This window comes from Felis catus, chromosome C2 (assembly GCF_018350175.1).
Source record: "Felis catus isolate Fca126 chromosome C2, F.catus_Fca126_mat1.0, whole genome shotgun sequence".
Taxonomy (NCBI): domain Eukaryota; kingdom Metazoa; phylum Chordata; class Mammalia; order Carnivora; family Felidae; genus Felis; species Felis catus.
Window position 1 is genome coordinate 108,576,335 of NC_058376.1, and position 70,744 is coordinate 108,647,078.

Here is a 70,744-nt window from a genome sequence, read left to right on the forward strand (position 1 = left end):
TTTTTAATTGATCGAGTCATTTTTAAATGTTTTATTTATTTTCAAGAGAGTGCAAGCGGGAGTGCCTGGGTGGATCAGTCAGTTGGGCATCCGACTTCGGTTCTGGTCATGATCTCATGGCTCATGAGTTCGGGCCCCACGTGGGGCTCTGTGCTGACAGCTCAGAGCCTGGAGCCTGTTTCAGATTCTGTCTCCCTCTCTCTCTGCTCCTCCCCTGCTTGTGCTCTGTCTCTGCCTCTCAAAAATAAATAAACATTAAAAAGAGAGAGAGAGAGGAGGCAAACCTGACGTGGGGGCCTGAACCTACGAACCATGAGATCATGACCTGAGCCGAAGTTGGACGCTCAACGGACTGAGCCACCCAGGTGCCTCAGATTGAGTCATTTTTAAAAACCTTTTGATGGATCCCCCAAATAATAACTGAGTTACAAAGCCACAAAGAGGAGGGAATTTATTTAAAATATTTGAGTGCCTCCTTTTAGAAATAATTCAAGGACAAATAAACAAAAAGCCTTACTTCATTCACCTAACTGAATAAACTTCTCAATAGATCCTTCCATGATGCCAGTAACAGAAAACAGAATCTTCCATTCAATTTTTCAATGTGAAAAATAGACAGTTTCTAAGAAATGCAGACCTTAAGAAATCATTTTAGCCTCAATCTAGCTTTTTAAAAAATGTTACATTACTTAATGTTTTTGCAAATTCCTTTTAGAGCAGAGTCAGAAATTTTAAGAATAGATTTTCTGAGTGGCAACACAAATATTTTAAAGGAAAAACAGTGGGTCTAAGTTTTTATTTATTTATAACCTGACTTGCAGTTGGAGTGTTCCCATTGCCTACACGGGATAAGCTCCTTCATTTGTATATCACGGAGAGAATTACCAAGTTAGAAGGGTAAGCAGTATATGCATCAGAAGTCCTAGGGACCGGCTCCCTCACCTTGTAGATGAGAGAAGTGAGACACAAGGAGGTCCTCAGACACACCCAAGGTCAAAGAGCTAATTAGCCTCAGAGCCAGAAATAGAACCCACATCTTCTGACTCCCCAGAATGTATGCTGTGACTCATTCTCACACTTTATAAAGCCTCTTTTATTACCAATTTCCATGAGTTTTCATTAGATACATGAAAATTATAATAGTGTTATTCCTGACAAGTGTTTTCTCCCCATTGTTACATATTCAATGTATATATGTGTAACAGCAGAATATATATAATTTGTCAATGATTCTCCCCACGGGTCCTTAAAATATCACAATTATTATAGCGGATGGGGGAAAGAGCCCAGGTTTAGGACTCAGATGGGATGCAGTGTTTGAGCCCCAATTCTGTTGTGTATAAGATAGTAGAGCTGGTTATTTGATCTACTTAAGCCTTTGAACCTCAATTTCCTCATCTAAAAATGGAGCAATGAATGCCTACTCCAGTAAGATTAATGCAAAGCCCCTATGACAGTGTCTGGATTTAGAGGAGCTGAGGAGAGAATTTTTTTGACATTTGAAATCTACCATATTTCCGGTCTGTCTAAATTTATTCATTCATTCATAAAATATTTATTAGGCACTTTCTGTAACTGAACATTGTTCTAGAGGCTGGAGATACAATAGCGAACCGGACGGACAATACCCTGGGGGCATCAGCCAGGATCTCTGAGGGGACACACGATGAAGATGGTTTTACACGTGTTAGAGTAAGTACAAAATGGACTCAGCTGCCACTAAGGGAATAACTGCCGCTGCCAGTGTAAAGAAACTTCTGCGATGGTGCTCTCAGAATCAGAAGGCAAGCCTGAAGTCCTTCTCCCGCCTCCACCGTCCAGGCTCCCTCTAGTGCCCCCTACCGACAGAATCTAGCAGAGAGCGACTCGCAAAGCGGAAACGCGGTTTGCGGTCCCAGCCCCAACATCACAAAGCAAAGTATCAAGGGTAGGTTTGGATCGTAAGGACAATATTTTAATAACTGACACAGATACATCCTGAAGAATCTAATCCTGAAGAATCTAAAGGTCTTTGCAAATTTGAAAAGAACACTTGCCAACTACTGCAAAGAATTCTAAACCTCATGCTGTGAAATCAGTTACTCAAAACAGTGCACACCTGTGTGATTTCTTTTCTTTCTTTCAAGGAAACATCTCACTGTGAGTTTGTTTATCCTGAAGTATGTTACTATTGCAGTAAACTGAATCAAATGACACGTGGGAATGAAGGATTCAGAAGGTAAGAGAGACTTATAGGGGCAGAAGTGGAAAAAAATTTGTAAAATAACAACTAAGATGAACTTTGGGGGGGGCGCCTGGGTGGCGCAGTCGGTTGAGCGTCCGACTTCAGCCAGGTCACGATCTCGCGGTCCGGGAGTTCGAGCCCCGCGTCGGGCTCTGGGCTGATGGCTCAGAGCCTGGAGCCTGTTTCCGATTCTGTGTCTCCCTCTCTCTGACCCTCCACCGTTCATGCTCTGTCTCTCTCTCTGTCCCAAAAATAAATAAACGTTGAAAAAAACAAAAATTTAAGATGAACTTTGGTAGGAAAACTGAGGTCTCTATGCAGAATTTTTCCTAAGTTTTACCAAGAGGCATGCAAACACTAGTCTGATCCACCTCCCTACAAAATCTACAATACAATTTGCATCCCTCACAAGGTTTGTGAACTTGGATTTTAGCAGTGGTAGGAATGCATACATTGGTACAAAAGGCAAAAAGGACAAAGAGCATTATTATAATTAGGTCTCCCCTACACCCTACCTCCCAACTGATAAAAGAATAAATACGATGGCAGTTGTACTGTGTCAGGACTCATTTCAGAAAACAAAACCCATCCAATTAGCACAAGGAGAATCATTCTAGATCTTAAGTGCCGTACCAGATCCACTGGGAAGGTGAACAAAACAGAACCTGGGCTGAATTTCCAGGGACACCTCCCAAGGGTTCAATACAGAATTAGGCCACCAATGGAGCAGCTGCCTCACAGAGTCATAAAGTTACTAACTGCGTAATGCGCCCCATTCGACACAATCTACACCAGACTGGGAGCTAGAGAATGGCACCACTGCTATACTCACTGTAGAAAAACCAAATGTGTCTCCCTCTGTGCTCACCAGCACAGATGGCAAAGAACAGCCTCCAAAATACTGTATTCTGCTTTTGCCTTCTAAATAGTAAACTTCAGGGGTGCTTGGTGGCTCGACCAGTTAAGCATCCGACTCTTGATTTCGGCTCAGGTCATGATCTCACAGTTCATGGGTTCTAGCCCCATGATGGGCTCTGTACTGACAGTGTGGAGCCTGCTTGGGATTCTGTGTCTCCCTCTGTCTCTCTGCCCCTCCCCTACTCACTCTCTCTGTCTCTCAAAAGTAAACAAACACTTTTCAAAAATGAAGTAAAAACTAAATTTCAAACAGAACTGCAACTGCAAGAAAACCTAGGCAATGTGACCTTTAGCCAATACTTTTGGAAAAGATCGGAATGGAAGTTAAGTCAAGCCTCTCCACAGGACTGCCACAGAATTCCTCTATGAGATGGCAAAACATAGGAAATTCTCTAGAAGTAAAAATCATATGGTACTAGGGGCACCTGGGTGGAGCAGCTGGTTAAGCATCCAACTTCCGCGCACGTCATGATCTCACGGTTGATGAGTTCGAGCCCCACTTCAGGCTCCAGAGACTCTCTTTCCCTCTCTCCATCCCTCTCTCTCTGCCCCTTGCTCACTTATGCTCTCTCTCTCTCAAAAATCAACCAATCAATCAATAAATCATACGGTACTAGCAAAAATGTAGAAAAATAGGGCAAAGGGACAAAACCCCGAATCCAGAAAGATACTCATTAATATATGAACTTCTTTGATATGAACATACTTAGTAAAAGACAAATATGGAGGAGTGCCTCGGTGGCTCAGTCAGTAAAGCGTCCAACTTTGGCACAGGTCATGATCTAATGGTTCATAGGTTCAGGCCCCACGTCAGGCTCTGTGCTGACAGCTCAGAGCCTGGAGCCTGCTTCAGATCCTGTGTCTCCCTCTTTCTCTGCCCCTCTCCCGCTCCTGCTCTCTCTTTCTCAAAAATAGTTAAACATTGGGGCCCCTGGGTGGCTCAGTCAGTTAAGCATCTGACTCCAGCTCAGGTCATGCTTTCATGGTTGGTGACTTTGAGCCCCTCATCAGGCCCTGTGCTGACAGTTAAGAGAATGGAGTCTGCTTTGGACTCTGTGTCTCCCTCTCTCTGCTTCTCTCTCTCTCTCTCTCTCTCTCTCAAAAATAAATAAACATTAAAGATTTTTTTTTATAAATAAATAAATAAATAAATAAATAAATAAATATTTTAAAAAAATTTTAAAGATAAATATGGCATTTCAAGGTGGTGGAGAAAATATAAGATATTCAATTAAATGAGAGTTGAGACAACTGGTTAATCATTTACACAACTATAAAGCTACATCCTTCTGACACCACACAGAAAGAAAAAAATCCAGATGGACTATAAAGAGCTAAATGTTAAAAAGTAAAACTATATTGCACTACTAGGCCTTTATCCAAGCGATATAGGTGTGCTGTTTCGAAGGGAGACATGCACCCCCATGTTTATAGCAGCACTATCAACAATAGCCGAAGTATGGAAAGAGCCCAAATGTCCATCGACGGATGAATGGATAAAGAAGATGTGGTAAATATAGATGATGGAATACTACTCAGCAATGAAAAAGAAGGAAATCTTGCCATTTGCAACTACGTGGATGGAACTGGAGGGTATTATGATAAGTGAAATTAGTCAGTCAGAGAAAGACAAAAATCATATGACTTCACTCATATGAGGACTTGAAGCGACAAAACAGATGAACATAATGGAAGGGAAACAAAATAATATAAAAACAGGGAGGGGGACAAAACAGAAGAGACTCATAAATATGGAGAACAAACTGAAGGTTATTGGAGGGGTTGTGGGAAGGGGGATGGGCTAAATGGGTAAGGGGCACTAAGGAATCCACTCCTGAAATCATTGTTGCACTATATGCTAACTAATTTGGATGTAAATTTTTAAAAAATTAAAAATTAAATTAAAAAAAAAGAAGAAGAAAAAAGTAAAACTATAAAAGTGTCAGAATAAATTATAAAATAATATTTGTATTGTCTTGGAATGGAAAAGCCTTTGTGAGCAAGCTACAAACTCAGAAATCATAAAAGGATAAGAAGCCTGACACATCTGACTCCATACCATTTAAAACTTCTACATCCCAAAGCTGACCATATTAAATTAAGATGAGCAACATCTTAATAGTTACAACGTGCACAAGATTAATAACCAGAATGCATCAGATGTATGTACAAATCAGATAAGAGAAGCTAAACAACTGAAGGGAAATTTTACAAAGGATATACGGAGGTAATTCTAAAAAAAAAACATTGAAGTCAATAAATATATTAAAAGACATTCAACTTCACTAGTAGTAAGGGAATGCAAATTTTAAAAATGACACACCATATCCATCTGTAAACTGACAATAATTCAAAAGATTGAAAATATTCAATTTTCAAGGATGTCTACTTTTACTACTCTATTAAATATTTTACTGGAGGGTTTGGCCTGTGTGAAACAGCAAAAACAATGTAACATAAGAAAACTGGAAATAAAGAAATAAAACTCTCTACAAGGCAAGTCTCAAAAATTTACAAAAATGCTAATAGAATATAAGCAGGTTTAGCAAAGCTGCAAAATACAAGGTCAATATACAAAAGTCAATTTCATCTCTATAAATTAGCAGTGAAAAAATTGAAAACTGAAATCTTAAATAAAAAGTTTCCATTTAAAATAGCGTCAAAAATCATAAAATATTTATGGATAGATCTAGCAACACATGTGCCCAATCTGTATGCTAAAACTATAAAATGATGAGATAGATCAAAAAAGACCTAAATGAATAAACATATGTACGGTTTTCATAGATGGGAAGACTCCATATTGCTAAACTATTAATTCTTTCCAATATGACCTATCAATTAAATGCAATCCCAATAAAAATTCCAGCCTACTTCTTTTTGTAGAAATTGACTAGCCAGATATTTATATTTACACAGAAAAACAAAGGACTTAGAATAGCCAAAATAATTTTGGAGAAACAAAGCTGGAGAATTTACACTACTTTATTTCAAGACATCCTATAAAACTACAAATCAAGAGAGTATGGTGTTGGCATAATGAAAGACATATAGATTAACAGAACAGAATAAAGTCCAGAAGTAAGCTTCTACGTATATGGTCAAATGATTTCTGACAAAGGTATCAAGGTAATACAATGAAGAAAGGATAGTCTTTTCAATTAATGGTGCTGGAACGTTTGGTTCTCCATATGTAAAAGTATAAACCTTAACATACACCATGTACAAAAAATTTACTCAAAATGTATCATACACCTAAACGTAAAACCTAAAACCATAAAACTTCTATAAGAAAACATAGAAAAAATTATTTGCAATCTTGGGTTACGCAAAGATTTCTTAGGTATTACACAAAAAACACGAGCTGTATGAGGGAAAAATCAATAAACTGGGCCTCATCAAAATTAAGAACTAGTGTTCGTTGAAAGACATTATTAAGTAAATGAAAACACAAACCACAAACTGGAAGAGAATATTCACAAAACACATATGTGATAAAAGTCTTGTACTCAAAATATATAAAGAACGCTTTCAATTCAATAATGAAAAAAAAAACAATTTTTTTAAAGTGGGCAAATTGTTTAAATAGGTGCTTCACCAAAGAAGAGATACCAGTGTTAGATAAATACCCAAAATAATGCTAAACATCATTAAAAATTAGACAACCACAAACTGAGGCCACAGTGAGATTCTACTACATACCTACTAGAAAAGCTAAGATTTAAAAAAAAAGAAAAAGAAAGAAAAACACCTGACAATACCAAGTATTATTACAGATGTGGAGTAATTGGAACTCTCAAACTTTGCTGGTGATAATGCAAAATGGCATAGTCACTTTGGAAAACATTCTCACATTTCTTTTAAAGTTAACCATATATGCATACTACCCAGCAACCCCACTTCTAGAGATTTAATGAAGGGAAATGAAAATATATGTCCACAGAAAGAACTATACGTGAATGTTTATATAGTAGCTTTGTCCATAAGTGTCAAAAAACTAGAAACAACTTAAATGATCAGTTGATAAATGGATAAACAAATTATTCTATATCCATACAATGTAATGCTACCTTGCAATAAAAGATTGAACTACTCATGTACAACACTGATGAATCTCAAAAGCATTATGCTAAGTGAAAGAAGCCATTACCTACTGTAATTTATATCACATTATAGAAAAGGCAAAACTATAAATCACATCAATGGCTGCCAGAGGCTGAGGTTGGGGGAAGAAGTTGACTACAAAGGGACACAAAGAAACTGTTGGGAGTGATGAAAACGTTCCATATCTTGGTTGTGGTCTTGGTTACACTATTTTGTATGACTTTGACAAAGACCATTGATTGCACACCTAAAAAGGGTGAATTTACTACCTGTAAATCTGACCTAAAAAAATCTATCTGTACAATACAACTTTTTTAATTCTATGCTTTGAAAGAAAAAATTTTTTAATATGTTTCTGTGCTCTTTTTCCCCCCCTTCCTTGTATGTGAATTTCTTCCAATTCAACAAGAGACTGAGGATTGTTTCAGCAAAAATACAAAATGAAAAAATGATTCAGTGTTAGGCCGGGGATTTATAAATGAGAAAGTTTTTGTCCATAGCAGAATGAGAGGAAAGAAGGGAGTGAGGGAAGAGAAGGAAAGGACAAAGTCTTGAAAGCCAAAATATATTGAGAATGAATATCATTATTCCAAAGATTCCCTTATAAACCAAGGCTTGGCCAGCTGAGCCTAAAAATTTCAAAATCCAAACATACAGAAAATTCAACAGTTAATACCCACCTAAGGAGGAAGTGGCAACATTTTTGATTGAGAGAAGAGGAGGAGGAGGAAAGAAGAAAAGGACACAATATCAGATGCCCTTGGGGTCAGAAGAGTGGAAGGGAGGGTCATATGGAATTCCCAGGGAGATCCTATTTCCTTGGCTAAACCAGGGGACTGCGACAGCCTCAGAGGAGCCTCACATTCATCCAAACACTGCATCCAGAAGAGCCCAGAAAAAAATGGCTGAAAGCAGCCACTCCGGCTTGCAATCTGTAGAAGGGTGTAGAGAATGCAGTGTGGTGTTCCTGAACCCCCCAGAAAGGGTTATGAAGAGATTCCCCAAAAATGTAACTAGTGAGCATCAAACGGTATTTGTGGCACTTGGAGGTAACACAATGAAAAACAGACTTCCCACTTTTTACTCTATACTTCCACATTGTTTGAATGCTTTATTACAGAGAATATATGTGTTATCACTTGTATAATTAAAACTAAATTTTAATTTTTCTTAATTTTACATTTTAAAAGAAAATCAGTAAATACGGGAAAACATAAATGATGAGATTAAAATCATACATGATCTGGGGCGCCTGGGTGGCTCAGTCGGTTGAGAGGCCGACTTCGGCTCAGGTCATGATTTCGCGGTCCTGTGAGTTCAAGCCCCGCGTCGGGCTCTGTGCTGACAGCTCGGAGCCTGGAGCCTGTTTCAGATTCTGTGTCTCCCTCTCTGTGACCCTCCCCTGTTCATGCTCTGTCTCTCTCTGTCTCAAAAATAAATAAACGTTTAAAAAAAAATCATACATGATCTCAGCTTCCAGAAATAATCATTGCTCACATCTGATTTTTAGTGTTCCAATGTCATCTAGAAATATGCATTTAAATAAATTTTTTTATGTTTATTTTTATTTTTGAGAGAGAGAGACACACAGAGTGTGAGTGGGGGACGGGCAGAGAGAGAGAGGGAGACAGAATCTGAAGCAGGCTCCAGGCTCTGAGCTGTCAGCACAGAGCCCAACATGGGGCTCAAACTCAGGGACTGTAAGATCATGACCTGAGCCAAAGTTGGAGGTTTAACTGACTAAGCCACCCAGACGCCCCTAGAAATATATTTTTATATAAAATTAGAATTGTACCATAATATTGTTTTGTAACCTATTTTCCTTAACTACATAATATATCATGAACCACGTAACTATAATTATGAATGTCATTTTTTAGTACAAACTTTCAATAAAATCTTGAACACCCTGTACTTTTTTCATACAATGCTACAATATGAAAGCGTTTCCCCATTAAATAGCCCTTGAAATAGCTGTATTTCATATTTCACTGTATTTCTATATCATAATTTATTTAACTAACTTCCTGTTGTTATAGTTTAAGGATGTTTTTTGGGAGAATACAGCAAATAAGAGCAATGCTGAAGATAAATCCTCTCATATACCCATAACTATTTCCTATGGATAAATTTCTGTAAGTGGAATTATTCAGTTAGAATAGAACCAGGAAAAATCTTGAGACGATTTGATACATGTCCCCGAGTTCCTTTCCAGAAAGTTGGAACCAATTTCCACCTACATTAGTATGAAAAAGCTCACTTTGCATTTTACACTGAGAATATGAACTCAATAAACTTCTCCTGCAGGAACCAGAGAAAACACGATCCAGGCACAATGCTTTACGATATTTTAATGGATATTAGACAGGTGGCCACCTAGCCACCAGTCTAGCATGCAGTGTTTTAAAGCTGACATCGCAAGCACCTGATAAGCATCATCTCATATAATCTTCTCAATTCTATGAGATAGGTACTATTAGGACACCCTTACGACAGATGAAGCAATTTAGACATAGAAAGGATAAAAGTCTCAGGGATAGCAAGTGATGTGACCAAAGTATTTTACAGGCCCTTAAATTGTCTCTTTCAAATGACCAAACTCCTGGCACTCTTCAAATGACTGTGTACATCTGCTTGTTTCCCTGGCTGGAATGTAAGCCCCCAAGGCGATGCCCGCATGTTCATTCTTCCACAGGTCACCTCTCCACTTTCCTTTCCCTTCACTGGCCAATGGACTTCCCTGCTGGGACCACCACAAGCAAAACCTTGGTGAGTTTTCAAGCGGACCAACGGAATCCTAACTCTTGTCATTAACTACTATAAAAAAAAAATTAGAAGTCACCTACTCCAACCCAGATCCTATAGCCCACTCTACCAGCAAAATGGCGGCTGACCATCAATGGGCAAATAGAGGCATATCACTTCTTTTACACCACCCCTTTCTGTGGGCATCCTGGGTGGAGAAACCTGCCAGTTGGCACAGTTTTATATCATAGGTCCTAAGACTTTCTAAAGGGTCAGCTAGCCTCACCAGTTCCCTCTGTATCTTGGTTACACTCACCCCAAACACCAGCCTCCAGGTCAGCAGGCACTTGATACTGCCCAGTGATAGGGACAGTGATATTATTAAGTGATCGGACTTCTAAATCTGAGAAACATCACCTGGTCCTATATTACCCTGCTTTTAAAATGCAACATTAATGTGTTAAGGTCAATGCTAGGTATCCATTTACTGGCCTTTAAATTGGAAGTCTGAAAGGAAGTTACAGTTTGAAAATAAATTGAGTTGTTTTTTATGGATATTTTACTCCCTTTGAGTAGAAAACAATGCAAAAAGATCATTAAAAAAAGGCCATTATTTTTTTTTCTCAAGCTTTAAGGTTTAGAAACATTTTCAGTCTGAGTCATAATTAGTAGCATTAAAATACAGGCACGATATATGGCATACATTTTATGTGAGCACCATTAGAGTTCATGGTAAGCCACCTATAAATGCTTTATCCCTCATCTCTGCAAAATTACTACGTATTGATCCATACATCATCCAGTACAGCAGGCAAACACAAGAACTAAAAGGAAAAAATGCTGAGGTGGAATAATAGCACCTAATATATGTTTTTACTGATTAAACCACAAAAGTTATTTGAGCCCCTATCTCCGCTGGTGTTGAATGAGAACACTTCTTCCCTACTCCTGACTCCTGCTGCATTGAGGAAGTTCAACTAGTTTATCACCCTTGGCATCTCTCCACAGCTCACTCACCCCTGAGGGGAAGTGGAGTGACACAGCTGAGCTCAAACACCTTATCTATCATTTTCTTTGGGAATGAAATGCCCACAGGGTGTGGGAATATATCCTTGTTTTCTACGACCCAAGTCTTCCCTAGAAAGTTTCTCATGGCGGAGGGGGGGGGGGGGCCTCAGTCCTGCATTGCCAGTGACTAGAGGGGTCAGTCACCTTAATTCTTTTTTTTCTATTTTTTTTTTTTAGTGTTTATTGATTTTTTGAGAGAAAGACAGAGCGTGAGTGGGGGAAGAGCAGAGAAAGAGGGAGACACAGAATCCAAAGCAGGCTCCAGGCTCTGAGCTGTCAGCACAGAGCCCAATACGGGGCTTGAACTCATGGACCATGAGATCATGACCTGAGCTGAAGTCAGACACTTAACTGACTGAGCCACCCAGACACCCCCAGTCACCTTATTTCTTGGGATCAAATTTAGGAAATCCATTTGACTCTTAAGAAAGTCATCCTCAACCCAATGTTTATCCTAAAAAAGATGGCATTTGACCTCTCATTTGCTACTATTTAACTTTTATCTTAATTTGTTATAAACCCAGAAAGGAGGCTATACTTTGGTGCATTGTCAATGACCGCAACATTTCATGGGCTGGGAAATGAAAATTCCCACACTAAAAATTAAGCAAAAGTATGGAGTTGGGGAAGACAAATACTCATGCAGAGAGGCTTTTGGTAGGGCCAGGAAATATAGTTGTGAGCCTTGAACTTCAGTGGGTAGGCAAGGCATTTTTATCTTCGTGGTTTAATGCAGTTTATATTAAACCAGCTTTAGCTGCTATGGCCCAGGCCAGTGGATGGAAGGCTCTAAGCTGGAAGCATGCTATGTTGACCTTGATGTGTGACTATTGCTTGTAGTGGCTTTGTCCACAGGCTAAAGACTGTTTTTCCAGAGGCAAATCATCTCAGATTCTGTAACGGTGTTTTGTTTTGTTTTGTTTTAATTTTTTTTTTCAACGTTTATTTATTTTTGGGACAGAGAGAGACAGAGCATGAACGGGGAGGGGCAGAGAGAGAGGGAGACACAGAATCAGAAACAGGCTCCAGGCTCTGAGCCATCAGCCCAGAGCCTGACGCGGGGCTCGAACTCCCGGACCGCGAGATCGTGACCTGGCTAAAGTCAGACGCTTAACCGACTGCGCCACCCAGGCGCCCCTTTTTTTTTTAATTTTTTTTTCAACGTTTATTTATTTTTGGGACAGAGAGAGACAGAGCATGAACGGGTGTAACGGTGTTTTAAGTATCCTTTAGCATGGCATTTCTTACAGAGCAGGGCCATGTTTGAGAAAGGTTTCATGCAGCCACAACCATGAACTAACATAAAATACAACTTGATGCCAGTAATGCCTAGGGACTTTAAAAATGAACAAAAACATATGTATAGTTCCATTTGTATCTTGATTACACTGATGCAAAATGCCAGTCTCCCAGTATAGCAGCCGCCAAGGATATTCAGAATGCATTCATTAAGCACCTATCATGAATCAGGCCCTCTACGAGGACCAAGGAATAAAGAGATGAGCGGTACAGAGCTCCCTGAGCTCATGGTGCAAGGTCTCTTCCAAAAGTCATTACAACACAAGATGCTAAGTGCCATGATCAAAGCAGGTGTGGAGTGTTACAAAGCATGAGAAGCTCCCCCATGCCAACTTAGCGGAGAGAGCCTGCTCAGAAAGCTTCCACAGAGAAGTGACGTGATACCTGAGTCTTCATGGATTGGAGAAAGATGTTTGGCAAAAGAACGACAGAGAAGGAAGGAATATTCAGAAAGAAGGAGTTACCTTTTCTCAGAGAAGATGAATTCAGGGTATTATAAATAATCTAGCTAGAGGGAAGGGAAGCCCCAAAAGGTCAAGGAAGAAGGAGTTTCAAGTAGGAGAAATAAACAGAGAACAAGAACATAATGGTGAAGGATTTTAGCCAAAAAGTGACAAAATTAAACACACATTTTAGAGGACTCTTGCTGCAGAGAGAGGCAAAGTAAGAGTACCAAAAAGTACCTGGGCCAAGAGTGTCTAATGGATTGGGTAAACAAAGAGGAAAGGACTGATCTGAGAACCATATTGATTTTGGAGTTGACAGAAATTGGTAGACAACTGTGGCGTACATGGGGCTTAGAAGGGGGATGGAGGAGGCAGCTGAAGGAAAAGAAAATGTTGATAATGATCCCCAAGTTTCTGATTTCAGAAACTCTGTGGCCTGAAAGTGCCACTATCACAGGAGCTAGAGCAGGGCCCACTGCGCCCCCTGGAGTTTAAAATACTCAGTGCATGGGGCTGGGACTAAAGAGACATTGGAGCCAACAAGCTAATAATAGTATTACTAGTAGTTCATGAAATAACTTGTATAACTAGCTGCTACAGTCTGAATGTTTGTTCCCCCCTCAAAATTCATAAGTTGAAATACCAACCCCCAAGGTGATGATATTAAGATGTGGGGCCTTTGGGACGTTAGCTCGTTAGGAATTAGCGACCACATAGAAGAGGCCCCAGAGAGATCCCTTCCACCATGTGGAAGCAAACCTTCACCAGACATTGACTCTGCCAGTGCCATAATCTCCAGACTTTCCAGGCTCCAGCACTATGAGAAAGAAATGGTTTTTGCTTATAAGCCACCCATTCGGTGGCATCTTGTTACAGCAGCCTGAACAGACAAAGACACTAACAGTTACTGAGTGTTTACTATATGCCAGGCTTTGTGCTTAGAGAAGTAAAAGAATGTGCCTAGGATTAAACAGCAATAAATTGTAACATTGGTCCAAACCATGTTATTCTAAACTCTTTGCTTTTAGTCATTTTGCTCTATCACGCCCAACCAGTTCTGAGACTAGGGCACCAAAGTAAATCATTGTGCTTTGTCTTCCCTGATCAAGGCCCTCACTGAGGGTGCTGGCCACTCCATCAGTCTGATTAACACTGTGGGAAGATTGACTATGAAACTGCAGCTGATAGAGAAAAAAACAAAAACATAAAAACAACCTGAGAAGGAAGTAGTAATTTGCACTTCTCCTGAGAAACCCTTATGCTTGACCTATAAATCAACATACTCCAGCTCCAAAAAATGGGACACCGTGGAGAAAAGCTTCAAAGAGAAAGGCAGAAATGAAGTTTAGTGTCTTTAGGAGGAAGGAGAAAGGTATTTGCTGGTTAGGCTGCCACTCTGAATCCTTACAGAGAGGAGAACAAGTGTTTACTCAGTGAGATTTTAACGTTAAAATGGGAAAAAGGAAACAGGAAACTTTTCATTCATGTTTTTCAATTACTGGTGAGCTCTGGCAGCCACTCTGAGAAAATCATGTTCCACCCAGGTGGCTTTATCAGCTTAAATGATCCCCTTATTAATCAGAATTTCAAAAGGCAGTAAAAGCCAGTTCCAAATAATGGGATTATCTTTGGAGTTGGTGCTAAGTGCTTAAATTGTAGCCTTTTGACGCGTCCCCCTTTTCTTTTGAATATTTACTTTGAGATGCAACTGCCAAATGTCTAAATTACGTCAGGAAATCTGATGTGACAATGTCCAGCTAGCCACAAATTGTTGAGAGCTCTGCTCTTGGTCCAAGATGGTCTCTTGATCTCTTGCCCCGATGACAGTAATCACTTCTAAATTGGTCTCCCAGCTCTCAACCATAAAGCCCTACAGTCTTTTCCCCCACAAAGCAGCCTGTTCGTTCTCACTGCCGCACGGTATCCCACTGTGTGGGTTTATCTTGATTTATTTATTTCTTCTCCTGCTGATGGGCATTTGGGTGGTTGGGTCATCACAACTACCCAATTCATCTTTTTTTTTTTTTAAATAGTACTTTTTTTTTCAACGTTTATTTATTTTTGGGACAGAAAGAGACAGAGCATGAACGGGGGAGGGGCAGAGAGAGAGGGAGACACAGAATCGGAAACAGGCTCCAGGCTCTGAGCCATCAGCCCAGAGCCTGACGCGGGGCTCGAACTCACGGACCGCGAGATAGTGACCTGGCTGAAGTCGGACGCTTAACCGACTGCGCCACCCAGGCGCCCCAACCCCAATTCATCTTTTTGATAAGCATACAGACATAGTTTAGTTAGTGGATTCCTGGGAATGGATTTGCTGGGTCATGGGTATATATATATGTTCATTTTCGGTAGATGCTGAAAATAGTTTTCTAACGTGCTAATCGACATTGTGGTTTTGTTTTGCTTTACCTTTCTCCGTATTCTATTCAGCCTTTTACAGATCTTGTTTTCCCCTTACATTTTCTTTCAATGTTTAGCAATAAATAAAAATTTTTTAAATTCTATTCTGAAAAAGTAAAGATTCTTCATAATTGAGGATATTCAAAAGAGTATGTCCCAAACTCCTAAGGCATTTCCATGAGGCAAATTGTTCTGAGTGATGGTGCATTGCTGGCAAAATGGGCAGCCACATACCACATCATTTTGTAGCAAACACATGAAACAGTCCTGGAATGTTTATTGATACAATCAGTCATATGACAGTAATAGCTTATGAGTAATTTGAGATTATCTTTGCCATTGCTTCACCCCGTTAGCAAAAATAACTGACCATGATCATTATCCTAAAGCATCTAAAACCTCTGTTCTCATTCATGTCCGGGTCTATTTATGTTTCAAAATGACACGGGTTTAAGTAAGATTTACTTTGATTATATGGATTTGAACCCTTTCTCTCTTTGCCCCTGCTGTCTTTGTCCTGATCAGTTTGGATCTTCCTCCTACTCTTTCCTCTTCATTGGAGGCTTTGTCTTTGAGAGGTATTCTTATTCAATGGTTTCAAGAGTTCCTAAGTCCCAGACCCCAGACTAGCCACCATCAGACCTTCCCACAGTCTATTTACACTCATCCATGAATTAGAGCCTATGAAGTATACTTCCAGCTTGCCCTGGCAAACACTGGCATCATGAAGCAAAAGGAACTTGGGTCACTGGATGAGTCAGGGTACCAACAGGAAACGCTGGTACGCTCAGAAGAGAAGAGAGTTAAAGTACAAAACAAATGAACATAGGGTGGGAAAAAAAAGAGAGAGAAGAAAACCAAGAAACAGACCCTTAACTATAGAGAACAAACTGATGGTTACCAGAGGGGAAGTGGGGGGGTGGGTGTTAAACAGGTGATGGGTACTAAGGAGGGCACTTGTTGTGATGAGCACCGAGTATTGTATAGAAGTGCTGAATCACTAAATTGTACACCTGAAGCAAATATTACACTGTATGTTAACTAAGTGGAATTTAAATAAAAATTAGAAAAAAAAATAAAGGACTATAGACATGAGCAGACAAAGTTAAGGGATCTAACAAAGGATAGTGAACCCCCTGGGACTAGCAACAATGAAAAGTTGTTTTTACACTCAGTTCTGAAAGGATAGGTCAGCAAATGTGGCACCTGGTGAGAGCTGTAGTCACAGGAGAGGAGGGGGAGGGGCCACAGGAAAGGAATGAGCCATGGCTGAAAGAGCAAAGACCCTGACCTCTCTCCTTGCTGTCCAGTGTCCCATTGGTGCCTCTCATTGACAGAACCCACTGGAAGCCACAGGACAAGGGAATTTGTGTGATGGAGACTATAGGAGCACAGAGCAGAGTGGGGAAGGCAGCAAATGGGTGTGTGGTGGGGCAAACATAGATTATCTAGCAGCATCTTTGAATCACCCCCTGAAAGAGGGCTGTCCAAGACAGCAGTCTGACCAATAAGACATACATTCATCTCAAATGTGTGTTAAGTATTAATCCGTTAAACCCCTGAGATTTAGGGATTGTTCGGTCCACAGTTAACCTACCCTAACAATGTATCTGGTTTATCTGCATTTCACATTATGTCTTTTATATTTAACTTGTTTTCCCAAAACTATCAGGGGAAATGTGTAATAATCTTCTAAAAATGTAAATGAGTAAATTTCACAAAGATTTTTTTATATAAATTGTTAATAATTCTACCTTGAGATTATGAATAACTACTCTGCCTTTAGATGTTCCGAACAGCTGCTTCCCAATGACAGCTCAAAAGGGAAGAAATTGCAGGAGGGTTGAAACACAGCATTTCTTCAAAAAATAAGACTATATGAAGGAGAAAATACCATGGGAAAATAGTAAAATGAATACCATTGAAAAATTCTTTTTAAGACTGCTCACTCCCATTTCAACTCACCTCCTTCCTCTTAGCCCTGCTTTCCCTTCTCTTCCCAAAGAAGTGCTTGTTGCTCTCAAACTGGCCCCTACCCACCAGGTTTCCCTAACAGCCTCTTTCCACCTCCTCCATCCCTGCTATGCTCCAGGCCTCCTCAGTTTATATGGAAACATCACCCCTGGGCCTTTCTAGGTTACTGGTTAACTATCTTAATAACTTTATTCATCCATCCATTCATTTAAAAAAAATCATTGGGCACCACTTAAATGCAAGTTATATTCTGTGATGTTAAGACTATAAAGATTACTTATATACATATAAGGGGTCCCTTAATAAGTTATAATGCAGCAACAGAGAAAAGATATGGAAGCAGATCACCCTAGTATGAGGCAGAGAATGGTCAATGACACAAAAGAGGCATAGATAAAGTCCTACAGGACTTTAGAAAAAAGGAAAGGGAAGGTGGCACCTACCATGCCCCACCACTAGGCTAGGGAGAATGCACACATTAGTTTATCTTTCTTGCTTATGGCTAATTCCTTCTTGTCCTTAAGGAAGGTATTCAAATGTCACCTCCTTGACCTCCATGCTCCCATAATCACGGCTTGATCACATCATAGGATCATTGTCAGTTTATTATCTTTCATTTCAACTGACGGCAATTACCTGTACGTGGGGGACAAGCCTTGTCTTTGTGCATCTTCTATGCCTCCCTCTGAATCTGATGCACACCATCCCTTCAGGGATGGATGGATGGATGGATGGATGGATGGATGGATGGATAGATGGATGGAGCACTATTAGCACATTAGAGGAAAAAGGAAATAAGGTAATTCTAGGAATTTCAGGCATCCAGTTGGATTGTGTTACAAGGATGTGGGTAGGAAGGTGGCAGGTGACAAACGTTGAAAATAGAAAATGGAAAACAGTTCGTAAGGTCTCAAATATTTGGCTAAGGCAGCTGGACTCATGCTGCAGAGAACTGAGGAAAGACTGGGAGCTGATGAGCAGGGAAGAGATGAGATCAGATTTGGGTTTTAAGGAAATTAATCTGGCTGTTGGAGTATCTTTCCCTTTTTGATAATATATTCACTTTCTATCAAGAATTTTCTTTGCCTTAACCCAAACAAATCAATCTTACATTGTGGGTTTGAGCAGCTCTGATAAACATTTCTTTTTCCAAAAGAGCTCAAACTTGCATATGTCTAGGTCAGCCTCTAATAAAGTGTTGTTTTCTACTTTTTTTTTCTTTCAATTAGTCTTTATGCTACTCCCCAAGCCAGCAACTGCATTATTTTGATGCAACACCCCGAAATTAATTCTGAACTATTCCCCAAGACCCAGCATGTGGTTACCAGAAAATGCTCACCCCCAGCAGGGAGCGTCACGAATGACTTCTATGTGAGATTCTCTTATGAGACAACATTGGCTGATAGAGATTCTAGTAATTTTTTTTTACTAGAAATCATTTTAAAATGACACATTTGAATGAAATCTTGCCATTTGCAACGACGTGGGTGGAACTAGAGAGTATTATGCTAAGCAAAATAAGTCAGTCAGAGAAAGATAACATACAATTTCACTCATATGTTGAATTTAAGAAACAAGGGTGCCTGGGTGGCCCAGTCAGTTGAGTGTCAGGCGCTTGATTTCGGCTCAGGTCATAATTTAATGGTTTGTGAGATTGAGCCCCCAGTCTGTGCTGACACCATTGAGTCTGCTTGGGATTCTCTCTGCCCCTTGCTCTCTGGCCCTCCTGCACTCATTCTCTCTCTCTCTCTCTCTCTCTCTCTCTCTCTCTCTCTCTCTCTCTCTCTGTCTCTCTCTCTCTCTCTGTCTCTCTGAATGAATAAACATTAATAAAAAGAAGCAAAACGAATGATCATAGGCGGGGGCGGGAGGTGAAGAGAGAGGAAAACCAAGAAACAGACTCTTAATTATAGAGAACAAACTGACTCTTACCAGAGAGGAAGTGGGTGGGGGGGGGTGGGTGAAATAGGTGAAGGGGATTAAGGAGTGGACTCATTGTGATGAGCGCTGGGTGTTGCATGCCTGTGTTGAATCACTAAACTTGTACACCTGAAACTAATATTACACCATATGTTAGCTAAATGTAATTTAAATTAAATGAAATAAACAAATAACCCATTCGCCCAAGGAGAAAAATTATCTTTTAACGCAGTAAGGACCATTTTAATACTTGATAAGTAATTGAATAGATCAATATTAAAAATTAGACCATCATCTTTGACAACACATATTATTCAATTTATCTGCCACAGGCCAGTCTTTATGACAATGTATGTGTACCAAGTCAACAAGTGATAACTTCAGATCATTTTAGATGAAAGTTGTATCTTAAAATTATAAAATTTTACAAGTTAACATTAAAGTTAAGCATGCAAGTTCAGTTGATACTTTGTTTTAATAATATTTATTCTCTCTACTTTCCCAAACCTATTGCTGATCAGAAAAATAAATAACACAAGGAACACAAGTCCAATAAGACAGTATTACTGAGCCATCTGGTATGAAAGGAGATAGTGAAGTCTTCGATATTGCCCAGGTGGACTTCTGGAATTACCTTTTTAGATATATACTCAGCAGTCAACATTTCAGGAAAAATTACTTTGAGATTGAAGTATTTTGAATATAAAAAGTAAGGCAAATCACTAGACTTGAGTCATCTTTCAGCATTTTTTAAAATTCCAAAATGGATCACTGAGAAGACTCAAGCTGCATGCATTATTGAGCAAGAAATTGACTCGGATTCTCATTTTCGTATTATTTGATACCTTGACAAACAACCCTCTCTTTTCCAAAGTCCATTCCTGGATCAAGTATAGGGACAAAGAAAGCAATCTCCCATGCGTCACGCTGTGATATAGGCTCTTCTCTCAGAGTCCTAGGGCCATGATGCAAAGCACTGTACAAGTTTTGGGAGATGGGTGGGTGAATAGATGCCGGCCCAGAAAGCACTGGGATACCATTAGCCCTCCAAGAAATGAGCTCACTTTGGGGCTTTGCTGAACCGTGGTGTAAACTTCCTATTTAAATTACAGGAAGCTTATCCTCTTCATCTGGTCTGGAATTATCTTTCTTTAAAAATTAATAAATTCCTGACAGACCTGTCCTGCTAAACTAGTCATCATGGTTTCACTTTCTGCTCCAAAGCCTGTATGAATCTGCCTAGTTTGGCTAATTGATATTCACAAGACTTCATAACTTCTCTTGAAAAGAGAGTTTCTGATCCTACTGGTTTCCTAGAGTCAAGTATGCACACAGCTATTTGGTTTATCAGCATTTCTACAAATTCTGTTTTTCCACACATTTAATTCATATTCACATAAATATATGTAGATCACTTTTAAGTTTCATAACTGGAAGAATATTCAAAATATTTTTATAACATCTTAGTTAACTCTGGATGACCAGAGAGTAAATATCTATCATTTAATTTATTCTAAAAAATCTTGCATTCTATAGGAACTCAAATATTTTACTACTATTATCTAGGAAAATCTGGAGGAAGTAGGCCTTGCTTTCCCTCTAGAAGAAACTTGTCTATTCCCATTATGAATTCAAGAAGGACCTGAGCTTTGTTCACATCTCAGTTCCTCCAATATCATCTGTATGCTGCAGAGTCCTTCGAAACATAAATTCTCTTACCAAATGCCCTGCTCCAAGGGAGAGTTTATGAGCTATAATTCTTACCTCAGTTAGAGAAAAGCTATCAATAGATGCATTAACAAGATGTCTTTGTTGGTCCCCACAAGGTGACTTTGTTTAATGTAAATTTCTAGATAAGACACCCATGATATAAAAAAGAATATATTCATGAGCCAATTTTTTACCCATTATTTTAGATTACTTGTACCCTCTGCTATACACTCCTTATACGCAAGTATTGAGATGTTTGAATGTAGTGGTTTACAGTTTCAGGAGTAACAGGTATTCTAATTCATGCTCAATGGTATCTTACAGTATGCGATTTCATATGTCATGCTAGGACCATACTACCAGAGCCCAAGTCCTCAATATTTCCCCAGAGCATCAGGCAGCTGCTGCAGGAGAACCTGAGAGGGAACATTGAACCATGTCACCATTGCAGCTTTGAAAGACACATTTAACTCACAACCCTAGTCATCCAGAACACTTGACACTGTGTTCTACTTCTACTGCTCACAGAAGCTAAAGTCAGTTGGATGCTTTTATTTATAGTGGGAACTCTTCCACCAACAATTTCATCAGTATTCCTCACTGGCGTCAGCAGAATAATGAAACACTCGGGAGCAAATATACAACCCAACAAACCATAGCTGGATGCCAAGATTGCAAACATTTCCACAGCTACTCTGAACTTGCCTTTGGTGCTCAAGTAAGCAGGGACAAAAAAGATCCAGAAGATGAAAAAGACCAGCATCACAAAGGTGATGCATTTTCCTTCATAGTAATTATCTGGCAACTGGAAAGCAACCAAGGTTGTAAGAAAACATAGCAAGGCCAGATAGACATCAATCCCAAACATAGAGCATAAAAATTCTATAGAACCTTCAACACATTCCAAAATGATCTTTATGTTTCGAGATTCCATGTTCTTGCACACTCTTGGAGGCTCCATTTCTAAGTAGGTTGTGCATGTGCCAATCTCAACTAGAACAGAGATTAGCACAATGATTTTTCGATAAAGGGAGTGGATGGATAAGAGTCGGGCTCTGGATTTAGAAATTTCTGTAGGCTAAACACAGTGAAATAGTCTTTCCAAGAATGCAAGACAGGCAAAGAGAAAAACCCACTGCCAAAGTGACATGGCGGGTCATACAGGACCAGTTGTATGGCTTGCCAATGAAAAGCCTGGAAGACAGCCGTATGATGACAAGAGAAACCTGAATAAGAAAGCCCAGATCCCTGTCATTGGCATTCACAAGTGGAGTATGCCTGCATATCACATACACAATTGTGGCTGCCAGGACCACAAGCACCCCAAAGATGGAGAGAATGACAAGCAGGAATCCCAGGGCCTCATTGTAAGCAAGGAATTCCACCTCTCTCAGTATGCACTCACTGTTTTGTGCATTTGACCAATAGTCTTCACCACATTGTTCACACTCCCTTTGACCTAATGAACAAACAGAGGATTAACTGCAAGAAAATTAATTGTCCCCTTTAGCTATGAATAGCTCGGAGCAGCCAAAGACCCAGGCAGGACTCACTGGAATCCCTTTATACAGAATACACAAAATCTAAAAAAAAAAAAAAAAAAAAAAAAAAAGAAAGTAAGAAAGAAGAAAAAAAGCAGAAATACAATGGTCTTAGAGTCTGCAACCAATATTACAAATTGAGAATTATTTTTAGTTGTGGAAATTTGGACTGCCTTCTTGGTTTCAGCCTTTCCTATATGGGCCTTTTCCAGTAAGATGCCTCTTTCCTTCTCTTCCCATTATCCCGTTGAGAAGAGAGGTGTGTATCCTCATAAACCTAAGAACAACCCACAGATGGTTTGCCAGGGATGGGAAAATTAAAGCTACTCAGGTGAAACAATCAAGAGAATTATTGTGAGAAATTTGATTAAAATACAAGTGTTTTCAGTCTTCCATTCAACATTACTGCCACCTACTGAGGGGAATCTTGTCTTTGCTCCTTCAGCTTTCTCCTCCCCACCCTCCAGATGCAGATTCCAGAGAACAGGCAGAGAAGGACTGAGAATAAGAAGTGAAACAAGGGTCCCTGGGTGTCTCAGTTGGCTAAGCTTCTGACTTTGACTCAGGTCATGATCCCATGGTTTGTGGGTTTGAGTCCCATGTTGGGCTCTGTGCTGACAGCTCAGAGCCTGGAGCCTGCTTCAGATTCTGTGTCTCCCTCTCTCTCTGCCCCTCTCCCTCCCCCACCCTCTCTTTCTCTTTCACACACACACACACACACACACACACACACACACACACACGTAAATAAGCATTAAAAGAAGTTTTTTTAAAAACAAGGGAAACAAAAACAACAGTGTTGACAAAGCTACATGGGAGTGTGTTACAACATAGGAAAAAGGTATTTGAGATGAATTTATGGTAAATTATCAAATGGATCACTTTAGTGTTCTTTGAAATGTACAGGTGATGATTGGAAATCCCTTTTAACCACTTCTCACTGTTGGATTGGACTTCTCTCGATAAAACTCTTCAGAGAATGAGTCACGTGGGCTCAGGGAGTTGTTCAGGTTACATTGTGCTTATTTTCTATTTGGGGAACTTTTACATTTTTTAAAATTCTTCTTGAAATAAATTGTTATGGCGGGCCTTTGGGCAAAGGACAAGTACAGCTTTTGAGTTATCTTTAAAGATAGAGATAAGCAGAGATAAAAGTATACCTGCTCCACCATGCTTCATAAGGCTACGCACACCAAACCCAGGTAAATTCCTGGTCATGAAGAGCAGAAATTCATCAGGTTGTAGAGAAGAATTCATGGAGCAGTAAAGAATTCATCTGTAAAATTCATCCTACAAACCTTGAGCAATTATGGCCTTAAGTCCACTGTCTTTAGGGATGGAATTCTATATCTTACAGTTCCAAACTAGAGATAATTCCGTAGAATACAGAACTGTAATTCACCCGTTTTTCCAATTATTCACTACTTCTTACATAACTGATGTTTAATGTGTTTTATAAATTGAAATAATTTTAAGTACTTTTTATGATTCCATTTATTCACATTTCACATTTCATTTTTAAAATTTTTCTTCTCTTAAATTCCCAACTGTAGCAGCTTTAGAACTGAAACCCAATATTATGGGTTTTTTTCAAACTACACAGAATATCCAACAGTTTGAAGGATTGTAATGATTTTTGTTATAAGTTGTTTACACCTATTTATAAAGATCACTCCTAAAGCCCTGTTTACCAAAGCATGCTTACTCTGATTGCATTTCAGTATCAGTGAAAAATATGATCATCTCTACCTGGTTCCCATGACACGTGTCCATCAGCACATGCGATGAGGTCAAAACAGCATATTGGTTCCCCCTGATGAATCCCCTTCCGGGTCCCAGGACGACATAGATCAGTACACACCAAATGGAAAAGCTAGCAAAGACAAATACAATCAATGCATGTAACAAAGCCTTTTGTCTCCACTGGGGCACCAGGGGAGGACAGAAAGAGTTTACATCTGGATTTCTAGGGGGGTTGTGATATCTCAGGAAACCCAAGATAGCTAGGCATGGATGACACTCCCCCGCTCACACTCTGTCTCTCTCTCAAAAATAAATAAAAACATTAAAAAAATAAAATAAAATCATCATGAACAATGAACTGATGCCTTTTTCTCCATTTCTAAGTATCCCTTTCTGTCTTAACCCCTGTAACCTAGCTTCTAACCCACTCATCTCACTAAAATGTTTCTTGCCGTGTCTGCTAGCTTTTCCTCTAGCTAAATTCTCTGGTGTTTTTCTTCAATATTTGGCACTCTTGATCAATCCTTCCTTGAGATTCAGGCGCCCTTGGCTTCCATTGGGCCTTTTATTTACTTTGTCAGCTCTACCTCCTCCACCTTCCTCATCACTGTGGGCATTTTCTTAGGTTTGCTCCTTAATCCTCTGCTTTAATCTCTTCACATAAAGCAGCTCATTCACTCTTTTTTTTCAACCAGCAGCTCTATATAAGGACTCCCAAATCTTGATCTCTGCCAACCTATCCCACCTGACCTCTAATTCCATATCCTAAACTTCCAACGTGTCCCTACTTTTAGTTTCTACCATCACCTCCAAGTCAACATGTCAAAACTATTCCCATTAAGCCTATTCCTCCTCCCAAATTCCCCATTTCTGTCACCAACACCACCATTCTCATCCATATCTTTATCTTGCATTACTTGCATGCATATATACACCCTCTCCTTCACTCAGGCTCGTCTGCTCCCCAACCTCCAGATTCAGCTTGCCATCATGAGTTAAATCATACCTGGTACTGTCCACTAATTATTTGGGGCAGAACACTTGCAAGTCCAGGGGCTTCTAACTGTAAGACATCCAGAATGTGACTATTATGTGTCACTTCCATCACATCTATCTTAGTTCAAGCACCCGCATTATTTTGCATTATTTTATTGGTCTTCTAATTGGTTTACCTTTTTCTACTCTTGTTCCCCACCCCAGCCCACTCCTTAGGGCTATTTGCAACATGGCAGACAGATGATCCTTTAAACCCTAAGTCAGACCATTACTCTCCTCTCTCAAGACTCTTCTGAGACTCCCCTTTTCACTCAGTGTTAAAGTCAAAGTCCTGAAATACCCAATAAGGTCCTATGTGATCTACTCTCTCGCCTCTCTTTCCTCCTCTCCCACTACTCTCCTTCTCCCTCTCTCCTTGTAGCCACACTGACCTCTTTGCTGTTTCTCCAAAATGCCAGCCACACCCCTGCCTCAGAGCTTAGAAGTTGCCATTCCCTCTGTCTAAAATACTCCTCCCCTAGATAATGCATGGATTCACTTCCCTTTAAGTTTTGTTCAAATGTCACCCCAGTGAGGCCTTCCCTGACTATATTATGTAAAATTAAACCCCCGACTCCATCATTCCCTATCTTAATCCTTTAACTTTTTCTCTACAGCACTATCACCCTTTAAGATAACATAATTTACCTAATTTACATAATTGCCTATTTCCTCCCACCAAAATGTTCCATTAGTCAGAGATTTGTTCTGTTTTGTACACTGATGTATTCCCGGTTCGTAAGATAGTGTCTAGCACCTATAATATTGTGCTCAACAAATATTGGCTCAATTAATTAATTGATTTCACTGTAAGTGCTGTGAAGGCAGTATTTTGGGGTGTGTGTGTGTGTGTGTGTGTGTGTGTGTGTGTGTGTGTTTGCTTTTGTTTTTTTACTTCTTTTCCTTTATTTAGTAGTCTGTGAAATAACAGTTGGCTCCAAAGAATCTTCCAAAGCTGATCAATTTTGGAAGGAGGAGAGAGACTATTATTATGAACTTATGGATTTTAAAATGTGTTTTATTTTACTGTATTTGTTTTCCTTCTTGATGCTCAAGTTGTCCAATTTTTGACCAGGGAGAACTCCTGCTTTGCTCCCGCATTCTTTTTTTCTTTTTTAAAGTATAGTTGACAATGTTATGTTAGTTTCACATGTACAACATAGTGATTCCGTAAGTCTATACGTTACCCTGTGCTCACCACAAGTATAGCTACCATCTGTCACCATACATTATTACAGTACCATTGACTATATTCCCTATGCTCTACCTTTCATTCCCCACGACTTATTTATTCCATAACTGGAAACCTGTACCTCCCACTCCCCTTCACTCATTTTGTCCATCCCCCTCACCCCCTTTCTCTCTGGCAATCATCAATTTGTTTGCCTCTCTCTCTTATTTCACCTAGCTTAACACTTTCTAGTTCCATCTATGTTATCACAAATGGCAAGATCTCGTTTATGTCTGAGTAATATCCCATTATATACATATATACACCACTTCTTCATCTATGGATGGACACTTGTGTTGCTTCCATATCTTCGCTATTGTAAATAATTCTGCAATAAACAGAAGAGCATACAACTTTTTGAATTAGTGGGTTTTTTTTATTTTCTTTGGATAAATACCCAATAGCAGAATTATTGAGTCATTTGCTATTTCTATTTAATTTTTTCAGGAAAATCAGTACCATTCTCCACAGTGGCTGCACCAATTTACATTCCCACCAAGAGTACACCACAGTACCCAAGTGTTCCCTTTTCTCCACATACTTGCTAACACTTATTATTTTTTATCTTTTTGATTCTAACCATTCTGACAGATATGAGGCAATATCTCACTACAGTTTTCATTTGCATTTCCCTGATGATTAGTAATTTTGAGAGTCTTTTCATGTGTCTGTTTGCCACCTGTATGTCTTTTTCTTTTGAAAAATGTCTATTTAAGTCCTTTGCCCATTTTTTCAGTTGGATTACTTGTTTTTTGGTGCTAAAGTTGTATAAATTATTTATATATTTGGGATCCTAGCCGCTTATCAGATATGTCATTTGCAGTATCTTCTCCCATTCAGTATGTTGCCTTTTCATTTTGTTGATGGGTTCCTTTGTTGTGCAAAAGCTTTTTTTTTTTTTTTTTTTTTTGCTTGTTTCCCTTGTCTGAGGAGACATATCCAGTAAAGTGTTGCTAAGGCTGATGTCAAAGAAATTACTGCCAAAGTTTTCTTCTAGGAGTTTTATGGTTTCAGGCCTCACATTTAGGTCTTTAATCCATTTTGAGTTTATTTTTGTAGATAGTGTAAGAAAGTGGTCCAGTTTCATTCTTTTGCATGTCCAGTTTTCATAGTACCATTTATTGAAGAGACTATATTTTCTCCATTGTATATTCTTGCCTCCTTTGTCGTAGATTGACCATATAATCATGGATTTATTTCTGGGCTTTCTATTCTGTTCTATTGATTCTGTGTGTCTATTTTTGTGCTAATACCACATTCTTTTGATTCCTACAGCTTTGTAGTATATCTTGAAATCTGGAATTGTGATACCTCCAACTTTGTTCTTCTTTCTCACAATTGCTTTGACTATTCAGGATATTTTGTGGTTCCATACAAATTTTAGTATTATTTGTTTTAGTTCTAAGAAAAACGCGGCTGGTATTTAATACGGATTGCATTGTATCTGTAGATTGCTTTGGCTATTATGGACATTTTAATAATATTAATTCTTCCCAATCCATGAACATGGAATATCTTTCCATTTGTTAAGCTGTCTTCAATTTTTTTATGAGCATTTTATAGTTTTCAGAGTATAGGTCTTTCATGTCCTTGATCAAGTTTATTCCTGGGTATTTAATTCTTTTTGGTTCAATTATAAATGGGACTATTTTCTACATTCCTCTTTCTGCTACTTTGTTACTAGTGTATAGAAACACAACCAATTTCTGTGTATTAATTCTGTATCCTGTAATTTCAGCAAATTCATTGATTACTTCTAATAGTTTTTTTGGTGGAGTCTTCAGAGTTTTCTGTGATTAGTATCATATAATCTGCAAATCATGACAGTTGCACTTCTTTCTTACCAATTTGGATGCTTTTATTTCTTTTTCTTTTCTGACTGTTGTGTCTAGAATTTTCACTATGTTGAATAAAAGTAGTAAGCATGGATGTCCTTGTCTTGCTCCTGATCTTAGAGGAAAAGCTGTCAGTTTTTCACCATTGAGTATATTAGCTGAGGTTTTTTCATATATGGTCTTTATTATATTAAGGTATGCTCCCTCTAAACCAACTTTGTTGAGAGTTTTTATCATGATGAATGTTGTACTTTGACAAATGCTGTTTCTGCATCTATTGAGATGATCATGATTTTTATCCTTCATTTTGTTTATATGGTGTTTCATGTTGACTGATTTGTGAATATTGACTATCCTTGCATCCCCAGAATAAATCCCACTTGATTGTGGTGAATGATCCTTTTAATGCATTGTTGACTATGGTTTGCTAATATTTTGTTGAAGATTTTTACAAGAGTTCTCCTCACCTATCTTCCTTTTTTTAAATACTTTTTTTCTGGGGTGACAGGGTTGCTCAGTTGGTTAAGCGTCCAACTTCAGCTCAGGTCATGATCTCACGGTTCATGGGTTCAAGCCCAGCATCAGACTCTGTGCTGACAGCGTGGAGCCTGGAGTGTGCTTCAGATTCTGATTCTGGGTCTCTCTCTCTCTCTCTCTCTCTCTCTCTCCGCCCCCCCCCCCACTCACACTCTATCTCTGTCTGTCTAAAATACATAAACATTTTTTTTTTAATTTTAATACTTTTTTTCTTTTCGCTATTTTGCTGGGGTGTTTTCCTTTACCTTATTTTCTAGATGTCTGATCCATTCTTCGGCATCTTCTAATCCACTCTTGATTCCCTTTAGTGTATTTTTCATTTCAGTTATTATATCCTTCAACTCTGGTTCTGTTTTTTACATTTTCTATCTCTTTGTTGAAGCTCTCACTGAGTTCTCCTACTTTTCTCTCAGTCCCATGAACACCTTTATGGCCATTACTTTAAACTCTTCATCAGGCATATTGCTTAATTTCATTTAGTTCTTCTTCTGAGGTTTTCTCTTGATCTTTCATTTGGGGCATATTCTTGTCTCCCCATTTTGCTTGACTTTCTGTGTTTGTTTCTATAAATTAGGCAAAACAGCTACTTCTCTTACACTTGAAGGAATAGTCTTATGCATGGTTGGCCCCTGTGTGGACTGTGCCTTGCGACTTTGGCGGGCTGGCTAGAGCTGTGTCTGGTGTGGCCAGAGTATTCTGCAATGGAGCTACCCTGGTAACATGGCCAGGGCTGAAGTGGGTTCTGGGGCTGGGGTGGTCCCAGGACTCTCCACAGAGAGGGTGCCTTGGCAGGACAGCTGAAGCTGAAGTGAGTATAATCCAGGGTGTCCCAGGGTGCTGAGCACAGGGGTTGCCCTGGTGGGGCAGCTGGAGGAGCCACCTGGTTGGGTGGCTACAATTGAGGCACGGGCCAGGCATTCCCAAGCCACTCTGCACAAGGGGCACTTTGGCAGGATAGCTGGAGCTACAGCAGGCATAGCCAGGAGGTCTCAAACAGCTCTGTATCAGGGGTGCCCTAGCAAGCCATCTGGAGCTGAAGTGACTTGGGCCTGGAGTGTTCCAGGGTGCTGTGTTCCTGTGTCATCTTGGTCTGATAGCTGGAGCCATAGTGAGCACCGACTAGGGATGTCCTGGTGTGCACTGCCCTGTGACCTCCTTGGTGGGATGGGTGGAGCTGGTGTGAGCTAGGAACCCAGGAAACACTGGAGCAGCAGGCCAGTAGGGTACACAGATCCTGTTCCTGTTCACACTGTCAAGGTGGAGGGGGAACATAAACCCCGGCACTCCCTACCCCTCTGACCCAGAAAGAGTTCCAGCATTTCCCCACCTTTAGGCGAAGTTCTAGGGCCAGTCCCTTCATATTCTAGTTGCTCTTTCAAATCTCAGTTTTTTTTTCCTGTGCCCTTGAGCAGACAAACCTGCTCAAGGTCATCTCAGGGTACTATCCCTCCTCACTGCAGTTCCCAGTATTGGGGGTGGGGGTTCCTTTTGTTACCAAGTCTCCATTTCCCCTGTCATTCTCAGTGTGGTTGCTATCTTTTGTTGTGTAGAAGCTGTTCAACCAGCCCTCAGTTCTTCTTCAGGAGGAACTGCTCTATAAACAGGTGTACATTTGGTGTGTCCGTGGAGGAGGTGAGTTCAGGGTCCTCCTATGATGCCATCTTGGACTGGAATTCAGGGCAGTGGTTTTTTGCAGTGCTTAACAAGAGGTGAACTCATAGTAGATGTTAAGTAAATGTGTATCGAATTCATTTGTACCGATTTCATTATTCAAATATAACCCCAATTTTAATAAAGAAGAAAAATAAAATTATTATGTTCTAATGAAACATTAAAATAAAAACCAACTACTACATTTTACTGTTCTTCCATCAAATTTTAGTAGAATGAGTGTTCTATGAACCTATACAAGCAGTAACATCTCTTTTTTCATGCACAATAATTATATTAAGTACCTGCTATATGCCTAGCAGTAGGACTACAAAGTGAAAAGTCTCAGGCCTCATTGAGGGAGAGACCTCTAGACTACAGGAGATAGTTTATACTCTAGGCCTAGGGACGTAGAAGTGTTATACGTCTAGTACGGTACTCCTAGTCACAGGTGGCTGTTGAACACTTGAAATGTGGCCAATGTGACTAAGGAACTGAATTTTTAACTTTATTTAGTTTTAATTAATTTACATTTTATAAGCTACATGTGAATAGGGGCTACTGATTTGGACAGAACAGCTCTAGGTCAAAGAAATAAAATGCAGAAGAGAGCTGTGGCTCCTCCAGTGGTACATACTGATAAGGTTTTATTTTTATATCCTGTCATAATGTTTGAGTGCTGCCTAAGGATGGGCCAAGAAAGGGAGGAACTTGTGTGTAAGTGTGTGTGCTTTTGTGAGTCTGTATGAGTTTGTAAATGTTTACTGCCATCCATGAAAAGCAGAGAGCAAAAAAAGAAAACAAAAGAGATGAAAAGAGATTTAAAAAAAAAACACAAGATCTTCTAGGTGTCTGGCATAGGACAGGATCTCAAAAATCTTAATTTCCTTGTCACTTTATTCTTAGATCTTTCCCCAGCAGGATTTGGAAGACCGTTTGGGTATCTCAGATCTCAGGTCTAAAGGGCCACACAAGAAGAGGGAAGATACATGAACAAGAAACAAGATGAAAACAGACCCCACACCCCTGAAATAAGTCTGCACCATTAAAGAAAAACCGCTGGCTGCATGGACTCCCACATTCCACTCTCTCACTCCTGCTAGGTCCTTCATCCTGAGATCCCCTTGGAAGATTAAACTGCCAGTACTTTTCCTCCACCTGACCATTTTACTGTGACACAGCAGGTCACCATGTAGTAAACACTGAACTAGAATATCGAAGGCCATAGAGTCCTACTCTCCTAGAACTAATATTTCATGAAGGATAAAAAGTTCAGCTATCTGGTAAGTAATGGGGTTTCTTCATAACTTCTGGTAAGTGATGAGGTTTCCCCTAACTTTCTCTGTTACTTCTCCAGGTACTGTCTCTATCTCATGTACCCAGGGGGGCCCAGTCTCTAGCTCACCAACCACTCCTCAGTCCTGCATATCAAAGCCCTCCTGTTGCTATAGGAGGAAGAGAAATAAAAATTATAATAATAAATAAAATAATGAGACAAATAACAATAATTCACAATCAATAAATAATAACAATAGGAAATAAAAGGAAAATAACAGATTTTATTGTGTAGTAAACAATACTTCCAAACATAACGCATTGAATCCTCAAACCTTATTTCTATTACCTCTCAAAACAATTTTGAAGGCAGTATTTTGGAAACTCCTCTTTCTCTCCTATAATCTTCTCAGTAAAAGGTTTATTGAATGATACGTCAAAGCTTGTTGACACACAGGTGCACACATATGCATACTATACGGGTAGCTAGCGTTCCCTACCCCAAATCATATTATGAATTTGTAAATCCTCCCTCCCACACTTGGGCCCTGAGGATAAATGAGAAAAAAAGGAGGAAGAAATTAAGTCCCTCTAGAACTACCACCAGAAAGAGAAAGAAGGACTTCTGGGTGGCCTGAGGATAATGGTAGCTGCTAAACTGTGACTTTGCACACATCCTATCAAAAACACCACATGAACTTTAAAAACAAAACAAAACAAAATAAAACCATACATGACAGCTACCGTAGCATCATAAAGGACCTGAGAATACTATGAACTTCAAAGTACTTGTGTGTAGAGAAATGTCAGTAATTCCAGCAATGCCATCTCTAGAGTTCCTCCCTCATCTCTGGGTATGTGGAAAATGACACTTAAGAAACTGTGCAGGAAAGGGGCGCCTGGGTGGCGCAGTTGGTTAAGCATCCGACTTCAGCCAGGTCACGATCTCGCGGTCCGTGAGTTCGAGCCCGCGTCGGGCTCTGGGCTGATGGCTCGGAGCCTGGAGCCTGTTTCCGATTCTGTGTCTCCCTCTCTCTCTGCCCCTCCCCCGTTCATGCTCTGTCTCTCTCTGTCCCAAAAATAAATAAAAAAACGTTGAAAAAAAAATTTTTTTTAATAAAATAAAAAAAATAAACTATGCAGGAAAGAGTAAGGGGGAACAGAGAATCTAAGGTTGATGGAGAGCAGACGAGACACTCCTAGAAAGAAAATGTCCCAGTCTGCATTGAAACAGGTCCAAAACCATGTAGAGACAGCACCGGCTAGAAAAAGGTCTTGAAAGTGGGACTTGAGGTGCCAGTCTCAGGACGGCACCACTTGTATGGGACTAGAAGGTGTATGAAGACGGAGGAGTGCCTTTTTGAGATATGATAGAAAAGGAAAGAAGAAGGGAAAATTAAGAGTCCTACAGAAACAAGAGTGAATCATAAAACCAAGAGACGCATCAAGCTTTCTCTTATCACAAAAAGTCATTATCTCAAATGTACTATTCTTTACTAACAGAAGAAGGCAGTCTTGAAATAGAAATTTATAAAACACCAAAAACCCTTATCCTTGTCTATGAACAAAAATGGAAGAGTGCCTTGATGTAAGTTTACTATAAGAAGAAAACAGGCAATGAAAATCAAAACATTCCAATAGAAAAAAAAATGTTCCAGCAGATTAAAATCCCCATCAACACATATAAACACATAACCATTAACCAGAAAAATAATGTAACAGCATTTTATTTCATTTCTTAATTTTTTAAAGAAGTCTTCATGCCCAGTGTGGAGCCCAACATGGGGCTTGAACTCATGACCCTGAGATCAAGACTTGAGTCGAGCCGAGATCAAGAGTCAGATGCTTAACCAACTGAGCCATCCAGGTGTCCCGTGTAACACAGTATTTTAAATAAATATTCTAGCACTACAATTAAATACTCTCAAAAAAGCACTTGGAGATGTGCAAAAATGTGTTGATTCAGATATTTAAAAATTAAAAACCTAAATAAATATAAAACTGGAAAGAATGAAAACAATTTCATTTCTTAGTTCAGGAAAGAAACTAAAGACAAAACAACATCAGTTCAGAAATTAAGATAAAAGTTACAAGGTACTCAAAAACAAATATACCTGAATGTAAATTTAATAAGGGACATCGAAAAGGCAGGAAAATAACCAAAAGAATAAGGAGGAAATAAAGAAAAAAAGCAAAAATGAGAGAAAATAGATAAAACAGAAGACAGACCAAGGAAGTCAAACTCTTTGACTGGAGTGCTTGAAGAATAAAAACCAAATGATAGAACTAATATTTAAAACTACAGTCCAAGAGAATGTTCCAAAAACAAAAGACTGGAATCTGTACATAGAAAAGATATATACTATATTTGAAAAAATTGACTTGGAATAGCCAACTCTAGATGTCTGATATTCCACAGTGCCTGAAACAATATAGGCATATAATTCTCTGTGTATATAAACAAAATAAGATGTCAGAGTAACTAACCTTTGATGATCCATTGCTCCAAAATATGGTTGCATTGTTCTTTTTCATCACGAGCTCAAACTTAGAGTTTGTGAATATATATTCTCCAACCTTCACAAAAGCAACCTCTCCATTATCACCTAATCGCCAGTTTAGAATGTCATAGTCACATCTCCATTTTCATCAATTTCTATTCTCTCTCCGTTATGGGTGGTAAACTTAAGTCCCTTCAAATAGTACATTAACTAGAAAAAGAGGAGGAAAAAAAGCAATTTGTAAATATTTGGTTGCCTAGAAAACAGGGTTTATAAAGAAAAGAATCTCAGAACTCATATCTAATTCATGTGATTGGACTTTTTCCTTTTCCCTGATACCTCTGCTATCCAATACAACAACTTCTGGCCACATGAGACAATTGAAAAGTTGAAAGTGGCTGGCCAAATTGAGATGAGCTTTAAGTATAAACTACACACTGGTTTGCAAAGACTTAGTTTAAAAATATGTAAACCATCATTAATAATTTTATATTACTTTTATTTATTACTTTATATGTATAATATTTATAATAATAAATATTATTTATTACTTTATATTTATAATATTACTATTATATTATCATGATTATGACTTCATGTTAAAATACTATTCCAGATCAAATAAAACTTACTAAATTTAATTCTATCTGTTTCTTTTTATTTTTTAATTTAGTTACTAGAAAATTTTAAATTACCTGTGTGGCTCATACAGACTCATACAGATTAGGCATAGGGGTGCCTAATAATATCTCCATATCTAGGGAATCTTCCTTCCCTCCCAGATTTCTTCCACTTATGGATACCAGTCTACCTCCCCAACCATTCCCTTTGCTACATGTCGGGTGGTAGAGACATGAAGATCAACCAGATCCACTCCCTACCTTGAAAACCTCACAATCCAGGAGAGAGGTTAAACAAATAAACAGGTACAAATAGTAACATTCAATGTGCCTCTATGTTGCTGTTGTGGAAAGTGTTGAAAAGGCATGGGAGAGGGGGTGGCTAACTAATTGTCTTAGGAAAATTTAGGAGGTTTCCCCAGGAAGTGGCTATCTGAGCTGGGTTTTAAAAAATTAGTAAGAATTCACCTGACAAACATTGGTGACAAGGAGATTCTAAGCCAAGAGAATAACATGTGGACAAATTTCCCTCCACAAACCAGAGAGGCCAAACAACTTGGTGGAAACAGCCTGAATTATGATGTCTGATGAGCTGACATCATATTTTGGTTCTTTCAAATGTCATGACCTTGGGCAAGTCATATATCTTGTAAGCACTAGCTTCCTGGTCTGTTAAAAGAAGGAAATTATTCCCACCCTATCTCTGTCATAGAAATTAATATAACTTTCAGCCTTTAGTAAGTCAATATACCAAGTTAAGTATTATAATAATCACCATCCACTCTGGAGTAGGGCCACTCCAGGTCCCCTGCCCTTTTATCTCTCCTTCCTTTTACCACATGCTGTTCTCAAACAACATAAAATCTACATCAGAGTTCACAACATGGTGACTTTCACTGGCAAGTCCATTGGGAAGAGGCATTTTTTTCCCCTTTCCAATGTTCAGAAGAGTCAAGAAAGGAAATGTTCAAAGAATACCAGTCCCTGACCATTCTCTAGAACAATGTTGCCATAATTCCATCTGTTTGCCACCATTGGATGGTAGGATACAGTTCCCTATCACCCAGCTATACAAAAGAATTTAGAGATATGTCCAAATAAACCACAAGAGTAAAAGGGTCTTACCAAATATACATATTCTGATCAAGTCTGCTAACGGGATAAGCTGAGAAGAATGAGTATGGAGTACATTGTCATTTTAGTTTTAAATAAATTTAAAATTTTTACTTCAATACATTTATGAAGCATTCTCAATAAGCCTCTTAACCATCTCTAGGGTAAGGTCCTGCTTTTCAGGTTTAACTTACTGACATCATATGGGGTATGTGTCAAGGAACATGAATCCCGTCATGGACTATCCCACCAACATTCACCCTGACACTATGTGGACCTTTGATCTTCACTAAAGTCTCTTCTCTGCAATTCTAATACATGTTTGTTGTTCTTTGAGCAAACTTAAATTGTAATATTGAAATATTCAAATAATGAATTAGAGGGTTGTTATTTACCATATAGTATCCTTTCTATTACAAAACAAGTACCCAAAGGATTTCTTTTAAAATAAAGGAACTGCCCTAAGACTTTAAAATATAACTTAATTTCTTATTCTGAATTTACCACAATTTCCCCAGTACCAAGGAATACACCTTGCACTCAGATCTTGCTTTACAAATTCCATTCTCCAATAAATGGAAGTAGGAGTCTTTACAGAAATGGCTGACTTGACTACTGACCTGACGCAGAGAAAGTACAAGATGAGCCCAGAACATCTTGGGGTTCCAGAAAACAAGGAAGTACTTAGAGATGATAAAGATGTGTCAAAGAAAAAAGAGCTAGCTCAAAGTGGCTCCCAACAGCCAAATCTGGGAAATTTTGAGCAGCAGAATAAATAATGATAGTTGTGGACTATTCTCATAGGATGGAAATAAGTATTCTTGCATCCATATTGATATAATTAAATCAGAGGGGGAAGAGTAGAATTCTGGTTAATAAATGTAGAAGAAATGAAGGAAACAGAAAATGACCATTTTTTAAACAAGACAGTAATGGTTGTTTCAAGCAAAACCCATCGTCAATGGATGTTAAAATTTGTGGGCAAAGGCATGATGAGAAACATTATTTTCAGATCCTCAGAATACTGTCCCCACAAGATAATTACAAAGGGAAACACACTTTACAGTAGAAAAGGTGACATCACTATTACTTAGTGATGAAAATTAATGTCAACAATAATAATAAGACATAATGACATCATGTACCTCCTGATATGAGACATAAAAAGGATACATCAAGGTGCCTGGGTGGTTCAGTCTGTCAAACGTCTGACTCCTGGTTTCTGGTCTGGTCAAGATCTCATGGTTGGAGAGATTGAGCCCTGCATCCAGTTCTGCACTGACAGCATGGAGCCTGCTTAGGATTCTCTCTCCCTCTCTCCACCCCTCCCTACTCACACTCCCTCCCTCCCTCTCTCTCTCAAAATAAACTTTAAAAAAGAAATTTTTAAAAGGATAAATCATATCAAAAAACATATGATATTTTTGCCAAAATGCATACCCTCAATGTATCCATGAGAAAAAAAATAGAAAAACCAAAATTGAAAAACATTCTTTTTTTTTAGTTTATTTATTTATTTTGAGAGGGAAGAGAGTATGAGCAGGGGAGGGGCAGACAGAGAGGGAGAGAGAGAATCCCTAGCAGGCACTGTCAGTGCAGAGCCTCACGTGGGGCTCGATCCTACAAACCATAAGATTCATGACCTGAGCCAAACCAAGAGTGGGAAGCTTAACCGACTGAGCCACCCAGGTGCCCCTAAATTTAAGACATTTTAATTTTTTTTTTCAACGTTTATTTTATTTTTGGGACAGAGAGAGACAGAGCATGAACGGGGGAGGGGCAGAGAGAGAGGGAGACACAGAATCGGAAACAGGCTCCAGGCTCTGAGCCATCAGCCCAGAGCCTGACAAGGACATTTTAAAAATAACTGACTAGTACTTATAAAAAATATCAAAGTCATGAAAAACAAGGAGGAATGGAGAACTACCACATACTGGAGGAGACTAAGTAGACACAAATCAAAATGCATTGTGGGATCAATTTGAAAATAAAAATAAAGATGTGGTGGTTCAGACTACTGTGGACTCTGTCGGGAGTGACAGGCAATTTGGTGTTGCTAGAGAATAAAGTGCTGAGAGTCATGGAAAGAACGATAAAATCAAAGATACTGATAGTGCCAGACCACAGATGTCATGCTTTATCCTTTACAGGTAAGAGGGGAGGGACTGAAGGTTGTAAGCAAAGGAGCACTCTGATTAGGCGTGCATCCTGGTGAGATCATTCGGGCTACTGTGTCCCAACACGAATTTCTTGGACATCAGAGTTGAGACAGGAAAGAGGAGAATCATATCCTCAAGATGACCCCCATTAGTCTTCTTCTAGTGTTCATGCCTTTGCATGGCCCCTCCCACACTGCATAAAGGCTAAAGTTTCCGTCCCAGCTAGCTATGACCATGTTAACTAAATTCTGGCTAATAGCATGTAAGGAGAATTGTATGTAATTTCCAGGAAATATCCTTAAATGGAGGGATGTACACATCATTGCCCTTTCTCCTTCCTGCTGGTTACAGTATGGACATGATGGTTGAAGTCCAAGTAGACATTTGAGATTATGAAGTGAACCCACATAGTGAGAACAGTGAAACAAGGTAGAAGGAATCTGGATCCCTAAGTCAGTCTTTCAGTCCCAGAATGTTAATCTCTAAACTTCACTTACATGAAGAAAAAAAAAAAAAAACCTAAAAAATACTAAATACCTAAAAAATACCTAAAATACCTAAAAAATACCTAAAAAATAAAGTACTGTTTAGGGAGAATTTTCTACCATTCAAAACAAACCTAATAAGAATTCTATTAATAAACTAGGTGTTGTATGTAAGTGATAAATCACTGAATTCTACTCCTGAAACCAATATTGCACTGTACGTTAACTAACTAGAATTTAAATAAAAATTTGAAAGGAAAAAAAATTTTAATTAAAAAATAGAAACAATTTAAAGGCTTCAAAAATCCCACCAAATAGGAACTTAAAAATGCTCATTTAGGTCACACAAGAAGCTCTTCTCTTAGGTAGACATGTGATACAATTATATCTATTAAATATAAAAGCAAGTCAAAGGTTTTATTTGTATTAATTCTTTTAATGTCAAACTCTGTCATGAAGTAAAAGAAACAACCCAATAACTTACCTGCCAAGGCTCAAAGTCAGATATGTATGCACAGGTGTTTCCTGGCATATATGGCCCATGTCCTTCTTCACATCTACTTAGACCATCCAAGGCATAAGTCAGAAAATATACAGCTTGTTTGACATTGTGATTCTTAGCTGAGACACATCCAGATAGGTATTTTTAAGATCTTCCAACTTCTCCTCTCCAATACAGAATTCATCAGACATGGCATGTAATCTGTCCTCCTTACCAGTCAAATTCACTCTATGGTCAATGTTGTAAGGAACACTGCTATCCAGCTAAGTACAGTTAAAAGCCATTTATCAGAATTCAACGATCAGGACATCATTTGGATCCTTGCCAGGATGTACATCATAAAGAAATTCTTTGAGTCATGGTATATCAGCTCTTGGAATCGCAAATCCAATACTTCCACCAAAATATGGGAAATATTCAGGCTTTGCAATGAGGGCAGAGGTAAGCCAGGCTTCACTGGCTATCCATGTTCTGTCAGTTATGTTATGGTGAACCATTTCCAGCACAAAAGGACTGAGGTCAGTGTCAGATGCTTAAAGCACAACTCTGGCAGTGGAACTCAACCGCATCAACAGTGTTCTGCATTTTCTCATTGGAAGAGGCTTTGGGAATAATTTCAGAGAATGCAATACAGGTTGTACTGTTGGCACTCAATGTTGCAATACAGGTTGGCATTCTCCATTCTTTCCTTAAAATTTTCACTCCATATTTTCCATAATCATCATCCGTTGCTATTGTGCCTATCCAGATCCAATCAAAGTGGTGGATAAGTCATACCATGGCTTCCGACTGGATCTTATCACTGCCTACCGTGTGAAGGTAAGACGGAAACTGGTGTTTGCCATAAGAATCAAGCAGGTAGAGGTATAACTCACCTACAAGTGAAAATGTGCTTGCAGTTATTAGACAGCAATAGAAAAATTTCAAATTACACAACCTCTGAATATTTTTATTGGAGAAAGAAGGGACTGATCAGTTCTCCCTTCATTCTCACATCCTTCCATGATAAAACCTTGTACTCCGCTCCCTATCTCATGGGTGGGGACCATGCAAGGGAACACTGGCCTCCCTGTGCACCCTTTCCTCACTCCACCCCAGGGGAGTCAGAAAAAGCCAATTATCAAGATAATGACATTCAATGCACCACTTTTCAGAGCTGGGGTCACAACACTGAAAAACAGGTCACCTGACATTTCATCTATATTCTCGTGACACTGGGTGTGAGGGTCAAGGTCCTTCCTCAGCTCTGCTTTCTCATCCACACAGATGATGGAGTAAGTGGACTCACAGCCTATTCAGAAGGCTCAGTTCTCTCTTGTTCTCCCTCCTTCCCTCTGCCCCTCGTGTGTGTGTGTGTGTGTGTGTGTGTGTGTGTGTGTGTCTTTCTACCACCACTCCTTTCCCTCTTTCTCTTCTCTTATGTTGTTTTTCTCTGCCAGGACTTGTGAGCATTTAGGTTCTGAGACTTACTGGAGGAAGGTTGTAGGAAGCTCCACAGAACCTGCAGGTCTAGCTACATTCTCCAACAAAGTTCTAGAAGGCCTCATTTTATAGGTACTTGTCCAGATAAATTAAACAGTATTTTTTTTCATTTTGTCAGTGATCCTCGTGTATATTTCCATCAGTACCATGAATTCCTGACAATCTTACATGCATTTCTGCTGTACCTTACCCCCAGCCTCACTGACTCTGCAATGAGGAACATACGCTACATTCTTGCCCAACCCATCTCTTGTTATTAATATGTCACCTTCAGTAGGACCTCCTATATTATAATTCCATAGCTCCATGACTGTCAATGCCTTTGTGAGTGACAAAATATTCCTATTTTCTCTTTTCTATACCATTTGTCCTATTCTTATACTCTTAGCTAAAGTTTACATTCTTCTTTGGAAACTCATTAGCAGCAGCATCATGGAAGTCATATGTAGGAAAGAATCTCATTTAAGAAGCAGAGACACCTGATTTTTAATTCTGGCTACATAATTAGTGTAAGACTGTGGACAATTTACTTAAACCCTCTGAACCTCGGTTTCCTCATGAACAAAATCAGGGTAATGGTATCTACATCTTAAGTACATTAAGTACACCTAATATATACTCAGTATAATATAATGAATAACATACATATCATACATGTTAATATATAATATAAAAATTTTAATATGATCAGTATATTAAATGAAACAGCCAATGTGAAAGTGTCATATAGAAGATTACTTTTACCTTCTTTGCATATTTAAACAAGATTTAAACAATCTTCTTTGCAAAGATTTAAACAAGAAAATCAGTCTAGAGGTTTCTAGCCAGTGCCTGGACTGCAGCTGGGTTTTGGTAGAAAATAGAGTTCACAGTAACCGTTCAACTGAGCTACATGAAGCCCACGGCTAAGGCGTTAGCTGTGTCACCCACCCACCCCCCACCCACTTGGCCTGTTTCTCGGTATTTTTCTGTTCCTCCTTCATTTTTATTTGTAACTTTATAAGAAATGCCATGTAAATGTTATTTTTTATGATTATTTCAAATTTCCCATTACTTTAGTAACACAAATAGGCTTAATCATCAGTCACATTAATAAATCCTGACTATACTTGAATCACCCATCCTTAGAAATAGAGTTTTATTTATATTTTCTTAATAATCCATTCTCCCTTATGTCATCTTATTCTTTTTTTTTTTAAATGTTTTTTTTTAACGTTTATTTATTTTTGAGACAGAGAGAGACAGAGCATGAACGGGGGAGGGCATGAACGGGGGAGGGTCAGAGAGAGAGGGAGACACAGAATCTGAAACAGGCTCCAGGCTCTGAGCAGTCAGCACAGAGCCCCACGCAGGGCTCGAACTCACATACCGAGAGATCGTGACCTGAGCCGAAGTCCTTAACCGACTGAGCCACCCAGGCGCCCCTTATGTCATCTTATTCTTTTTTTTTTTTTTTAATTTTTTTTCAACGTTTTTTATTTATTTTTGGGACAGAGAGAGACAGAGCATGAACGGGGGAGGGGCAGAGAGAGAGGGAGACACAGAATCGGAAACAGGCTCCAGGCTCTGAGCCATCAGCCCAGAGCCCGACGCGGGGCTCGAACCCACGGACCGCGAGATCGTGACCTGGCTGAAGTCGGACGCTTAACCGACTGCGCCACCCAGGCGCCCCCCTTATGTCATCTTATTCTTAAGTAGAAACATATCATCTGTCTCTGAATTTAAAATAATCTAATGGTTACCAGAGGGGAGGTGGGTGGGGGGGATGTATAAAATAGGTGATGGGGATTAAGGATCACACTCTGTGATCAGGACAGAGTGATGCGTGGAACTGTTAAATTACTCTATTGTACACCTGGAACTAAGGTAACACTATTACATTAACTAACTGGAATTAAAATAAAAACTTAAAGTAAAAAAAAATTTTTAAGTCAAAAATAAAATAATCCATAAAATTAGCATCCCAAAACTCTAGCTATCTTATGAAATTCCCAGGCTTATTTCACTATGTTAGTGTATGGAACAAAAAGAGTCATGAATATTTAATATAGGCAAGAAACAAAATGAATTCCTTATACCATCTAGCAAACAACCAACCAATTAATATTTCTCCATCACCTACTCTGTGCCTCTGTGTTGTGCCTGGTGAGATGTTAACTTAGAAATCAATAACTCACAGCCTCAAGCCAAAAATTAAAGTAGTATCCTGAAGGGTATAGAAGAGTCTGAAATCACCTCTACATGGTCACCAAGTCATACCTGCTGAGGCTAGACTGGACAGAGTAATTAGGGGCAGTAACTTCACCATCATCCCTGTTTGTCTCCGCAATTTACCTCGGCCTCATCTGAGTACCTTACTATTTACTGCAGTTTCCACAAACACAGCTTGTGTTTGCTTATAAATTAGTACCCAGCACAGTATTCTGAGCTACCTGAGTATTACCTGTGGTAAGTAATACAACCCTAGAATTCTTGACACAGCAGATGATAAGGACGATCCGCATACTCCAACAATTCCTGCCAGAAATGCTCCGGTACTGTTTCTAAAATTGGGCTTGTTTTCTTCCCGCCCTGTAAGGAATCCCAACGCTTCTTCTACAGATTTGGAGATGGTGAAACAGGTGTCAAAAATCTGATAACCCAAAGTGATGTTGGGCAAAATATCTTTCCTCTTGTTAATCTCCTTGATTGTGTGGATCATGGTTTTCATCCAGCGGAATCCCCAAAAGTTAAACCTGAAAAAGAAACAGTTTTGTAAGGCTTTAGTCAGTGGGTGGAACTTCAGGGTCCGGGAGAGCAACCTTTAACTGAGGGTGGTGCCGAGAGCATTTTGCCAGAATATCAGCAGGCACCTCACTTGCGTGAGCATATGAATATTGCATGAATAATAGAGCAAAGCTCAAGGGTTCACATATGAATTGTATTCACTGTTGATTGGTTTGGGCTGAGAAGTACCTTTTTGGGACATTTTCTAGCTCTATATATCTTTCCTATGATATAATCTCCCCAAACTGCTGATTATGTCTTTTCACAAAAATATCTTCATATTCTCAATTCTCTCCACCACACAGGGCACTAAATAACCCCTCGATACATTTTCGCCATTCATTGGAAGTCCTTGATGCCATATGACTCTCCTTTCCCTCCTCTTCACTTTCCTATTAATTATAATAAAAATGATGTAAATATATGAAAATGTGATAAAAGTATATCAAAGAGAATATAAAGTTTATGTACCCCATATATCCTATGACTCCAATTTAATCATTTTTTCTGCCATGATTTGATGGTTAATGCTGAAATTTTTTTTAATTGAAAACTGTCTCCTTCCCACCATTCTCACATAAAACCATGATTCAGATATTTCCCCCTTCATCCCCCAGCCACTAAAGGGAAAAATATTTCTCTTATAATCCATCACCACATTTTTTTTCAGGGTCTTCTCCACTGACAAATATCTATTCTATTCCCAACTCTTGTTCTCCCCAGTTTTAGCTAAACTTTAACCTATTTAAAAGTATCTCAAGAATTTTTGTCTTAATATCTTCTCACCTATATAGTACCTAACTCTGTATCTTCTACTCAATAAATGTTTTTGATTAAACATCTAATAGCAAATAGCCCTGCTAGCAGATTGGTATTTCTTTAGTTGGGTTTTTTTAGTTAAGGCTAACTTTTTTATTTGTTTCATAAATAGTTACTGGGTGTTCCACTGGTGCTAGACCTTATAGGTATAACACAGAACCAGATAGGAACTGCAGTGCACAGGTGAAGACACAGAAAAATAGCCAACTCACGCACCAAATTATAAAAATAGTGACAGGGATACACATAGGGGCCCTGAGGATGGACACCTCACCCTGGAGGACATAATGGCCAAGATGAGGCTTGAAGAATGACATAAAAACGGGGATGAAAGCTGCAGACGGAGGGAATGGTGTGTGTGAAAGCATGTTCTCAAGAAGAGAACCTAATACGTTCTAGGGATGGAAAGATCAGTACATTCGAAGGATAAAAGTGGGAGTGGGTATGGCACAGGGAAATGGAAACTGGACAACCAGAGGTGCCAGAACATGAAAGTCTTCATCATCCTAAGATAGTTGGCTTCCAAATCTACATGGGAGCAATATAAGTTGGCATACGTGTTTTTGAAATAAATATAGCAATATCTTTCTTTAATATTTAGTTATTCAATTTGAGAGACAGAGAACAAGAGAATGGGGGAGGGGCAGAAAAACAGGGAGAGAGAGAATCCCAAGCAGGCTCCATACTGTCATCGCGGAGCCCAATGCAGGGCTCAATCCCATGAACCACGAGATCGTGACCTGAGCCAAAATCAAGAGTCAGACACTTAACTGACTGAGCCACTCAGTATCTGTAGCAATATCTTCTTTAAGGGAACAGAGAAATTTATTTCAAGAGCTAGGAAAACGTTTACCTAGTTTGAATCAATAATTCTACCCCTGAGAATTTTTCTGAACAAATTGTTCTTCCCGAAGGAAAAAGCTACGTATACCCCCAAAGTATTCATTACTGAATTATCTATAATATTGAAACACCAGAACTTACATGTTCACTGATAAGAAATTATGGTATAGTGACTTGATGGGAATATTTTCCATCATTAAAAAACTATAATTAGATTACACAGTAGCATGTATATAATATTAAGTGAAACAGGCCATATGCAATGTTATTTCCACACTATAATTAAAACATACATACAAATTATGTGAACATTTGGTTAAGTATCAACAAAGAAATTTTTAAATTTTTTAATGCTTATTTATTTTTGAGAGAGAGAGAGAGAGATACAGAGTGTGAGCAAGGGAGGGGCAGGGAGAGGGAGACACAGAATCCGAAGCAGGCTCCAGGCTCTGAGCTGTCAGCAAAGAGCCTGATACAGGGCTCAAATTCACAAACAGTGAGATCATGACCTGAGCTGAAATCGGACGCTTAACCAACTGAGCCGCCCAGATGCTCCTCAACAGGGAAATATTTTAAATGAGCACAGGATAATTACTGGAACGATGAGATTTGGGATGATTTTTCTTTCATTCTCTGATTTCCATTATGATATTCAAGTACTGTTGTGCAACATATACCTCCCCCCCCCCAGAAAATTTCTCTAAATCCTAACCTCATTTAGATCAACCAAAACAAGAATTAAAATACACTTTCACCTCCTATGTCACTGCCTTTGTCTTCCCTGAACGACATTTTCAAAGTAACAGAAAAGTCTTCCTCTTCTGTATGCCTAAGCTGATGGCCAAGCAAAACTAGTATTTTGGTAACATTAGAGCATGAGACTTCTCCAAACCCCAACTTGAATTTCTAGATCAGGTATAGGTGGGTTGATGATGCTAAAATCAAAATACTACCAGATTAGGCCTGGCTTGGCCCCTGAGCACGTCCCAGGCCAGGCCAGGCCAGTCTCAATGCGACTGTCCCACTGAAAGGGAAAGTTGCATCACAAGAAGGAGTGTTAAGAGTCTCGGAGAACACTAGTGTTGGACGGAGATTGGAAGAAACTGCTGGTGGTGTGGGTGAAAATGAATTATAATCTTCAAGAACATATGTCAATTTTAAAAATATGGAATTTTGATATCCAAAATATATAGGTATTTTCAAGATGGACTAAGGTGCTAAGGAAAGTTTTAGCTTTGTATAGCATAAAGATGAGCAATATGGGTTTCAGTCAAATGAGACGGGGAGACCAGCTGAACACTCATAACGATGCCTTGCATTGCTGAGTCACATTCGGGATGAGAAACTATCTTTTTAGAGGCCCTGCACCGCATGAAAGAAGCTTCACACACAATGTCATGAATCAAAGTGTCACAGACTTCTCAGTAGCAACACTGAGAGTCAGAAAATGACTGAAGAAATCCTTTCAGAGACTCCTCAGGTTTGAGTTAAAGAGGGAATAAATACACACCTTATCTCTCCCACTGATTACAATTAAAACTGCTGGACAGAACATATAAAGCAACTATTACACTACTCTGAAACTTACATAAGAACAGGAAGGGGGAGTGCCTGGGTGGCTCAGTCAGTTAAGCGTCCGACTTCAGCTCAGATCATGATCTCACAGTTTGTGCCCCACATTGGGCTTTCTGCTGTCATCGCAGAGCCCACTTTGGATCCTCTGTCCTCTCTCTCGACCCCACCCCCCCCCCAAAAAAATAAACACTTAAAAAAAATCAGAACACGTGCACTACATAGGAAAATCAAAATATCCCTGACATAGTGAATTACTTTGTAAATGGGACATACTTCTCACCACTGTTTCAACCACAGTGGACATGCCAAATTATTTTTTTAATGAAAGGGGTAGATTTTTACTACAAACTTCTATATTGGCTTTTTTTCTAGTTAGTCTTGCTAGGAAGATAACCTTCAAAAATTCTGATGAAAGGTAAGGAACAAATTAAGTGATTCCATTTACAAAATATTAGTGTACAAACTCTAGTTTTCATTTTATATTTTAGGGATTGAACGTGTAAACTTCCAAAAGCCCTTCTCATCCCTCTTTCCTTTGCCTAGCTGTAAGTCTGGAAAAGAATTAGAAGGTCCGGGAAAGAGATAAGAAGGGATGGATTGCAATCCTTTCCTTTGCCAATAACATTACTGTTTATCTACTCCTCTAATGATATTTCAAATATGTAGCATGAAATAAGATCAAAGGAAAAGAGTTGTGATCATGAAAGATTTAATTGTATAAGAAGTTGCTAAAATTTTTATAGCATTCATTTATAATTGAAATTACGATCCAGCCTCATAGAAATGCTTACTATATAATGAATTGTGGTCATGCTATAGTCACAACTACACAAAAATTATAGTTGCATTTGTATAAAAGGGTTGAGAAAGAATATAGGAAAAGGACTGCTTTGTTATGGTAGTAATATAGTGGATAGTTGTTTTCCTTTGTTTCAATTTCTGGCACTTTTCATAACTAAAATGTGTGTTTGTGTGTGCGTACTCACATGCATGCATGCAAATCTAAGCCCTGTTTGCCTTTCTTACAAAGCATTATTAGTAAATTCAGATTATCCGTCATGGGTCCCAATTCCTGACATGGCAATTTCGGCATGAAGAGAGAAGGGCAGAAACCTTCCAGGGGAAGGAATCTTACTACGAATTTTAGCTCCGATATAAAATCGGCATCCCCACACTGTGTATTTTCACTTGAGGAGAATTTAGTCTAATTAACAATTCACATTAAAGCTATAACACTGCATAACTCTGCATCAGTGCTTCCCAAACTTTACCGTACTTGAATCACCGGGAAGCCTTATCAAAATGCTGATTCTGATTCAGCGGATGTGGGATGCAGCCTGAGATGCCACATTTTTAACAAGCTTTTAGGTGCTGCTGCTGGTCCACAGACCACCCTCTGAAAAGCAACGTTTTACATTACACAAAACCTATTGTCCCTTCTGCGGTACGGAAGTGGGAAAGGACCCATTTGAGACCAAGCTTTTCTTGTTTCTAAGCAATCCTAGAGTGTCCACCCTGGAGAAACTGAGGCGCAGAAACAGATAGTACCTATCCTGTATCAAATAAATAGTGTCGGAGTCAGGGCTGGTCTCATGGTGCCAGCTCCAGACCCTGACTTCCACCCCCGCCCCCACATTCCTTCATCCCCACCACTGTGCTTGATGTAAAAAGAAGACAAGAAAAGCAGCTTACCCTTCACAATTTGCTGATACTGGCTCCAAAACAGACTCATTTGATAGGATGGCCCTGTAGTAAATAGGAAACAGTCCTCTAATGACAGGTGAATGGTTTTTGGCATCTACCTACCCATTCAGATCAAACTTGCCCAGCAAACGATAGGTGTGTTCTTCCTTTCTCTTCTTTGCCTTCAATGCCTAATTCAGCCCATAAAAAAGCAAGAAATCCTAGAACCAAGCATTTCTTTCTGCTCTCCATTTTAATAAAGTGAGTTTGGGAGAAATGACCAGTGTTAGAAGCTTTAAGGAGGCACCTTAATAGAGTGTTTCAGTGAGTGTGTGCATGCTATGTCGCAGTGGGCTCGGCTTACCACTACTTGCTACATAATCGTCAGGCCTCAATCAATCACCGGGCCTTATACTCACCTGCAATTTATCAATCTGGACTAGACACTGAGTAATCCCTTTGAAATGAGCCTCATAAAAATCTCTTCTATGCTTAGCAATAATGTATCATGACAAAATAGTGGGTTTTGAGTTTGAAAGAGTGATTTCATTTTGTAAAAATTGTCCCTTTCTTGTTTGTCATGTGTCAGCCTCATTCACTCTCACTTCAGCCACCCTTGTGGGAGCAGCTCTTGCCCCAAAGGTGAGGAAGGGCATTCTGCTTCATCACCAAGTATTTTAAAAAAGGTGACATCAGGAGGCGCCTGGGTGGCTCAGTCGGTTGGGCTTCCGACTTTGGCTCCGGTCATGATCTCTCGGTCTGTGAGTTCGAGCCCCGTGTTGGGCTCTGTGCTGACAGCTCGGAGCCTGGAGCCTGTTTCGGATTCTGTGTCTCCCTCTCTCTCTGACCTTCCCCCATTCGTGCTCTGTCTCTCTCTGTCTCAAAAATGAATAAACATTAAAAAAGAAAGAAAAAAGGTGACATCAGGCCAACCTCTTTACTTAGAGGTATAGAAAAAGCCAAGTGGAAAACCATGGTGGGTTTGGAAGGCATTGTTTTGAATCTGCATTCTGCCACTTGCATTAGTGTGATGTGGGAGAGTCGCCTAACTTCTGGGCCTCAGGTCCTCCTCAGTGACTCCTGGTAAGCTACCCTAGAACAATTTTGTAAAGCCCACAAGAGTTCAAGGAAGAGGTCATTTTTCACATACATCATTTTCTTGAACCCCCTCTTAAAGCTGAAGTAAGGCCCTCAGTGCACTTTGCTGACTCTGTCACTGGTTCAGACACAAATGCCTGAGAATATCAGGGTACTTTCATGAGAAACTCCTCTCCTACTTTCTTGCTAGGCCCCTCTGAGAGATGTCTCCCAATTTCTTCTTTCTTCAGGTCAACTCATCATAGATCCCCAGCCTCCACCTTTGATGCTTCTCAAACATCTCCTTTTGGAGTGTAAATTCATAGAATATTTTCAGAGAAAAACCCAATAAAATGTATCAGGAGCATAAAAAATATGTATTCCCTTTGATAATGTGATTTTACGTTGAAACAGTTATCTCAGGGAAGTAGTAGAGATCCACACGAACATTGTGTATAAGGAGATTAAGTAAAGTTTTATTTATAAAAGATGAAACTATATATATACAATGGAGAATTTCTAAGATCAATTATAATCTATATTTGCATAATGAAATACAAAGGAGCTATTTAAATCATATTTTAAAAAAATATTTACTCACAAGGGAAAAGCTCACAATATGCTAAAAGTGAAGATAACAGAGAACAAAGCAGTTCTATACAGTATAGAGTATACAGTTCTATACAGAAATACACAGTTACGTCCTAAATTTATAATTTTTTAAAATATTTATTTGTGGGGCGCCTGGGTGGCGCAGTCGGTTAAGCGTCCGACTTCAGCCAGGTCACGATCTCGCGGTCCGTGAGTTCGAGCCCCGCGTCAGGCTCTGGGCTGATGGCTCGGAGCCTGGAGCCTGTTTCCGATTCTGTGTCTCCCTCTCTCTCTGCCCCTCCCCCATTCATGCTCTGTCTCTCTCTGTCCCAAAAATAAATAAAAAACGTTGAAAAAAAAATTAAAAAAAAAATATTTATTTGTTTCTGAGAGAGAGAGACAGAGTGCAAGCTGGGAAAGTGCAGAGAGAGAGGGAAACACAGAATCTGAAGCAGGCTCCAGGCTCTGAGCTGTCAGCACAGAGCCTGATGTGGGGCTTGAACCCACAAACTGCGAGATCATGACCTGACCCAAAGTCGGACGTTTAACCGACTGAGCCACCCAGGAGCCCACGTTCTAAATTTGTAAAATTTACCAATATATTATAGTTCTTTTTCACCCATATATTCCCATTAAAAACACTAGGAAAAAAAAAAAAACACTGCAAACTGAAATCAAAAAAAGGAAAAAGGACAAAAAATCCCTTTCCTCATTATTTTAACAAACCAATAGTTGTCATATTTTCGTGTGCATTTCCAGTCCATATCGACATCCATATAGAACTTTTAATTACTTTTTGGTGGCAGATTGTGGGTGATTTTAATTTTCTTCTTTATATTTTTCTATATTTTCCCATATGTCCAACAATACTCTTATATTTCTTTTATAAACAAAGAAATAATACCGAAAAAAACCCACATCTTTTTAAAAGATTTTTTTATGTTTGTTTGTTTTCGAGAGAAAGAGACAAAGCACAGTCACAGGAGGGGCAGAGAGAGGGAGACACAGAATCCGAAGCAGGCTCCAGGATCTGAGCTGTCAGCATGGAGCCCGACGTGGGGCTCAAACCCACGAATTGTGAGATTATGACCTGAGACGAAGTCAGACGCTTAACCAACTGAACCACCCAAACGCCCCTCCCACATCTTTTTTATAACTCCTCCACACAGGCACATTCAACTCTAATACCATCCCTGCCACACACACCCACCCACCCCACCCTGGTATCATTAGCATTATCAGTCATGTGGGTCCCACCAACTTCCACACAGAAGTCATTTCCTTCACCTCAACCCACTGAAGGATTTTCAGCACATATTTGTTGGTTAAGTGTAATCTCTACCCTACCCAAGGAATCCCAAAAGAGAGTTTCTCCTATTATTACTTCCCATGCCTCAGTCTCCCCACAGCCTCACAAGTGAGCATACCCCTGGCCTTTGAGTGACATCTGCTGAATGTCTGACTAGTCTCAGCTTTCTAAAATGTGGATGGTCCACGGGTTCTACCCTCTTTCAAAAGGATACTGAAAGGACTTAAGGAAAAAGACACATTTCCAGAGGACTCTCTTCCCTGATAGGCTTCAGAGTCTGGCTTCGTCCAAACAAATTGGCCCCCTGGGTGACAGACCACTCCTCACCAATAGTCTGAGAATACCTCTCTTGAGCCGTAAAGGTTTAGTCCATGGCCTTTCTGGGAACTATTTGGAAGTATTCCTCACTCCTTTTTGCTCTTTCTCTCTCTTACCAGATAGAAGGCAGCTGTTTCTAAGCAATTACCCCTCTTGTTGCCAAGGGCTACCCCTTGCACAAAGATATGTTTATCACCAAAGCTGATTTGTCTTAATCCTCTGGGCAAAAGCTGTGCTAGGGACCGCTAAAAAAAAAAAAAAAAAAAAAAAAAAAAATCACTAAAATAGATTAATTTACATTAATAACAAAAACTAGCATTTTTATAGCATGTTACATTTTGCAGATTGTTTCCACATACATTATTCTTCCTCTAGGTCAGGAACAAGATTTAATGTTGATGAGGCTTCTGATTTGTGCAGCAGCATCTGGTCTCCAATGTTTTTATAATTCCCAGGGTGATAGTATATTTTACCAGGGCCACAATGACTACATTCTCCAAATGCAGTAGAATTCATCAAAGATGAGGCAAAGACTAGGAAAACAACATCAGTGCTCTGGCACAGAGGCTTTTTATTAAATGCAGTGATGGATGCTCAACACCTCATTTTTTCCTTATAACATCCTACTTGACTGGTTTTCTTTTGTTCATTTTACAAATGGAGAAACGTGAGTTCTCACAGCTAGTACATGATGACATGCAGATAGCAAAGCCCTTGTGGTAGAGAGGACGCAGACCAAGTCCAACAGGGTGGGTCCTAGATCCAGCTTCTTCACTATCCAGCCCTCCCTTCAGCTCTTTGGACTACCAGCCTCATCCTAAAACAGGGGGGCTTTAGACTCAATGGTGTTTTTCAGAGTCCATGAGTTGTAAGGAGTCAGTGATGTTCTAGTTCTGGGTGAGTCTTTCCAAGGCTCATATTCCATGAGAGCTTAACAATATGCTGCCAGAGCGAGAAGTAGCAAGTTGTTTTGTTAACTGTCAAGATGAGATTGTTCCTTCAATAATACTTTGAACCTAAGTACCATTTCCATAGGACTCTGATTTCAAGAACTCTCCACCAAAGCAAAAGACACCACATGAATGTTTGTGCAAATGGCCATGTGTCCACACCCAGACTCCTAAATCTAAGTCTGTATGTTTTTACCACCCACCCCTGGACTTGTTTGATTCTAGCCGTTCTCCAAGGGCACTGGTGAAGGTCAGGCTCCCTTCCAGGAATAGTAACACATTCTGCCCAGACTTGTCTCTGGCTTCAAGCAAAGGAAAACACCTGAGCCTCTAAAGTTTATGAGAACCATCTTATTAAAAAGGCTAAAAGAGTATTTAAAGGCTGTTATGAGATTTACAGGAAAAGCTCAAATTCCAAACCAACTGCAGATGACACTTCTGCGTGCCTCTGAAAAGCCCAAGCATTATAACAATCAGTGAACTCACAGCTGGATTACAGGCACTTGGTCAGATACAGTTTGTCAGACAATATTTGGCTTTTATATTCCTCTCTGCCTTTCCCTTAGCTTTATAATCATTTAGAATCCTAGGTAATATCCATGCCATACCTTCAGATGAATGGATATTCATGATGAATGAATCCTACTTCATTTTCTTATATCTCATCCAGAGTTGTCCTTCTGAACAGTCAAGAAATGAACACTATTTGTTTAAATTGCTGTTTTTGCTTTGTGAAATATATACTAGTGTTTTTTAATGTAAAAAAAAATACAGTTAAAAAATTACTACTTGTATTGAATTTTGCGACATTAGGAAATTATGGTTTGCCTGTATTTTTATCATGAGAAGAAAGGCAGACTAAAAATAAATTAGTTTTCATAAGTGTATTATTATGTGAAGTGCTAGTTATCAATGAGTGGCCTTGGGGTACATAAAAAGCAGGCTTCGGGATTTTTTTTAAATATGCCAATACTAAGTACTTGTTACAGAGAGCCTCCTATACATCTAAATAGAGAAAGCCCTCAATTATAGTCAAGGAGAGAGACACTCAGATACTGCAGGCATAAAAAATTTTAAACAGCTGCCTTGCTGAATTGAGAAAGCCACAGGTTACTATCTCTTCTGCTGCATCCATTTCCAGGGAAACAATTTGACAGCCTGATTAATCCCCTGCCTCTAAATCAGCTGACTCGCTAAGCAGCAAACTCTTACCACATAAAACCTAAAGCATCCTTTCTCCTTGGATGCATCACATGTGACATAGCTACGGTGTGCTGTGGCTATAACAAAGATTATGTGATGATGGTAAGCAATTGACTAGAGCTGGGAAACTGTTATAATCACAGTCTTCTAGAGAATAAGCATCTATTTTTAATAAAATGTGAAATTAAAACAGCATGGCCAGCTGTAACTCGCACCTGAAAATTTTAACATGCCTGCCTGCCTCCAATCCTGTCCTCTTTCTAATCCATTCCCACACTGATGGAAATTGACTATGTCAATCCCCAGTATGTTCTTAAAAAGTATATATATCTTTATTGAGATATAATTTACATACCATAAAATTCACCTACTTAGAGTGTGCAATTCAAGTTTTTAGCATATTTACAGACTTGTGCAACCATCACCACAATCTAATTTTAGACCATTTGCATCACCCCAAAAAGAAGCCCATAATCATTAGCAATCATTCCCCACTTTCCCCAACCTCTACTCTCAAACCTAATATAATCAATCACTGATCTACGTTTCTACTGCTAAAGGTTTCCCTGCTCTGGATATTTATATAAATGGAATCATGCACTATGTGATCATTCTTACTGGGTTCTTTCATATAGCATGTTTTCAAGGTTCATCCATTTTTAGCACGTATCAGTACTTACTCTTTTTATTATTTCCTTTTTATTACTCATAACATTCCATTGTATCGGTACACCACATCTTATTTATCCGTTCATCAACTGATAGACATTTGGGGTCTTTCCACTCTTTGGCTGCTATGGACAATGCTGCTGGAAACATTGCTGTACTAGGCTTTGTGTGGACATATGTTTTTAATTCTCTTGGGTAGATACCTAAGTGGAATTGCTGAGTCATATGGTTAAACTGTATGTTTAACATTTTGAGAAAGTGCCACACTCTTTTCTAAAGTGGCTGAACCATGCCCGCAGCAATGTATGACAGTCCCAACATCACATCTTTGCCACTACTTGTTACTATTAGCCTTCTTTTATCATAGCCACTAGTGGGTGTTGTAACGTGGATATGAAGTGGTATCTCATTGTGGTTTTGATTTGTGTGTCCCTAATAGCTAATGACTCAAAGAAAACTATACATTTTCTTCTAGATATTTTCAAATTTTAACTCGTAAATTTAGGTTTACGACACATTTTGGGTTGACTTTTATGTATGATATACAGTCAGGCCTAAGTTCATGCTGTCATTGTTTAAATTTTAAATAACGAACTATTCCAACACCATTAGGTTATTTACTTCCCCATTGAATTATCTTGGCTCCCTTGTCAAAACTCAATTGACTGTGAATGCAAGGACTTTTATTCCATTGGTCTCTATGTCTAGCTATCCTGATGCCACTGTTGTGCGATTTCATTACTCTGGTTTTGACATAAGTTCTGAAATCAGGAACCTTAAGTCCTCCAAACTTTTTGTTCTTTTTCAAGATTGTTTTAACAATTCTGAGCCCTTTCCATTTCATTTTACAATCATCAGCTCGTTGATTTTTAGGAAAGAAAAAAAAAGGAGGAATCTTGATAGGGATTGTGTTAAGTCGATAGATCAATGTGGAAGGGTGCCTGCTGGCTCAGTTGGTAGAGTATATAACTCTTGATCTCAAGATCATGAGTTCAGGCCCCACGTTGGGCATAGAGCTAACTTAAAAAGAGAGCGAGGCTAATATGGATCAGTGTGGGGAGTGTTGCCATATTAGCAATATTAAGTTCATGTTTTAGAAGATCCAGGTCATTTTCAAGGGCTCTGCAGTTGCCTTAAGATAAAATCCATACACAACAGGCCCATCTTGATCCAGCTCGTAGTTAACTAACCAGCTTCCTCTTTTACAGCATCCTCCTCCCACTGCCAACTCAAAATATACTACTAGCCACATAATCCTGCCATCAATTCCTGAAACACAGGACCCTCTCCCATCTCCAGGTCTTTTCTCACTCACATATGCACCACATTCCCCATGTCAGGACCTTTCTTCCTGAGGCCACATCACCTGATCCACTTCTTTTCCTTCATATCTCTGCTTAGTTTTCACTTCCTCTGAGACTCATATGTGAGATGCACAACCCCCCACACGCTACCTTATTTTGTCTTCACATGATGGACTTTGGGGAATTTGTGGGAAACAGGCTGGTCAAGACCTCAAACTGGTTGAAATGTCTCGGTTAAAAAGGACACCACTGATCCCAATTTTAGTCAGTATTAGAAATTTTGCAAGGCTTATACCGCTCATATGTCTTTAAACATTGTTATCACTTTTCATAAAATTTTCAGGGTGATTTTTCCTATAATTTTCCCCAGACTATTTTACCTGCTCACGTTGTGTATAATGTTTGTCTTTGGTTGGCTGAATAATGGCCTCTCAAGATGTGCATATTTTAATTCCCCAAACCTAGGAATATGTTACATTATATCATAAAAGGGACTCTGCAGATGTGATTAAGGATCTTGAGATGGGGAGAGTAGCCTGCATTATCCAGGTAGGCCCAAGGATGTAATCACAAGTGTCCTCATAAGAGAAAAATAGGGGGAGATACCATACCAAAGAGAAGGCAATGTGACAAAAGCAGAGATTAGAATGCTGGCAGCCTCTAGAAGCTGGAAAAGGCAAGGAAATGAATTGTCCACTCACAGCCTCCAGGAGGAACCAGGTCTGCTGGCATCTTGACTTTAGCCCAATGAAACTGATTCAGATTTCTGATCTCCAGAACTGTAAGAGAGTAAGTTTGTGTTGTGTTAAGCTACTAAATTTGTAGTGATATGTTACAGCAGCAATAAGTAATACAAGAGAATACAATAGTAATGAGTTGGAAAACAAAATCTAATAGCCAACAAAAGGGACCACATGGAAACAATCTGAATATCCAATAAGAGAGTTAATTGGAAACAACCTAAATGTAAACAACCTAAATGTCCACAGGATGGAATTGGTTGTATAGCCTCTGATAATTTTTGAAAGAACAGGTGTGGTTTGATCGTTTTAAAAAATGAATTAACAATTATCTGGAAGGCTATCTATCAAGTTATTAAAGTGTATAGAATAATTATTATTCATTATGCTTATCCTTTTATTTGTTTTTGTTTTATCCGCAGTGAGCCTAAGGCTGCATCAGTTTTGTAACGATAAGGGAGAAAAGGCAATAAAATAAACTTAAAAAATGAAAGAAATGAGAAAATAAAGGAAAAAGATTTGGAATTTTTAAAAGCTTGATTGGATTTGATTTCTTAATTTCTAATTTCTATGCATCCAGCTTTTCCTGTATTATTTGTTCGGCATTGCTCTCAAGAACTTTACTGTCTTGTAAATTGGTTGAAAATGAGTATTTCTGATCTTCAGTTCACACTTTTTATAGCTTTTGTAAGTACTATACATATCATCTTAAAACCCCTACTATTTATGCACCATAAGACATAGTGCCTGCCTAGAAACGATCATTTAGATGGAAAGAATCAACAAAACTAAGTAAAATAGAAAATGAGGCAATATGCGATAACATGTTAAGGTATACAGCTTGGATTTTAAAAGAATGATGTTGTGATGCTTCACAAAACCATACACGTAGCTTTGCATGTGCTTATTTTATACATATAAGGTCCTCCAATTGTTAGCTCAAAATATATCAATTAATAACAGTAATGGCAATAATAGTATTAATAATGATAGCGTTATATTCCATAGTATATTTGTCTCACTGTTCATCAACCCTTACAAAAACGATACACAGGAAATGTTATTTTACTATCATTTCCACTTTATACATACAGAATCTAAAGCTTAGAAAGGTTAAGCAATATTCTCAAGGTCACAAAAGTCCTGAGTGGCTTGGATGAATTTTCTAGCCAATGACCTGCCCGTGAGAGTACACATATCCCGGCTGCCCATCTGTCTGTAAAGACAAAAAGTAGGAGGCATCACCAGTTGGTCTCCCACTCCACTGATTTCCAGTGAAGAGGAAAATGTAGCCAGAAACTGCCCACTGACATCTGCTCAAAGCTCAAGGAATTTCTTGTGCCGAAGGGGTCATGCTGGTCAGTTTGTTTTTAAAAGAAGTTACTGCTCACCTGGTCTCATCTTGCACCAGCTTGCTCTGGCTCTATTTCTGCTGATAGCCATTGACGTAGAGTTGGAAGAGGACTGGGGAGGAACTCCATCTCTTCAGTGGCCATGATACAGGCCATGGGGAATACGGACACTATTTCAGGCCGGTCCATAAAAGCATCTCTCTCCGACATTACTTTTTTTTTAAGTTTATTTATTTGTTGAGAGAGAGAGAGAGAGAGAGAGAAAGAGAGAGAGCATGCATGAGCAGGGGAGGGGCAGAGAGAGAGGAAAAGAGAGAGTCCCAAGCAGGTTCACTGTCGATGCAAAGACTGACATGGGGCTCAATCTCAACAACCCTGAGATCATGACCTGAGCTGAAATCAAGAGTCAGACACATACCCAACTAAGCTGCCTAGGGACTCCTCCCTGACATTACTTCTAAACTGAGCCCAGGCCATGGTGTTGTGTTGAACAAGGTGCCATAACAAACTCAAGGCTTCCCTCAACAACATATAGTCTCCCCAGCCTGGATACCCTCTGACAGCCCCAAACCTGTTTAGATGCTTAACCACACCCACCCCTGTTCAGCCCTGAGGATATGGAGAGCCAAGAAACTTGTCTGGTTCTCCTCTCTTTCTCAGCTCCTTTCTTCTGACAGCACCAGAAGGATTTTCTACCTAACTTTCCCTTCTGGAAGGAATTCTATGTCATAGCCTCCTTCTTACGTATCCAATGAGTTTTTCCTTTTTTTCTCATCAATCAAAATTTTTTATTGAAGTATAACTAACATACAATGTTATATTAGTTTCAGGTGTACAACATATTTATTTGACAATTCTCTAATACATGACTCAACCCATGAGCTTCTTTTCTACAGACGGATGGATATTTTTTCCTTTCCTTAGCAGAAAAAGCCTTATGATCTGACCCTAATGGTGGAAGGACTACAGAAAAGAAAAATTTCATAACCAAAAGACAAGGACATGAAGAATTATTTCAAAATATTCATTTCTTTACAACAGCAATGGTAAAGTATGAGGCTCTGTCTCCAGGATTTGGAGCCTTACAGCTATACTACTTACCAACTGCATGACCTTGGGCAAGTCATTTAACTATTCTATACTTCAGTTTCCTGCTACATAAAAAATAGAGACAAAACTAACCTTGTGATGAGGATCAAGAATGACTATGAAATAGCAGGTATAGCACTCAACATAGTCACTGGCACACAATGAAGTACCTAGCTAACATTAGAAACGAAGTGTTTTCTTTGTCCCTTAACTACTAAAGTAGTCATTCACTCACCTTATTGAATTTCATACGCAGAAAAGGAACACTGAATGAAGGATATCCATTATTTTCTTTTCCTAAGACAACAATAAAACTCTACCGTCAGTGTTTTAGATCTCCTCCCAGAGGGTCATTGCTGAGATGCCTGACTAACCGTGGATGGCAATGTTGCTTTGAGTAGAATTTATTAAGACCTTGGAAAATGTGTTCTGGATTTCGGAGTAAGGGCATAGTTCAAACCAACAAAAATCTTGACAAAAATCTTAGGTGAAAATCTAGGGTCTATCACACACATGCACATTAAAACCAGCCAGCAGATATATCTAGAAAGGGTACATGCACGTTTCAAATGATCTATTTAATACCATATGTTTTATTAGCATTGAAAACGTCTCTATACTATTTAGTAAGTGCTATTATCAGTATACAGTTTTCCATGTACAATTATTAAGTGTTCAGGAAGATCTGATTACTGTGGCTTTATTGCCCAAGTCACTTCTCAGTGGATGAGAAGCACTTCGAAACCTGGCTGAAACAATTTGTCTCATTGTACAAATGCAGTTCAATGAAACAAGCTAATAAATTTACTTGGCTCACAGTCATGCACTCAATCAAAGTTGCTTGAATAGCAAAAGATTACCATACAACTGCCCTGAACCAAATGCAATTCTTTAGAAATCACCATGATGGAAATATTTGGGGCATAAAAGAAATTTTATTTAATTTATTGAGATACATACAATAACTCAAATCAGGCAATGATATTTCTTTGTTCATTGGTTCATTCACTCAACTGTGGTTGAGAGAGATCTTCAAAATGAGCCAGATTTGCAATTTCAATAACCCATACCAGAATGCACAATTTTTCCATTTTCCTCTTAGAACCTAGCAGTCTAAATAATAAATTAGTGTTTAATTTAACTAAATATCTTAATGATACTTCTTAGATGCCTGGGATATAGTTGTGTTATAAATCACACACACCCGAGACACTACCAGAATATTATTTATAGCATTAATTTTCACCATCTATGAAGAAAGGGTTTGCAAAGCAAACCTCAGACTCGTCCCTCCGGAATTTAAACTATGTGGAGCTTGAACTAAGGAGACTTTATAGCATTTAGAACCAGAGGCAAGCTGTTCCCCTAGAGGATATCTGTCTTCAGAAGTAATCCACTTCTTTGGCTTAGCAGAGTCTACATTTAAGAAAGTGTGAATAGGGGCGCCTGGGTGGCGCAGTCGGTTAAGCGTCCGACTTCAGCCAGGTCACGATCTCGGGGTCCGTGAGTTCGAGCCCCGCGTCAGGCTCTGGGCTGATGGCTCAGAGCCTGGAGCCTGTTTTCGATTCTGTGTCTCCCTCTCTCTCTGCCCCTCCCCCGTTCATGCTCTGTCTCTCTCTGTCCCAAAAATAAATAAACTTTGAAAAAAAAAAGTGTGAATAGTATTCTAATAAACAAAAGTTTTCTGAAATTTTTCAGAAATTTGGTCTTTCAAGCAAAAGAGAGGACTTAGAAAAGACTTTACTGCCCCACCCTGAGAGGCAGTACCTCCTCCCTCTACCAGGACATGTGGATACTGTCCCTGGGAAGCAAACAGGGAAAGAATCTGACTGATGCCACCTCCAATGTGTCCTTCTTACGCTAAGTTTCCAAAAGCAAATGGCTCTTGTCTACAGACTGCAAATGAATTTTGTCAGGTAGAGGTGCAAATCGATGTCCTTCTCTCGCCAAGAAGCCAGTTTTACATTTATTAAGCAAATTCATTTCAGCATTCCTGGTTGTCTATATACATGCCTGCTCTTTGAATTCTCTTGAACTGGTTCCACATCTCACTGGTTCTACCTTAACTAGTGAATCAAATAAAATCACTGCCATTCTTCATTTTACATTTGTATGAGAATCATGATTTTTAGCATTTTATTAAAATAATCTTTTAAACAGATCCAAGACATCCACACCGTGCTCTTCCCAAAGGGAATTTCAAATTTCCCTTCCAAAAAAAAAAAGGAAATATTAATTCTAAAATTATACCTCAGAGAGCATCACCAGCGACAAATCACACATTCCACCATCACTGCCATTTTAACATTGTTTCATTTTTGTTTTTAACAACTTAATTAAAAAATAAATTAACCCATAAAATTTAAATAATATGTAAGCGTAGAGAGCAAAGTTTGATGACTTCGTCTGAAACCCTTATGGATCAGTTCCCAGAAGTAACCAGTGTTAATAGTTTACCTCTCCCGTTTTTATCTAGATAAAATAAAGTTTAAAATGAAGACTATGTATTTAGATGCAGACTATATAGAGAAGAATCATAGGAAGGTAATAGGGAGGAAGAAGGGATAATTTGGCCTTGGGGTTGGAGAGAAAATCTGGTCACTGGATTTAAAGTCAGGAAATAGGAATCCTGCCTGGCTTTTGTGGACTCTCACCCGTACCCATGTACAGACCCGTGCCAGATGAGAAGATGCACTCTGTCTCTGGAAGTGCTTCAGGCCCACACCCCGTTCATTCACCCTCCCTGACAGGCTCCGCTCCTTGGTGTCTATCAGGTGGTTCCCCCTTTTGTTTGTGAACTTTAATTCTTATTCTTTATACAACCTCCAAAACCCAGTTAGGGACAGTCTGCCCTAGTGCTCAGCCCTGGCACGCCCTAGAATATGACTTCCTTCTTTGCCTTCTGGGAAAGGGGGTGAATAAATATCCCCCAAACCAGGTGAGAAAACAGCTCTGCTGGCAGCTAGGCCGTGATGCTCCCAATTGAATATAAGCCACACTCACAGAGTAGGAACAATGTCTCACCAAGGCTACTCCTTTACCATATTTGGAAGGGGACAAAGATAAGGACACTCCTGAACCACAAAAATGATGAAATATCCCCCTCTTCTGTCTAACAGAGTGATTGCTGCTCCTCTGCTTTACCAAGAACACCCACCCCACTGCGGTTCTCCTGTGTGATCAATAAACATTGTTAAGATACACAATCATAAAACTGTTCCTGCTTCCGGAAACATCCGATCCAGAATTGGCCTTCACTCTCTTCAACCCACCTTGAGTCATCCAACACACACCCACAGCCTCTAAGAAGCTTCTCTCGGGGCACCTGGGTGGCTCAGTCGGTTAAGTGGCCAACTCTTAATTTTGGCTCAGGTCATCATCTCAAGGTTCATGAGTTCAACCCCCTCCTCGGGCTCTGTACTGACAGCATGGAGCCTGCTTGGGATTCTCTCTCTCTCCCTCTCTCTCTCTGCCCTCCCCCCTCTCACTCTCAAAATAAATAAACTTGAAAGAAAGAAAGAAAGAAAGAAAGAAAGAAAGAAAGAAAGAAAGAAAGAAAGAAAGAAAGAAAGAAAGAAAGAAAGTTAACTCATTCCATTTAAGCTATCTTCTCAGAGGGACTTTCTCTGGTGATTGCACACAGGGGCTATGTCTCATCTCCCTAACTAGATTTTTAGTTCCTGAGGACTAGGACTGTGCTTTCTATCCATTGCACATTTCTCTTAGAATGCCATAGGAGAGGCTGGCATTTAATGAGCATCTACTATGTGCTGAGCACAAACAGACCTCACTTAATTTGTTTCAGTAACTCCAATTACCAACTTTCATATAATTTTAAGCAAACTGAGCCCCAGAAATTGAGGACACTTACCCAAGATCACAAGGGAAGTTAATGGAAAACTTAATGCTTAAGCTATTATGTGAATCTGGGGTCCACCTACTATATAGTACTGTACTATCCACCATACCATACCATACTTACCACACCTCACGATATAGTACCGCACCACACCATGCCACATCATACAATAAATACCATATCACATTATACTATGCCTCACTCAAGCACAGCATGAAGGCAGGTGATATTTACTAAAACCTAGCAGTGAAGCTTACGGCTGACTGAAAATTTAAGTCTGTGATCAGACACCCATATTTCTTCTTCCTATTTCCAAGAAGATCAACTCTCTACTAGTTTGAAAGGCATGCAGCAAATTGACAAGAGAATGGCAACTTGATTTCCAGCATTTATTTGCCTGACAGAACTATGATCAGATCAGTCCAATACCCACAGTACAAATCTCATCACCAGAGGAAGAGGACAACCTAGCAATTACCTGGTTAGAGTTAGAGCCACATACTGACACCTACGTTCAGAAAACACTCAGTGAATGAATGAATGAATGAACGAACGAATGACTCAGAACTAAGGGAAAAAATCTTGCTACGTTAAACATTGTGAAGTCACTTCATTTACTCCTAAACTAGAAACATTAACACTAAGCATAAGATATTGAAAGGAGAGCGGCACAAGATATACTAATTCAACTGTTCACAAAAATCGCACCCTGTGAGTGTGGTGTCCCTGAGGCTGGGGAGGTGAGGCACGACATTTAAGCACATGCTGCTTTGCAGCCAAGTTGGAAAAGTTCAGCGATTGTTCTTGGACCCTGGGGTTCTAGGCCTGCAGTGTTTTATTACAATCTGGCTGAATTTCTCCACTTTAAAACCCGAACGAGTAAAAAGTATTTGGAAATCCAAATGGTAAAGGAGAGTGAAAAAGCCAATAAATCCAGCCTGCCGGGAGGCTCTCTGCCGAGAAGACAGACAAGCCCTACCTTCCCATCCTGCATGTGTGTTCTCTCTAAATACCACAGTTGCTGCAAAACCTTAATATGGGAAAGGCCAGTAGGGGCTCCCCAGACTCTGTGAATGAAAGGTGACTCTTTAGAGACCCAGATTTGGGCTTATCATTAATGCAGCTCCTTGGAGGGTGATTCACACACCTTGCCAGATCTGCACAGAGAAGATTAATGTAAAAACAGGCAGAAAATGAAGGAAGAGGGCAAAGGGGCCTTGTAAAATCCAACCAACATCTGCTACTTCAAACCCAGCAGCATTAAGGTAGTTTAACGTGCAGGAATTTTCCCTCTGGTTCCTATAAAGGCGCTGCTTAGGCAAAAGTGGTATAGGTCATCCGGCAGTTACGTGCCGGAGGACTTTACTGGGTGGAAATAAATGAACACAGCGGGAAGACCACAGATGTATGCCTGGGTAACAGGAAAGAGCAGCAACAGCAGAGTTGCTACTGTTGCTACTGAGTCTACTGTGCATGGCCCCAGAAGAGTTTGCCCATGGAGCTGCTCAAATCAGACCAAACCATGCAATTTATTCCATACCTGCAAGTTAAAAAAAAAAAAAAGAAAAGAAAAAAAGATTAAGAGGTTATCTTAGAACAAAATTTAAAAAATGGAAAATTTTTCTTGACTTTTTTTACATCTTTAGGTTTACAGAACTGAATGGATCATATTCCTCAGGTCATAGTATGCTACCATTGGTGGCACCTGCAAGGCTATTCTATTCTATTTCGATTTGTCTTATTTTGATTCTCTTTACGTCCAATCCCAATCTCTCCCCAGGTATAGACACCCACTCTAGTATATTTAGAGTCTGATATAGACACCCACTCTAGTATATTTAGAGTCTGATCTTTCACACCATCTTTCATATATATTCACTTACAAATATGTGTATCTGTGTTGTGACATGTGAATCTTATTTACATCAAGCTTCTGCCAGCTGCATAGTCTTCCATTAAAATGCATTACCACATTCTACTTCTACATTTCCCTGAAGATGGACACCTATGTTATTTCCGACCTTCTGTCTGTTAGAACATGTAACGTTGCCATGAACATTCTCATATGTCTTTCGGAGGTCTTTTTTTGTTTTTTATTTTTCCAAAACTCTATGCAAGTGATTCTCTGGATGTTGAAATTTCTCCAGGCAAGGCATTTCTAGGCGTAGTATATGTGTATTCTTAATTTCACCCCTGCTGCCAAGACAGCTCACTGGAATAGCAGTTTATAGTTCCACCAGCAACATATGAGGAATCCCATGTCCCCCAATCTTTGGCCATTATTCGGTGTTACATGACTTAAATTTTTGCCAACTGGATTGTTGCAAGATGGAGTCATTTTATTATAAATTGCATTTTTCTGGTTATATTCAGAAATTGAAGAAGAATCCTTAATTTTGATTAAAAATAAATTTTTAATGGATAGTGTTGACTATCTGGACTCTTGTTTAAGAATCTATCCTCGGGGGGTGCCTGGGTGGCTCAGTCGGTTGAGCGTCTGACTTTGGCTCAAGTCACAATCTCACGGCTCATGAGTTCAAGCCCCACGTCAGGCTCTGTGCTGACAGCTCGGAGCCTGGAGCCTGCTTCATATTCTGGGTCTCCCTCTCTCTCTCTCTGACCTCTCCTGCTCACGCTTTCTCTGTCTCTCAAAAATAAATAAAATAAACATTAAAAAATATAAAAAACAAAAAAAGAATCTATCCTCGGGGCACCTGGGTGGCTCAGTCGTTTAAGCATCCAACTTCAGCTCAGGTGATGATCTCACGGTGCATGGGTGGAGCTCAGGTCATGATCTCACAGTGCATGGGTTCGAGCACCATGCCAGGCTCTGTGCTGACAGCCCAGAGCCTAGAGCCTGCTTTGGATTCTGTGTCTCCCTCTTTCTCTGCTCCTCCCCCACTCACACTCTGTCTCTGTCTCTGTCTCTGTCTCTGTCTCTCTCTCTCTCGCTCTCTCTCAAAAAATAAAAATTTTTTGAAAAAGCAAAAAAGAATCTATCCTCAAACAGCATGACAAAGAGGGCCTCCTATATTTTCTTCCACAGACTTCAAAGTTTTATTTTTCATATTAACGTGTTTAATCCATCCAGATTCCAAATAGAAAGCTGGAGATTCATGTTGCTTCCCAAGGGGGCAACAGCAATGCTGCAGCCAATTTTGCCAAACAGGGATGTTGGCAAAAGTTAACAAACCTTACTATTTTTGATGAGAAGCCAGAAACCTGGATTCTTTCAATGTAACATCTCCTTTTTTTTTTTTTTTTTTTTTTTTTTTTTTTTTTTTTTTTTTTTTTAATTTTAGATGGGAGGCAGGGGCAGAGGGAGAGAGAGAATCTTAAGCAGGCTCTATGCTCAGCGTGGAGCCTGACTGAGGCTCGATCTCATGACCATTAGATTATGACTGGAGCCAAAATCAAGAGTTGGACGCTTAACTGACTGAGCCACCCAGGCTCCCCAACATCTCCTGATATTTAAAACATTGTGCTGCCCAAACAAAAGGTATGTATGGCCCAGATTTATCCTGCGAGCTGCCAGCTTATGGTCTTTGAATCACAAAGTATCTCTTTAATATTTTCACCTGACTTTCAAAGCTTTGTACTCTAGCTATTGCTAGAACAAGTACTTCCTGCATTTTTTTCTGCCCATTTATTAGTTTACCTATCCTTAACGCGTTCCTAATCCTGCCCATTTACTAATTTTATCCCCATCTCTGAACAGATGGAATAGCTGACCATCACTCCATCGGCATATTTCCTTATTATTACACATGTGTATTTGGCAATGGGGTAGCCACATGCTTCTCAAGAACCAAAATCTGACGTGGCATAAAAGAGGAGTCATTTTTCTACCATCTGTCTCCCAATGCAGATTCCAGGAACAAGGTTTACACCAAGGACTTGCTGGAGAGCACTGTTTTGTAAGTACCTCAAATGCAAGTGCCTGTCTTCAGCCCCACCTGATGCCCAAGAGTGCCTCACAAAAGTATTTACCTGATGAATTCCTTTGTTCCCTCATCCTCTAGCAAAGGAATGTAAAAGAATTCAGCCTCAAAGTAAGCATGGAGGTGGCCAGTAACAACTGCCCAGTCCTGCAACATAGATGAGAGAATTCTACACAGGGACACCTGGGTGGCTCAGTGGGTTAAGCGTCCAGCTTCAGCTCAGGTCATGATCTCGTGGTGCGTGAGTTCTAGCCCCGCATCAGACTCTGTGCTGACAGTTCAGAGACAGGAGCCTGCTTCGGATTCAGTGTCTCCCTCTCTCTCTGCCCCTCTCCTGCTCATGCTCGCTCGCTCTCTCTCAAAAAATAAACATAAAAAAATTTTTTTTCATGGAAATCTACCCCCAAAACCAAGAGCACACTGTATACACCATATGTTAGCCAACAAGACAATAAATTATATTTAAAAAAAAATTTTTTAAAAGAATTCTACACCGACAATTCCCTTACTCCTGGGGCAAAGTTGGTAGAAGCTATATAGTAAATTGTGTCAACATTCAAAACATCTATACCCCTCTCTGTAGAAAGGTTATACCTCCCATCACACTGATGTCATGCTTGGCCATGTGACTTATAGCACCCTTTCCTGGAACCCACCTTACTGAACACAAGAGCACCCAGATGACTTTCTTTGAGCAAAGAAAGGTGAACAGAGGGGCTGTGTGGCTCTCTTGAGCAAAATCTTCTCTCTTCCTTTGACTGGCATGTCCCAGAGAGCACCCTCTCCTTCAAACTGCGTTGAAGAACACGGCATGGTGCAAAGGCTCAGCTGACCTTCAGTGGATTTGTAGCACGAGTGAAAATAGGCCTGTGTTGTCATAAGCCACTGAGATCCTGGGTCTATTTGCTACCACAGCACAAGTTAGCCCAAGCTGACAGATAAAATTTACCACAATAAATTCAGGTTACTTGCATCTCGGACACTTTCCTTCCAAACTATTCATGGAGCGTTATGTTCTCTTGTGAATTCTCTTCGAAGTACCGGGTGATTTTGTTTTGTTTTGTTTTGAAACGATCTGTTAATAAATACAATTACTGTCATGGCATCTGTCCCCTAACACCGAGTACTCTTTTCACCAGACTACTAAGCACACTGCTTACTTAATGTCCTTGAAAAGTGCTTTGAGAACTTAGGAGTGAGTTCAACTTCAAAGGTTTTTTTTGTTTGTTTGTTTTTAATTTTAAGAGTTCTTTGATGTACCAACTTCCAGTTTCCAGTCTCGTATGTAAGGTGCTTAGAAGTTGCCATTTTGTCCGAACCAGCAAGTAAAAAACTGGGCCAACAGAAAAAATCAACAACTCTTTTTAGGTATGTCAGAAAAGAGAGGTCACAGGGCAAACTGCTACCCTCAAAATTGTAGATAGGCAGATACAAGGAATCACAACTTACCAGAGCAGAAGCCTCCATGGAAACCAGTACAGGGGTAGAAAAACCTAAACTGTAACTGCTGAATTGTTGGGAGGCTCAGGGTGGACAAATATGAGAGTTAAAAATCCCAGGGAAGAGGGACATGGTTTTATGCTTCACCTCCTGGAGCTGAGCCTACTTCTCACAGTGAATATCAGAGAAAAAGCCCCTCAGGCTTCCAGCAGTGGGAGAAGAAAAGGAACCATTTTGAAATATACCAGAACATTCTTTCTTAACAAGACCTGCCCTCAAGAGAAACTATTTTATGAGGGCCTAACCTACTAGGGAAAGGGAAATAGCCAACCTTGGCCACGCTAGACATCCTGTCCCGGCAGTAGATCTGAAACTAAGAAGCACTTGAGACATTCACAGCCCAGGGCCAGAGACTCACTACACGTCCAATCACAGGACTGTAGGACACTTCCCTTACCCCCACACCTCATATCTCCTCACCATCATATCACTAAAGGCTTATTTGTTGGCATTCCTTTCATTCAGTTCATCATGTCTGGCTTTCAACAAAATTACGAGGTTTACCCAAAGGCAAACAACACAATTTGAAAATACAGACCGTCAGAACCAGACTCGGAGATGGCAAGGATGTTCAAATTATCAGACCGTGAATTTAAAACAAATGTGACTAATATGCTGAGGGCTCTAATGGAAAAAGTAGACAACATGCAAGAACAGATGGGTAAAGTAAGCACAGAGATGAAAATTCCAAAAAAAGAATCAAAAAGAAATGCTGAAGACCAAACATAGTAACAAAATGAAGAAGAAGTCTTTGATAGGCTTGTTAGTAGACTAGACACGCCTGAGGAAAAAAACTGCTGAGCTTCAAGATATGGCAAGGGTTCTATTATTTAGGGCTTTAAATATAAAAATGTAAATTTTAAAAAACATAGAAACATCTCTATTTGGAATCTTTTGAGTTTCAAAGCGTTAGCTTTAAAGGACAGCTTCCCTTTGGGCATCATTCAAAATGATGAGATGGAAGAATACGAAAAAAAAAAAAAATAACCAATTACAGCTGTGAACACTCCAACATCTTTACCTCCCAGAAGAGAGGTGAGGTTTCCCTTTGCTATTGGATTTGTCACCTTCTAGGGTAAAGTAGGGGAACCAGCAGCCCAGTGAAAGTGAAGCAGTGAAACACAAGTAAAGTATCTTACAATACTATCCCCAACATCCATTTAGTCCTGAAGCTCTGAGGACAGCCCTGCCAATTAAAGAAGGTTGGGTTTCTCTTAGACAGTAGAGAAATTCAGGGCATACACAAGGGAAGTTCATGTAAATATCTAGAGGTTTCTTTCTTCTATTTTTATTTCTGAAAACTCTTCCTTACTTTCCATCTGGCTTCCTAGGGAGAAAGGAAATCCTATGTGCATCCAGTTGTTATAATAAGTATTTTAGCATTCCCTAGCTATTTTATCAGGATACCAGGTCATGTCCACATTTTGACGCGGACATTTCTAAGGTATATAATATTCTACATTTGTGCTGAAAGTGGGCCAAGACTTTGGGATCACAGCCTAGAATATCATTCAACAGTAAATAGCACCTGGTTATTTAAAAACTTGTAAGCAAATTTTTTCTAACTCTTAACTTAAAAGATCTTATCATCTGAATATTTCTAAAAAGGATTTGAGTTTGGGTAATACTGGCCCATTGGCTGCATCACCAAGCCATCTTCATAGTACCTAAGAATTATAGCTATGTGACCTATCAACACATAGATATTAGCAACACAGATATCTAACCAAGAATCAATAGCAAGAATTAGTAACCAATAAAAAAGGATGCAGCAAAAAAATGTGCAAAAGACATAAGCAGGCATTCAAGGAAGAGGAAGAATCGTGAATATACAGAAAGATGTTCAATCTTCTCAAGAAAACAAAGTAAAATCACATCAAGACACCACTGTATACCCCCTGCTTTGACCGACAATAGCAAGTATTGGGAAGGAAGTAGATAAATGGAAAATTCTATACCCCTATATGCATATGGGTAAATATACTACATAGGCCCTTTTACACTATGTGAAATTATAAATTGATACCAAAAACTATAGAAGGTAACTTGACATTATCTTGTAAAGGTAAACGTGTGTATCTTACAAACCAGCAATTACACCCCTTGGTATATATACCCAGAGAATTTCTTACACATGTGTACTAGGAGACTTGTACTTTTCATATAACTAGTGTTAATGATAGAAAAAACTAGAAACACCCAAAGAACCACTGACAAAAGAATGGATAAGTAAACTGTGTATTCACATAATGGCATACTATACAGCAATGAAAGTGAATTATGATTCAAGCAACACGGATGAATCTTAAACATAAAGTTGACTGAAAAAAGCATGTTTTAAAAGAATAAATGTAGTACAAAAACAATATGTGATCTAGTGATACATATACAATAAAACTACTTTTTTAAAAAAGCAAGAGTAATAAATCTAAAATATAGGATAATGTCTCCCTCTGAAGGGAAAGGCAGAGGGCTAGAATAGAGGAGGTTAAATGGCATGTTAAAGCTCTAGCTCTCACACTAGCTTGTGGATTCATCAGTGTTCTTTTTATTATTTTGCCTTACAACTTGCATCTATGTTGTACATGTTTGTATATAAATAAAATGTTAAATAGTTTTTTAAATACAATTTTAGA

General features: G+C 39.3%; 1 long non-coding RNA gene across 1 annotated transcript; it reads right to left on the minus strand.

The window, feature by feature from the left end:
• Nucleotides 1–24,096: 24,096 nt before the first annotated feature.
• On the minus strand, nt 24,097–60,283 carry LOC101088512. The gene is made up of 6 exons (XR_006585371.1): nt 57,759–60,283; nt 56,329–56,406; nt 42,964–43,255; nt 39,021–39,913; nt 34,146–34,369; nt 24,097–24,225 (listed from the first exon to the last, which is right to left on the minus strand). It is a non-coding gene; the product is annotated as an uncharacterized LOC101088512 (long non-coding RNA).
• Nucleotides 60,284–70,744: the final 10,461 nt, after the last annotated feature.